At 38.5% G+C, this 72,089-nt stretch overlaps 2 protein-coding genes across 4 annotated transcripts; one reads left to right on the plus strand and one right to left on the minus strand.

Moving 5' to 3' along the window:
- Window positions 1-17,094: 17,094 nt before the first annotated feature.
- Window positions 17,095-21,532, plus strand: LOC107788541 (uncharacterized). Of its 2 annotated transcripts, none has more exons than XM_016610216.2 (8): window positions 17,095-17,327; window positions 17,965-18,280; window positions 19,723-19,794; window positions 19,987-20,054; window positions 20,187-20,337; window positions 20,708-20,788; window positions 20,872-20,961; window positions 21,054-21,532. In XM_016610216.2, exons 2-8 carry the CDS (start codon window positions 18,035-18,037, stop codon window positions 21,135-21,137), a joined length of 792 nt encoding a protein of 263 aa, XP_016465702.1. In that variant the 5' UTR covers window positions 17,095-17,327; window positions 17,965-18,034; the 3' UTR covers window positions 21,138-21,532. The 2 variants fall into 2 exon arrangements, with proteins under 2 accessions (XP_016465702.1, XP_016465703.1); XM_016610217.2 differs by lacking the exon at window positions 17,095-17,327 and adding an exon at window positions 17,735-17,867.
- A 1,725-nt stretch (window positions 21,533-23,257) lies between these two features.
- LOC107788542 (sulfhydryl oxidase 2) lies at window positions 23,258-38,524 on the minus strand. 2 transcript variants are annotated; one of them, XM_016610220.2, is made up of 12 exons: window positions 38,187-38,523; window positions 36,689-36,713; window positions 36,273-36,365; window positions 30,484-30,665; window positions 28,486-28,555; window positions 28,314-28,382; window positions 28,153-28,226; window positions 27,910-28,066; window positions 26,030-26,070; window positions 24,273-24,419; window positions 23,705-24,151; window positions 23,258-23,516 (listed from the first exon to the last, which is right to left on the minus strand). In XM_016610220.2, exons 1-12 carry the CDS (start codon window positions 38,408-38,410, stop codon window positions 23,495-23,497), a joined length of 1,551 nt encoding a protein of 516 aa, XP_016465706.2. In that variant the 5' UTR covers window positions 38,411-38,523; the 3' UTR covers window positions 23,258-23,494. The 2 variants fall into 2 exon arrangements, with proteins under 2 accessions (XP_016465706.2, XP_016465704.2); XM_016610218.2 differs by lacking the exon at window positions 23,258-23,516 and having other exon boundaries at window positions 23,531-24,151; window positions 38,187-38,524.
- Between the last annotated feature and the right edge of the window lie 33,565 nt (window positions 38,525-72,089).

Below are 72,089 nucleotides of genomic sequence, written 5' to 3' on the forward strand. Positions count from 1 at the left end.
CCTTACTCATTTTACGTATGATCCATGGGATGGTTTTGGATTTCTTTTCCTGGATGCATCTCTTCGGTTTCTGGCATAAGAGTTTTTTTGAAATAGGGGTGGAAAGAAAGAAAGAGGAACTCCTACTATGTTCTTATCGCGAGGACCGCTAGTTGATTGCATGTTTTGTTGGTATATGCAGTCTAACAGCTCAATGGTTCATCTTGCATCCAGCTTTACCAGTAAAATATGGAATAAAGGACTAAGAGGAAATTAGTCCCAAGAGGGTTATTTAAATTCCATTACACGACAGACTGCAGTTTTATCTGACTGTCCCACTTCCAAGTGATGATATTTCTTTAGTTTTGTTTTATTGTCTCTTCCCAGATATTTGTATGACCTTAAAAATCATTCCTATTTACTCACTACTAATATTTTTGTCGTCAATGTTCGTCTTCTGCAAGTTATTAAAACAGTCTTCCATTCAGGTTTACCAATTGCTGACGCACCCAAGAAAATGAGTGGTGTACATAAGAGGTGCTGGAAGTACATTGCAAATTTAAAGAAAGCTGAAGGAAGTCTTGATCAAATAAAGAAAGCTGAAGAAATAGTGTCTTTGTCACGACCCGGATTTCCCATCCTTGGGAGTCGTGATGGCGCCTACTAATGAGAGTTAGGAAAGACAACCCGTAACTATCTAATTCCTTACCAAATTACTTCCTTTTAACAATTACGAGCAATAACATAAAAATAGCAGAACTTTAAATAATTAAGTGGAAGGTAACCATGAAATGTCTGAAGGCTATGTCTATTATAACTTTTAAAACCTCAAATACTCCAAAACCTGGTGTCACAGTGTCACAGACTGTCTAAGAGTTTCTACATATAAGGTCTGAAGAAATGCAACACACTGTTTCTGAACAAAGGAAATAAAACAGAAACTAGAAATAGAGGGAGACGCCAGGGCCTGCGGACACCTATAGGTCTACCTTGGGTCTCTGAGTGGACTGAAGGAAGCCCTCCAACTACTGTCCGAAAGCTACTCCGGGATCTGCACATAGTGCAGAGTGTAGTATCAGTACATCCGACCCCATGTGCTGGTAAGTGTCTGGCCTAACCCCGGCGAGGTAGTGACGAGGCTAGGACCAGACTCCAGATAAACCTGTGCAGTTATATAACATATGGCGGAAAAGTAACAAGTAATAAGAAATTAAAGTTGGGGAAGGGGAACATGCTTCGGGGGTAGCAGATAAAACAGAATATCAAAGAATAATAAGGAAACTACAATTTAACTTCTAACAGGAATAAAAAGAAATAAGGCAACTTTCACTTTCAGTTTCATCTTGTTGCAGGCGTGCAACCCGATCCCATTTCTCATATCTTGTGGTAGGCGTACCACCCGCTATTTCATTATATCTTGTGGTAGGCATACCACCCACTCTCATTTCATTATATCTCGTGGTAGGCGTACCACCCGCTCCCATTTCATTATATCTCGTGGTAGGCGTACCACCCGCTCCCACTTAATTATATCTCGTGGTAGGCGTACCACCCGCGCCCATTTCATTATATTTTTTGTTAGGCGTACCATCCGCTCCCATTTCATCGATCTTGTGGTAGGCGTACCACCCACTCCCATTTCATCATATCTTGTGGTAGGCGTACCACCCGCTCCCATTTTATTATATCTTGTGGTAGGCATATCACCCGCTCACATTTACGAGTGATCACAAAATTACAAGAAATTCCGGCAAGAGAACAAAAATAATATAATAACTTCCCAGCAAGGAAACAACAATATCAAAACAGTCATCCCGGCAAGGAAGAATCAGCTATAACCAAATCCTAACTCATTTTGTACTCAGCTTAATTAATGACAATACTCAATCACAACTAAGATCTACGAGGATAAAATCAATCTTTACTCAATATAGGAGATCATTAATTAAAGCATCTGAAGTGCCATCTAAGAGCACAACAACGTTCAAATTTAAGACTCACGGTCATGCTCGATAGCAACGTATAGATACTCGTCACCATGCCTATACGTCGCACTCAACAAGAAGCAAGTAGCAAATAGGACTCAACTCCTAATCTCTCAAGCTGAGGTTAGACCGAACATTTACCTCGAACTTTCACGGCCAACTCAAGCCTAGAACACCGCTTCTCCTCTCAAATTCGGCTCCAACCCAATCGAATCTATACATAATTGACTCAATATCATCAATAAGTGCTAAACAATCCAATTCCAATGTTCAATTATAACTTTTCAATCATTATTCCCAAAATCCCAAAAATCGACCCCGGGCCCGCTTGGTCAAAACATGAGGTTCGGACCAAAACCTGACCACACATTCGCCCACGAGCCCGAATATATAATTTATTTTCAAATCCGACCCCAAAACGATGTCTAAATCACAAATAATCAAAAAGCCCTAACTCTACCCAAATCCCTAATTTCTACCCTTAATTACATGTTTTAGGCCTAAAAATCTAGTGGGTGTTGGTGGAAAACGAAGAAAACAAGTTAAAGATTACTTACCCAAGAGATTATGGAGAAGACAAGCTTCAAAAATCGCCTAAGAGCTTTGGAGAAGAAGAGGTTTGTGAAATTTTTAAAAAATCCCAAAAGTGTTCTGTTTTTGGCCTTTTTAAAATCACCAGGCGAAAATGCCCTTCGCGTTCGCGACTGACCCTTCGTGTTCGCGATGGTCAGGCTGGGTGAGACTTCGCGTTCGCGTACACGGGCTCGCGTTCGCGGAGAGTAATCTACTCGAGCCCTCGCGTTCGTGTCCAAGGGTTCGCATTCGCGTAAGACAACTACTCCACCCCCTGCCCAGGCCCATTTGGCCTTCGCGTTCGCGTGGCCAGGACCGCGTTCGCGAAGGGTTATCCCCCCCCCCAAAGCCTCGCGTTTGCGACCTGAGCTACGCATTCGCGTAGAAGGAAATTCCTTTAGCAACAATTAACCCATCGCGTTCGCGTGGGTACTCCCGCGAACGCGAAGAAGGAAGTACCAGAAGCCCAACAACTGAGAAACCTGCAACATTTTCTTAAGTCCGAAACCCTCCGAAACACATCTGAATCACACCCGAGCCCTCTGGGCTCATAACCAAACACACGTACTAACTCAAAAACTTCATGCGAACTTATCTATGCGATCAAATCGCCAAAATAACCTCAAAAACAATGAATCAAACCTCAAAATCAAAGGATTTTTCTCAAACTTCATAAAACATCAACTTTAGCAATTTAGGTCCGAATCACGTCAAACGGACTCCGTTTTCAACCAAATTTTACAGAAATGACTTAAACCATATATAAGACCTATACCGGGCACCGAAACCAAAATACGGGTCCGATACCATCGCTTTCTAATCAGATTTCATTTCAAAATTCCTTAAACATTTTCAGAAAACAATTTTACTTAAAAATTCATTTCTCGAGCTTGGAACCTCGGAATTCGATTCCGGGCATATGCCCAAGTCCCATATTTTCCTACGGACCCCCCGGGACCTTCAAATCATGGGTCTGGGTCCGTTTACCCAAAATATTGACCGAAGTCAAATTTATTCATTTTAAACTCAAATTTCATCATTTTTCACAGAATTTCATATTTAAGCTTTCCGGCTACACGTCCGGACTGCGTGCGCAAATTGAGGTGACTCTAAATGAGGTTTTCAAGGCCTCGGAAGCACAGAATATAATTAAAAACAGGTGATGACCTTTTGGGTCGTCACATTCTTCACCTCTAAAATAATCGTTCATCCTCGAACGGATAGAAGAAAGAAGTACCTAAGTTGGGGAAAAGATGAGGATAACGGCTCCGCATATCAGACTCGGACTCCCAGGTCGATGCCTCAGGAGGCTGACCTCTCCACTAAACATGAACAGAAGGAAAACTCTTCGACCTCAACTGACGAACCTACCGGTCTAGAATAGCCATCGGCTCCTCCTCATAAGACAAGTCTTTGTCCAACTGGACAGTGCTGAAATCTAACACGTGGGATGGATCACCGTGATACTTCCGAAGCATAGACACATGAAACACTGGATGCACGACTGATAAGCTCGGCGGCAATGCAAGTCTATAAGCTATCTCTCCCACTCGATCAAGAATCTCAAACGGGCCAATGAACCTAGGGCTAAGCTTGCCCTTCTTCCCAAATTTCATCACGCCCTTCATAGGCGACACTCGGAGCAATACTCGCTCACCAACCATGAAAGCCACATCTCGAACCTTGCGGTCTGCATAACTCTTTTTCCTAGACTGAGTTGTACGAAGCCTATCCTGAATGATCCTGACCTTGTACGAACCATCCAACCAGAGATCGACATCGCCTACCATACAAAGCCTCATAAGGAGCCATCTGGATGCTCGACTGGTAGCTGTTGTTGTAGGCAAACTCTGCTAAAGGCAAAAACTGATCCCACGAGCCTCCAAAATCAATGACACAAGCTCGGAGCATATCCTCCAGAATCTGAATAGTCCGCTCGGGCTGACCGTCCGTCTGGGGATGAAATGTTATACTCAACTCCACCTGAGTGCCCAACTCTCGCTGAACTGCTCACCAGAAATGCGAGGTAAACTGCATACCTCGGTTCGAAATGATAGACACAGGCACACCATAAAGACGAACAATCTCCCGGATATAGATCTCAGCTAACCTCTCGGATGAATAGGAGACTGCCACAGGAATGAAATGCGCTGACTTGGTCAGCCTATCAACAATGACTCATACTGCATCGAACTTCCTCTGAGTCTGCGGGAGCCCAACAACGAAATCCATAGTGATCCGCTCCCACTTCCACCTGGGAAGCTCAATCCTCTGAAACAATCCACCAGGCCTCTGATGCTCATACTTAACCTGCTGACAATTCAAACACCAAGCCACATATGCAACAATATCCTTCTTCATTCTACGCCACCAATAATGTTGCCGCAAATTCTTATACATCTTCGCGGGGTCCAGATGAATAGAGTACCTGGAGCTATGGGCCTCCTCTAAAATTAACTCTCGAAGCCCATCCACATTAGGCACACAAACTCAACCCTGCAATCTCAAAACTCCATCATCACCTAAGGTAACCTGCTTGGCACCTCTACGTTGCACCGTGTCTCTAAGGACACACAAATGAGGATCATCATACTACCGATCACGGATACGCTCCAATAAAGAAGAACGAGCGACCGTGCAAGCTAATACACGACTAGACTCAGAAATATCCAACCTCACAAACCGATTGGCCAAAGCCTGAACATCCAAGGCAAGCGGTCTCTCACCGACCGGAATATAAGTAAGACTGCCCATACTGGCTGACTTCCTACTTAAGGCATCGGCCACAACATTGGTCTTTCCCGGGTGATATAAGATAGTGATGTCATAATCTTTCAACATCTCCAACCACCTCCTCTGCCTCAAATTCAACTCCTTTTGCTTGAGCAAATACTGAAAACTCTTATGATCCGTGAACACCTCACATGCCATGCCATACAGATAGTGCCTCCAAATCTTCAATACGTGAACAATGGCTGCCAACTCTAAATCATGAACCGGATAGTTCTTCTCGTGAATATTCAACTGCCTTGAAGCGTAGGCAATGACTTTGTCATCCTGCATCAACACTGCGCCAAGACCAATATGGGAAGCATCACAATAAACTGTGTAAGGACCTGAACCTGTGGGCAAAACTAACACCGGTGCCGTAGTCAAAGCTGTCTTGAGCTTCTGAAAGCTCGCCTCACACTCGTCCGACCATCTGAACTAGGCACCCTTCTAGGTCAACCTGGTCATCGGGGCTGCAATAGATGAGAACCCCTCCACGAACCGACGGTAGTAGCCTGTCAATCCCAAGAAACACTGAATCTCTGAAGCTGATGCTGGTCTAGGCCAGTTCTTGATTGCCTCAATCTTCTTCGGATCAACCTGAATACCCACTGCTGATATGACATGACCTAGGAATGCAACTGAACTCAACCAGAACTCACACTTCGAGAACTTAGCATATAACTGACTATCCTTCAGAGTCTGAAGAACCACTTTGAGATGCTGCTCGTGCTCCTCCTGTCTGCGTGAATATATCAAGATATCATCAATGAAGACTATCACCAACGAGTCCAAATAAGGCCTGAACACTCGGTTCATCAAATCCATAAAGGTTGCTGGGGCATTTGTCAACCCGAACGACATAACCAAGAACTCATAATGCCTGTACCGAGTGCGGAAAGTTGTTTTAGGGACATCGGAGGCTCTAATCCTCAACTGATGGCAGCCAGATCTCAAGTCTATCTTTGAAAATACCTTGGCACCCTGAAGCTGATCGAATAAATCATAAATCCTCGGTAATGGATACTTATTCTTGATTGTAACCTTGTTCAACTACTAGTAATTAATACACATTCTCATTGACTCATCCTTTTTCTTAACAAACAACACCGGTGCACCCTACGGAGAAATACTGGGTCTAATGAAACCCTTCTCAAGCAAGTCTTGCAACTGCTCATTCAACTCTTTCAACTCTGGCGGGGCCATGCGATACGGCGGGATAGAAATGGGCTGAGTGCCCGGAGCCAAATCAATGCAGAAGTCAATATCCCTATTGGGTGGCATCCCTGGCAGGTCTGAAGGGAATACCTCAGGAAACTCGCGAACAACAGGCACAGAATCAATAGAGGGAACCTCAGCACTAGAATCATGAACATACGCCAAATAGGCCAAACACCCCTTCTCGACCATACGCCGAGCCTTCACATACGAGATAACACTGCGGGTAGAATGACCAGGAGTCCCTCTCCACTCTAAACGAGGCATACCCAATAAAGCTAATGTCACAGTCTTAGCGTGGCAATCCAAGATAGCGTGGTAAGGTGATAACCAGTCTATCCCCAATATAACATCGAAATCAACCATGTCTAAAAGAAATAAATCTACACGAGTCGCAAGACCCCCGATCACCACAATACAAGAATGATGGACTCAATCAACCATAATAGAATCACCCGCCGGTTTAGACACATAAATAGGATCACTCAATGAATCACTAGGTATGATCAGATACGGTGCAAAATAAGACGACACATATGAGTACGTAGACCCTGGATCAAATAGCACCGAAGCATCTCTATCACAAACCAGAATAATACCTGTAATGACTGCATCTGAAGCCTCAGCCTCAGGCCTGGCTGGAAGGGTGTAACATCGGGGCTGGGCCTCACCACCCTGAACTACCTCTCTAGGACGGCCTGCTGTTGGCTGGCCTCCACCTCTGGCGGCCTGAGCTCCACCTCTAGGACCTCAACCTCCACCTCTAGCAGCTCTACCCCTACCCCTAGCTGACTGGATGGCCTGTGGAACACCTGGGGCCTGAACCATAGCACGAGAACCCTGATACGGAGAACTGCTCAAAGCTTGAGGGCAATACTTAGCAACGTGCCTCGTGTCACTACAAGTAAAACAAGCCCTCGGCTGCTAGGGCTGAGGACCCTGGAAACTCTGAAGCGGTGGTGCACTGATAGGTGCTGGTGGTGCACTGAAGGACTGCTGATCAGAATACTGCATCGGAGGACCACGGCTACCTGAAGCACCATGAGAAACCTGAAGAGCTGACTGAAAGGGCCTAGGAGGATGGCCTCTAACATATGAATCTCTACCTCCAGACGATGTACCACTGAATCTGCCTGAATGACGGGGCCTCTTATCCGACCCATGACCACCTCCCTATGATAGAACCATCTCAACTCTGCGGGCCACATTGGCCGCCTCCTGAAATATGATCTCATTCCCGACCTCCTTGGCCATCTGAAGAACGGGGAGAAACTTCTCCAAAAACAACACTGTAAACTGCTCTCATGTCAAAGATGGTGACCCGGCCGGCCTGGCTAAGCAATAATCCCTCCACCAAGTCTTGGCGGATCTCGACAGAAGAAAGGTAGCAAAATCAACTCCATTGGTCTCAACGATCCCCATGTTCCGAAGAACCTCGTGATAACTATCCAGATAATCCTGGGGATCCTCAGTAGATGCACCGTTGAATGTAGAAGTGAAGATCTTGGTAAACCTATCCAGCCTCCACAAAGCATCTATGGACATAGCTGCTCCATCGCCGGTCTGAGCTACTACACCCGGCTGAACTGCTCCAGCTAGCTGAACTGCTGGAATCTGAATCTGGGGAGCCACCTGCTTCGGAGTGCGAGTAGCAGGAGCCTGAGCCCCTCCTCCAGCCTGAGAAGCGGCTGGTGCTACAGGAAGCAAACCTGCTCGGGTGACACTCTCCATGAGGCCCACCAATCGGACCAAAGCGTCCTAAAGAACTGGGGTGGCAATGAACCCCTCTGGGACCTGAGCTGGGCCCACCGGAACTGCTGGGACCAGAACCTCCTCCTCAAAATCAACTTGAGGCTCCTCCACTGGTGTTGTTACTCGGGGATAAGCTCTGCCCCTACCTCGGCCCCTAGCACGGCCTTGGCCTCGCCCTATGCCCCTCGTAGGAGCTGTTGCTGGGGGCTTGGGCTACTGAGCGGTATATGAGAAAGCGCGTGTTCTCGCCATCTACGAAAGAACGGAGTAGAAATTCAATCAGTATTGGGAAACAGAACCGCACAACAAGAAAGAACAAATGTGAAGTTTTCCTCACTCTGTAGCCTCTGGGGGATAAATACAGACGTCTCCATACCGATCCCTCAGACTCTACTAAGTTGTCTGTGAACTGTGAGACCCATGTAACCTAGTGCTCTGATACCAACTTGTCACGACCCGGATTTCCCACCCTCGAGAGTCGTGATGGAGCCTACTAATGAGAGCTAGGCAAGCCAACCCTTAACTATCTAATTCCTTACCAAATTACTTCCTTTTAACAATTACGAGCAATAACATAAAAACAGCATAACTTTAAATAATTAAGTGGAAGATAACCATGAAATGTCTGAAGGCTGCGTCTATTACAATTTTTAAAACCTCAAATACCCCAAAACCTGGTGTCACAGTGTCACAGACTGTCTAAGAGTTTCTACATACAAGGTTTGAAGAAATGCAACACACTGTTTCTGAACAAAGGAAATGAAACAGAAAATAGAGATAGAGGGAGACGCTAGGGTCTGCGGACGCCTATAGGTCTACCTTGGGTCTCCGAGTGGACTGAATGAAGCCCTCCAACTACTGTCCGAAAGCTGCTCCGGGATCTGCACACAGTGCAGAGTGTAGTATCAGCACAACCGACCCCATGTGCTGGTAAGTGTCTGGCCTAACCCCGGCGAGGTAGTGACGAGGCTAGGACCATACTCCAGATAAACCTGTGCAGTTATATAACATATGGCAGAAAAGTAACAAGTAATAAGCAATTAAAGCTGGGGAAGGGGAACATGCTTCGGGGGTAGCAGATAAAACAGAATATCAAAGAATAATAAGGAAACTACAATTTAACTGCTAACACAGATAAAAAAAAATAAGGCAACTTTCACTTTCAGTTTCATCTTGTTGAAGGCGTGCAACCCGATCCCATTTCTCATATCTTGTGGTAAGCGTACCATCCGCTCCCATTTCATTATATCTTGTGGTAGGCGTACCACCCGCTACCATTTCATTATATCTCGTGGTAGGCAAGGGAACAACAATATCGAAATAGTTATCTCGGCAAGGGAGAATCAGCTATAACCAAATCCTAACTCATTTTGTACTCAGCTCAATTAATGACAATACTCAATCACAACTAAGATCTACGAGGATAAAATCAATCTTTACTCAATATAGGAGATCATTAATTAAAGCATCCGAAGTGCCATCTAAGAGCACAACAACGTTCAAATTTAAGACTCACGGTCATGCTCGACAGCAACGTATAGATACTCGTCACCATGCATAGACGTCGCACTCAACAAGAAGCAAGTAGCAAATAGGACTCAACTCCTAATCCCTCAAGCTGAGGTTAGACCAAACACTTACCTCGAACTTTCACGGCCAACTCAAGCCTCGAACACCGCTTTTCCTCTTAAATTCGGCTCCAACCCAATCGAATCTATATATAATTGACTCAATATCATCAATAAGTGCTAAACAATCCAATTCCAATGTTCAATTATAACTTTTCAATCATTCTTCCCAAAATCCCAAAAATCGACTCCGGACCCGTTTGGTCAAAATACGAGGTTCGGACCAAAACCCGATCACCTATTCGCCCACGAGCTCGAATATATAATTTGTTTTCAAATCCGACCCCAAAACGAGGTTTAAATCACAAATAATCAAAAAGCCCTAACTCTACCTAAATCCCTAATTTCTACTCTTAATTACATGTTTTAGGCCTAAAAATCTAGTGGGTGTTGATGGAAAATGAAGAAAACAAGTTAAAGATTACTTACCCAAGAGATTATGGTGAAGAGAAGCTTCAAAAATCGCCTAAGAGCTTTGGAGAAGAAGAGGTTTTGAAATTTTTATAAAATCCCGAAAGTGTTCTGTTTTTGGCCTTTTTAAAATCACTGGGCGAAAATGCCCTTCGCGTTCGCGATGGTCAGGCTGGGTGAGCCTTCGCATTCTTGTACATGAGCTCGCGTTCGCGGAGAGTAATCTCCTCGAGCCCTCGCGTTCGCGTCCAAGGGTTCGCGTTCGTGTAAGACAACTACCCCACCCCCTGCCCAGGCCCATTTGGTCATCGCGTTCGCGTGGCCAGGACCGCGTTCGCGAAGGGTTATCCCCCCCCCCTCCCCAAAAGCCTCACGTTCGCAGCCTGAGCTACGCGTTCTCGTAGAAGGAAATTCCTTCAGCAATAATTAACCCATCGCGTTCGCGTGGGTACTCCCGCGAACGCGAAGAAGGAAGTACCAGAAGCCAACAGCTGAGAAACCTGTAACATTTTCTAAATCTGAAACCCTCCGAAACGCATCTGAATCACACTCGTGACCTCGGGGCTCCTAACCAAACACACGTACTAACTCAACAACTTCATGCGAACTTATCCGTGCGATCAAATCGCTAAAATAACCTGAAAATTAATGAATCAAACCTCAAAATCAAAGGATTTTTCTCAAACTTCATAAAACACCAACTTTAGCAATTTAGGTCTGAATCACGTCAAACGGACTCCGTTTTCAACCAGATTTTACAAAAATGACTTAAACCATATATAAGACTTGTACCCGGCGCCGAAACCAAAATACGGGCCCGATACCATCGCTTTCTAATAAGATTTTATTTCAAAATTCCTTAAACATTTTTAGAAAACAATTTTACTTAAAAATTCATTTCTCGAGCTTGTTACCTCGAAATTCGATTCCGGGCAAACGCCCAAGTCCCATATTTTCCTACGGACCTTCCGGGACAGTCAAATCACGGGTCCGGGTCCGGGTCCGTTTACCCAAAATATTGACTGAAGTCTAATTTATTCATTTTAAAATCAAATTTCATCATTTTTCACAGAATTTCATATTTAAGCTTTTCGGCTACGCGCCCGGACTTTGCACGCAAATCGAGGCAACTCTAAATGAGGTTTTCAAGGCCTCAGAAACACAGAATGCAATTAAAAATTGGTGATGACCCTTTGGGTCGTCACAGTCTTCCAGTCAGGTATAGCGTTTTTGTTTTGTACGCTATGTATAGCGTATGAATTAAGAACGCTATATATGTCAGTCAAATCGTCAGGCTATATAACGTCCAAATACAAGATGCTATACCTTAACGGCAAAAGTTGCCGTTAAGGTATAGCGTCTTGTATTTGGATGTTATATATAGAAAGATAACTTCTTTTTACACTTATTAATGTAAGTTGAGTCCAAAAAAAACAAGAATTAGGTTCCGAACTCTGTATGTTACTCTATCTTTTTTGAAAAGACTGATTACAAAATTAGGCATTTCCAAAAACAAAAAATATTAAAATATTATGTTACCCAAAAAAGAACTTTCAAAACTACAGAGCTATCAAAACAATCATAATGTCAGTCAGAGTGTCACTCACACAATGATTATGATTAGTGATTGTGTGATTGATATGACCACAAAAGGTCTGAATTTTAATTTTATGAGTTCTGAATTTTAAAATTTATAAAAAAATTATGGGTTTTAAATTTAGTTATTTTATAATTTTTTTAACACAAATATATTATTTGAATAAAAATTATTGTATTTCGCCGAACCCATACCAAAACTTCTAGCTCTGCCCTTGCTGTAGGAACTGTCTATTAGTTCTACTTCTTGAAATTCATATTGTGAATTCCATTAGGCTTTAGAATGAATGCAAAATCTAATTGAAAATTGAATTAAAGACAAATATTTCTGTACATGCAATTTAACCATCATATAGGATATAAACACCATGATCATAATTAATGAAACTATTATTAAAGACTAGTTGCATAAACTTGCATTAATCATGGATATTGTAACTGAAATTACAATTATACGACTTCATTGAGGGGTAAAATCATATGTTGAGCTGTATGCAATTATTGAACCGCATGTATTATTTGCTCAGTTAACCCGCTAACAAGAATTATTAAAATCTCTGTATTACATAAATTCTTGGAACTTGCGGAGTCTCTGAACCCCCTCTTCCCACAACCTACTCAACTACATTGTATGACTCCCCTTTTATTTTTAATTATCCACTTTTAATTTTACACTCTCTTTAAAAAATAATATATTTTATAATTTTACTCATAATAATAATAGCATTTTAAAAATAACAACTGAGTAAAATTTCATTAGTGGGGTCTGGGGTAGTGTGTACGCAAACCTTACCCATACGGCGAAGGAATAGAGAGGCTATTTCCGAAAAACTCTCGGCTCAAGAAAACAAAAAGACAAAAGAAGACAATATTAGTATCACCACAGAAATCATAGGAAAAATATGAACAACATGAAATCCAGAATAAAGATGCAAAGCAAAAGCGATAGCTAGTAAATATGTCCTACACCGAAAAGCGAAATAGTAAGATACAATATTACCACTAGCTATCTTAGATAAAAACCATACTAGACCAATCTCACAAAGGTACAAAGTAAGGCAAGACTCAACTACCTCCTAACCTACAGCCCTAATACTCGACCTTCACATCTTCCTATCAAGTGTCATTTCCTCGAAAATCTGAAGCCTCGCCAAAATCCTGTCTGATCATCTCTCCCCAATACTTCTTAGGTCATCCTCTACCTCCTCTCGTGCCCTCCACAACCAGCCACTCACACCTCCTTACCGGAGCATCTGGGCTTCCTTTAAACATGTCCGAACCATCTGAGTCTCGCTTCCCGCATCTTGTCATCAATGGGAGCCACGTGCACCTTCTCCGGAATATCATCATTCCTAATCTTTTCATCCTAGTGTGCCCGCACATCCACCTCAATATCATCATTTCTGCTACTTTCATCTTTTCGATATGTGAGTTCTTAACAGGCCAACACTCAGCCTCATACATCATAGCCGGTCTAACCACCGCCTTATAGAACTTACCTTTGAGTATCGGCGACACTCTCTTGTCACACAGGACTCCAGATGCTAACCTCCACTTCATCCATCCTACCCAAATAAAATGTGTGACATCCTCGTTGATCTTCCCTCTCCCCTGGATAGCATTTTAAAAAGTACTAAAAAATAATTTGGAGAATGAGTAGTTAATGATAAGGGTAAAACAAAAAAAAATATTGTTTTTTTTTATTTATTAAAATGGACAAGTAAAAGTGAACATGTATTCTTAGTATAATGGAAAAATAAAAGTGAACGAATAAATTATTAATATAAAAATTATTAATGGAGTATTAACTAGTGGTGTATATTTTCTTCTTTTTAACCTTGTGAAATTAAATAAATTGTAAATAGTTTTTTTTACTATAAAAGCACGCAACAAGAATAAAATAAAAAAAATTAATGTAAAATTATTAATATAAAAATATGTGATTCTCTTAAAAACAAATCAATAAGAAAATATAGACACAAAAATAGTAATAAAGGATTTGTGTACATATATTCAAAACAAGTAGTGTCTTTTTTCTTTTTAATAATTTCATGTAGTTTAGAATTCCCTGCATATTTAATGTAATATACTCCCCGTTCACTTTTACTTGTATACTATTTTAAAAATAAATTTTTAATTTTACTTGACCACTTTCGCATATTAAGAGAATTATTTCTGTTTTGCCCTTAACATTAATTACTCATTTCAAATTATTTTTTAAATTTATTAATACTATATACTAATTAATATGAGTATTATGGTAAATTATATATTTTATTTATCAAGGAGTGTGCAACGTGAATAATGGACGAGTAAAAGTAAACGGAGAAAGTATCTACTATCTAATAAGAGGTAGTTAGCAGGCAGCTGGACGACATGCCTGCTTGCTGAATAGGGGTAAAATTGGAATTTTCTCTTTAACATGTTGTGCTTAATAGGTACTTTCGTGATGTAATTATGGTACCCTCCAATGAATACTTTGAAGTTCCGTATGCGGCGCATCACCTTACATTGTATTGTAAACGCGTGTGGGTCCCATTGATCTATGGTTTATATCACAGAAAAAATTGAAATAAAAAAACATTACTTCATGATATATTTCTTTTCTGAGCAAATTTTTTTGCCAAAACATTTCTTTACGTATATTGAAACCGCACTCCTTTTGCCAACTATTTTCACGTATATCATAATATTGCACTCCTTTTTTCTATTTATGTATTTTTAAGTTTGATTAGGTATAACTTATATATATGCATAATTGGAAGGATAACATAATGCATCAGATTAAATCTCAATATTATAGCGTTACAAGTTAATTTATTTGCAGCCAAATTAAATTCAAATTATGTAACAAAACTTATACAAATTTACGTAATATTTTTTAGGGAAAACTGATAGAGCTATAAAGATTAAAAATGAAAATAAGAAAGGTTAAAATGTTTGCGTTAATGTTTAATTTAAAACCAAATTTACTTTTGATGGGTTATTCCCATTAGTTAAAAATACAACACAAATTCGTAAATATGCTCTAAAGAATAACCTTTAGTTAGATTATCTAATATGGTAAATGATTGCAAGTAAAGATAAAGAAATTATGAAGATATAAAATTGTATCCTACAAAACTACATGACCAACCCGACAAATGAGGTGAGAACTTGCATGGTTAGTTACTTGATTAATATTATTGAAGTGTAAATGCTTGGATATTATGCGAAATTTGTAGTGCTTTTAGACCAAATTTTTTGCAAACTTGGAGTATAGTTCAAGGATAATAGCAAATGTATCATAGCGTTACAATCTTATAATTTTAAACTTTTAATTGGTTTTAATTGGAGCATAGACTGTTGGTAGATACTCTTGATAACTTTGTATTATTTTTTTATAAGGTTATCTAACTGTCTATGCAGATTGATCTTGTTAATCTTTTACGCTCTAAAGTTCGAACTTACATCGTATAAAATGTGAATAGTATAAGCCTAAATTCCTTTATTCTTATAATTCTTTCGGTATTCTTTATACTTCCGATGGTCCATGTTTTTATCTTGACCTGTTAAATATTTGACTTTTGACTCAACAATTATGTATTAGGGTAAGTATATATATTGGAGAGTTGATAACTCAGGAAGAAATGTACAATTCAGAACGACTTGAAAATTTTTCGTGTAGCAAAATATTTTTCTTTTAAATTCAAAATATTAATTTAGGACATTTAGAAAAATACTTGACATAATTTTTGTCAAAAATTTTGACGGAGCATCTTTTCAGTATTATGGTTGAAAAAATTGGTGATCGTCAGAATTTTTGGTGCTTCAAATATCGTTAAACGGGATTAAAATATAAACGATGATTTAGAAAAAATCCATCAAACATAATTTCTTGCTAATAGTAAGAGATGAAAACACACTTGCATATTGCCATCCAGCATCTAGTACAGTAATAAGGGTCACCTCAGAAGTGGCAAGGGTCATGAAGAAGTGGGAGGACGTGGCGGGGTGGTTTGGGGGTTCAAATTTGATACTGTATGAGAGTGGGGCTCATTATAAAAACGGAAAAGGGCCAAAAATGTTCTTACACTATTCGAAATAGTTCAAAAATATCCTTCGTTTGTTTTTTTGTGCCAAAAATATCCCTGTCGTCTATGTTTTGGACCACAAATGCTCCTAAACCGTTAGTCTTGCCATTGAAGCTGACATGACAGTCTAACTAGGTTAGATTTGCTTGCATGGCCATCCACCTAAGCAATCTAGTATGACAAAATAGTTTTTTTTTGAAAAAATTATTTTTCCGAATTTTTTTATTAAAATACAAAATCAACATTTATTCCCAAAAAAGTAAAAAATATTCGAAAAAATTATTTATTTTGGAATTTTTTTATTAAAATACAAAATAAACACTTATTCCGAAAATAGTAAAAAAAAATCAGAAAAAATTCAGAAAAATTATTTATTTATTAAAATATTATATATAATATACAAAATAAATTATTTTGGAGCGTGCTTTAATATATTGTTCCGGAAATTTTTTACTTTTTTCGGAATAAGTATTCGACCGTAAAAATTTTAAATTTCACTTAAAGTTAAATTTCGGAAAAACTCCAAAAATTATAAGAACTTCGGATGAACCAATTGATACTTACAGTAGAGGTGTGCCTTTTGTGAAGCTATAACTGATAAGTATCTAAAAATTTAGATCAAACTAATCATAAATTCATAAAAGAGAACAATGGAGTTTTTTAATCAAATCATAAATCTCAATCAAGAAAAAAAAAATTGGAATTTTTTTACTATATTCGGAATAAGTGTTGATTTTGTATTTTAATTAAAAAAAATCGAAATAAATAATTTTTCTGAATATTTTTTACTTTTTTCGAAATAAATGTTGATTTTGTATTTTAATAAAAAAATTCGGAAAAATAATTTTTCTGAAAAAATAGTTTTGTCATGCTAGATTGCTTAGGTGGATGGCCATGTAAGCAAATTTAACCTAGTTGGACTGTCATGTCAGCTTCAATGGCAAGACTAACGGTTTAGGGATATTTGTAGTTCAAAACATAAACGGCAGAGATATTTTTGGCACCAAAAACAAACGAAAAATATTTTTGAGCTATTTCGAATAGTTCAAGCACATTTTTGGCGCTTCAGCGAGCATTCATTACTGTGGAGTAGCATGAAAAAAAGAAACTAGAGAAAAAGAGACCCCTTTTTAATTTGAATGGCTATAAACCTGAAAATATTTTACTAATACTGTAATTGTTATTCTCTATAGAGGGTCTCTTTCAAATTTTGTCTTTGTAAGGCTTCATCTTTGAGTATAAATACCATACTGTATCTCCTGTTCCTATTTAATTTGCTTTCTTCTGTAATTCTTGAATTTGAGTGCTGATCTCTTAGCTTGAAGATATACACTCCCTTTCTTGTAAGTTTCTCTCTTCTTTTTTCCTCTCTTTCTTGTTTTCCTTTCATTTCTCTGTATATTCTTTTGAATTCCCTTTTTTATTTGATGTTTTTTTGGGTTAAAAAACCTGGTATATATGCTAAAGATCACTTTTTGGCATCTGGGGTTTTCTTCATTCTCTCTTATTTCCTTTTTTTCTCCTTACTTTGTTTTGGTATTGCTTTAAAAGCTTCTTTTTTTCATCTGGGGTTTGCCCAAAGTTTCAATCTTTTCTACATTTAGTTTTGTTTCTGTGTCCTTTTATGCAATGTTAATTCAGGGATTTTCTTTATTTTATTTTTTGGTCATTTTCTTGGATCGCTGTGTATGTGGTGTTTTTGTCCCCATTTGAGGTTTCTATATGCTAAGAGCTTATATTGTCGTTTGTTAAAGTTGTCTCATTCTATTAAGTTAAAGTCTTCCTCTTTTTCCTCCTTCATTTCGTAGTGCTTGTTTCCTTGTAGTTTATACAGATGAAACTAATCAGCTGTTATGATTCTTAAATAAATATTTGGTATTCTTGTATGACTCTTGCCTTTATTTGATAGTGCTGCTGTTTATATAATCTGTTGGCTTTTTGATAATTCTTTAGAAACAACTTGTTGTGTTCTAATTTCAGACCATTCAGTTGGAGAATAGATTGAGATTGTTGAAGGCATAAGTTTCCGTCTTATACATATCACCAGAGGATGGGGGATCACTTTGTTTTCCTGGTTGATCGATTGCTGACAGAATCAACTTTAGAGGCTGCAATTGAGAGCAGGAATCAGAATCAGTTAGCATTATGGACAATCAATGATGTGACAGCGAATTGCTCGTCCCAAGATTCTGCTGCTGTTTTGACTGCAGGGAAAATGGTAGAATGTAGGATATGCCAAGATGAGGATATGGATTCAAATATGGAGACTCCTTGTTCTTGCTGTGGTAGCTTGAAGGTTTGTGGACCTTTGTCTGTCATGTTATTGTTTTTTCAGTTAGAGTATATAAAGATGTTATTAATTGATGTTTTAGTCTTTTGATATGCTTTTGCTTCTGACAGATTAGTGTAAAATTTGGTATTTTTTTTTCTCAGAATCAAATATGAATTAGGCATGCAAATCATAGTTTATCTTTTCTTCCTACTAAAGAATATTTCTGTTTCGGATGGGCGCGATAGGTTTGCTTTCACAAGCATATTTAAATTCAGACGAACCATCAAGTATTTTGAGTACCAAGAGATTTTGCCATAGAGTGAATATGGCCATGTATGGAGGATATGCTACTTCATATTCGTTCTTGCTTCTCAAAGAATTTGTTTACAAATGTGATTGAGTGCGCTTATATAACTATATTACTGCTTCCAAACATTGTATTTGTTGATACGTCTAGACTTGAAAGTTGGCTCCTCTGGGTTCCTCTTCCGTTTCTTCCTTCTCTGTTTAGCCCTTGAACCAGCTTATTATTGCTAAAATCTAACTGTCCACCTTAAATATTGAAGATGCTGAGTCCTACCTTTGTCCTCATTGTTTTGCTTTGAAGGTCCAGAACCTGTATAGATTTTGGTGTAAGGTGGAACGATATTGAAAATGCTTTGAAATTGCTCTTCGTTTACCTTCTTCTGCTTTCTGCGCCGCAGTCCCCTGGGGGTGGAGTTTGCATTTTTTTTTTCCTGGCTCCTTGTAGTAGACGAGGTGGAGCAAGTAGAAACGAAGATATTTAAGAGACTTGAACCTTCTAATTGTCGGGATTGGTGTACGAGTAGAACAAGCATGCATTTGAGCTCTCAACTAGTTTTGCATGTCTAGATGTTTAATAGAAGTGACATGGTGCATTTTTGGCTTTGATTGGCCAAATGGGTCCACATGTGTGCTGATTCACGCATCTTCTTGTTCCCGCATAATTGTCCCATGTTTCTCTATGTTTCTCCGAGTTCGAAATAGCATCAACCTTATGTAATTTCCATTAAAGTTTATCAATATCTTGCCAGAAACCTTTTGTGAATGGTAAAGCTGACACAAGTGGACAAGTTAGATTTACTACTGGAATTACATGATTAGGTTCGCACAGTGATCTGTTACCGTGCTCTCGGCTGATTAGTTTCTCTTCATGAAATTTGATGTTTGATATTGAAACACAGTAAACTTTGGGAGAGGGGAAAGAAAAGGGAAGTTACAATGTCCTAAGCCTTATTCTGTTAAATATATTAGGATGTCTGATTCCTGTATGGTGCTAATATACTACTCAAAGTCATTTTAGATTTAAACTTGATAGTCTTACTCTGGCTGCTCCGTCCTTTCCTAAATGCATTATTATCTTCTCCTTCCATCAATGTTACTAACATTATTTTCTACTTAAACGTGTTCTTACAACTGTTTTTGGATTGTTTCTTTTCTTCCAGTATGCACATCGGAGGTGCGTGCAAAGGTGGTGTAATGAGAAGGGTGATACCATTTGTGAGATCTGCCACCAGGTCAGATATGTTTCTAATTTTCTTTGTCTATCTTAAAGGTTAAACATGATTTGCAGCAACACGACCACTTTTGCTGCATCAAATGATCATTAGTATTTCTTGTTTGATTATTTGGGTTCATTTAGAATGTGCTTGATTGATTCAGTTAGTGTTGATTGCTTATTTACTTATTTTTGCATTTGTGTCAAGTAGCCTTTTAGGCCGGGTTACACAGCACCACCCTCTATTTTTCGCCTTGGTGGCATCCCAATGAATTTAAGGTATCTTTTCTTCTGTCATGCTTTTCCGAAATATAGTAAATATACATATTGGAAATTTGAATATCCTAGCGTCGCATTTCCTGTTGCTTTTCTCATTAGCTCACTTGAGAATGTATATGGTGTTTCTGTTAGGGGGAATTGGCGAATTGTCAGAAGGAACTTGAATAATCAACGTGTGATAGCGGTGGTTTCAACTGATCACAATCTCATTAGTGCCGACTCTGAGGAAGATGCAGTTTCTACATCAAGAAGCATGATGTGTTGTCGTGTACTTGCCATAATAGTAATCTCTCTCTCCCTCTTTCTCTCTCTCTCTCTACACACACACACATGAATATGTGCATAACAGGGAATGTGAGCTATAATAATTATCCTGTGAGCAACAAATAGCCGAACAGGAATGTAATTAGATTGATATGCGACACAAAGTGATCACTCCGGAAAACATGAAAATGTACAACGTTCACTAGATTCTGTGCTCAGTTGGAGAACAAATCAAACAAGTAATAGCATAATTTCTGATATGTAAAATAACATCACTTACCCATTTTGGAATCTGGAAGTAGTTCTTTGTACTCTGGGGAACCAGGTTTAGCAATTTCCTATTTTATATGGCTCATTCTAACTTTTTCTTTTCCACTTTTTCTTGATAGTTTATGCTGCTGCTTGTCATACGTCATGCTCTTCCCGTTGTAGTCAATCAAGCAGGGGATTACTCACTTCCATTGGTTCTGGTAAGGTAGTTGAGTAGGGAAAATGGGAATGTAAGTATGCTATAATACAGAATATCTTCTCAGTTGTTATGCATTGCTTGCAGCTTCTACTGCTAAGAGTTTCAGGCATTGTTCTGCCCGTCTACATCATAATGAAAGCATTGACCTCTTGCCACCACCGGCAACACCAACAGGTTTGCGAAATCATATTTTTTATTTTTATGTTTCACCTTAACATACTTTGCTCCTCCTAAGTATTACATTATTTGTTTGACCTTCACTACAGGCTACTTTGCCCATCTCCTCACCCCGTGAAGAAGCTAACTTGGTGACTCTGCAGCAGGAGCCTCCTGTAATTGCTATCCAATGAATGGTTTTCACTGTTGAACCAAAAAGAAAGTTCATTCTTCGGACATACATCTCACAGCACATGTCGATCTTCATTTACTCTACTGTTATTACTCTCTCTTGCTGCAATGACTATTATGCTGCAGGAGTTGCTGCGTCAAATTTGTGAAGGATGATGAATAGACAAGATGTTATATATCGACGAAATTCAGTGAAGGGATATTCGAAATAGAAGCATAAAGGTAAAAAAAGGACTCAAAGAGATAAAAAAAAGAAGGCATGATATCCATTTTTACAACTAGAGATATCTGAAGGTCTGAATTAGTCAGAGAAAAATCTTTGTACAGTTATGTATATGAACAATTGAACACGTTGAAGTAATACAAAAACTGGCAAAAAGTTGTTACTTTTAGTACTGATATGAGGTCGGAGTTGTATTGTTGGATAAAGTTTGTCAGCCCAACTTGGAAGATGGTAAACATTTGTATGTTGTACTGGTGTTTACACGAAACCAATATATACATAACATACGTCTCCGCATACACTCTTATTGCTAAATCATATTGTAGTTAATTAATACACATTTTCATCTCAATGATAACTTAGCCATGGTAAAGTGGTATAATTTGGTGTAAATATCGGATGCACGCAAGTTTTTACCCATGGTAGATAACCTCAAATCCTTTGGAAAAGCCAAATATTAAAACCTTAAAGGTTGTGCTTGTTATAAAGATCAAATGCCCTTTACAGTGATGAAAAGTAAACCTCATTCCTTTAGTGAGGAGTATATGAAGTTGGGAATCGGTATTTGAAAGTTGAAGGAATGTTTCTCAGACCATCAAAACTGAAATTAAAGCGAAACTATTTCTCCTATCTCTTCTTGATTCCATATCTTTCTAAGAGTTTGAAACATGTAAATAGACATCATGAAAGTAGACAACTTCTTAAATTATATGTGAATTTGTTTATATCAAATCCAGTTAATGCTAGCGTACATCTACAAGAGTACAACCTTAATAATTTCGAATGACACGAAGTTGAGAAATCTTTGGAAATCGATTATGACAGTTAATAAGTTGTTTTTATGTCACCAATAAGCAGTGTTTTAAAAAGCGTTTTCGGGGCGAGCCCTGGGGCGATGCGCACCAAAAATGCTCCGAGGCGGTGGTGTGAGGCGAAAGTCTCAAGAGGCGTACGCCCAGCAATTCGGGGCGTATGCCCGAGCGTTTGAGGCACGTTTTTGTAGTGAGGTGTACGCCCCAGAGTCTTTTACAAATTAAAATAAAATTTGCTGAATAAGTTTTTCATATAATACCCAATTCTCAAAAATCAGCTTGTAATTACTCAAAAGTTTTAAAAAGGAACTGAAATATCAAAATTTAAAAGTCAAGACCTTTTTTATTGATAGGAGCCCTAATTTGTGGTCTTTCCCAATTCTCTATCTTGTCTCCTAGTCTGCTACTATCTCCCAAAAGCAACAAATAGTCTTTTTTTTCGCAAACACAAAGAGAACTTTATTCTCCTTCATAGCAGCAAGTTCAAAGTTCAAATTGCAGGTTAGTCATCCTTTTTGTTCCTCCATGTAGAAAACTTTATTCTTTTCCACTCAAGTTATTTGTTGTTTTGACTAGTTTTTTGTGGGGATGAAGCACATCTATATATTTTCCATATATTTATAGTTTTCTTCAATTTTAATGCAACTTTACCTATTTATAAATATTTACTGTAATTATATTATTTTATGAAATATTAAAAATTAAATACTCATGGGGCTTATGCCCTGTGCCTCGGGGCTTATGCCTCGCTGAGGCATATGTAAAATGACTCGCCATACGCTCGCGCCTTTTAAAACTCTGCAATAAGAATTCATGTTCAGTTAATTCATACATGCACAAATGGAAGGATGAAATGTAAGGTAGCCCACTATAGTTTAGACTTTGTAATCATTCCAAGGGAAAAACAAGAATATATATATATATAGTTAGATATACATTTCAGAACCTACTATCTCAACTCAGAACCCGTAACATTTAAACTCTAGATCCACCGCTTTCTGAAAGAGACTAGCATATTTTATACTGTTACAAATATCTCTCCACTTGTAAAATCAAGAATCCAAGACCAAATGGAAAGAATAGCTGGGGCAGAAAACTACAGGCTCTCAAAACATCATCTTGCTCAGTTACAATTTAAACGTAAATCTGTACACTCCATTTGTGAAAATAGGAGAACTGGTACATGAAAAAGATGTATGAAAAATCTCTAGCAGTGGAGAGTCTCATTAGAATCCCTCTCAATTTGTTTCCTATTTTGAGCATCGTTTGACTTGCTTCTGAATTATACATACATCCATGTGTAGATCTATCTCGTTTAACATACTCAGTTCCAGCTTCTTCTTGGTCTGAAATGTTTCATGTAAGAGAAATAAATAAGACAGCAAGAATGTCAACCTCCAACAATCTCGATCTTCTTTTAAGTTCTTTCTGCGTTTCAATTTTTGTTTTTAAATTATATTGGTTTTTCTATACCTACTTGAGTGATGTCATTATTAATAGTCATATATTCTTCAAAGAGTGTAGATATTTATACTTCCGATTCTTTTGCTGAGAACGCCAAAAGCAAGCGAGCGCTCCAAATGCACAGCTAGCAACTGCGATTGCCAATGCAGCTCCAAGTGGAACCACCACTGCATTTGTTGAGGCCACCAACTCTTCATTAACCGTTTTCTCAGTCCCACCAACTGCTTGCAGTTCTTTCTCCTTGTAGAGATTCACTAGCTCTTTCCCATAGTAACTAACCAGAAACTTAAAGACCTCATCCTCATTCCATTCGATCTTACTATTTTCTTTGCTCTTTTCACCTGGGTTAAGATAGCACGACGGACAAAGCTGTTTTGAAGGCCAAATAACTTTTGGAAACTCAGGATCACCTGTTCCTAGTGATGCTTCATCTTTCATTAGTCTCTCATTAACTTTGTTGTGAGCTCTCCATAACCAAAGTGCATAATCACGCGCTTTCTTGAATGGATTAGATACACTGGAATTGCAAACGTTTAAAATACAACAGTTAAATGACCAGACTTTGATGGTCAATAACAAAAAGACAATGTTCAGAAAGTTTAAGTTGAGAAACAGAAAGAGCCTCGTTGACATTTTACCTTGAACACATGTCATAAAAGTGTTGCCTACATTCCTCACAGATGAAAAAGTTGTGTATAAAATCACATGTAGTTCTGAATGCCATGTTACTTTCTCCATCCTCAACTCTGATAGAGAGTGAGTGTAACAACACCCATAAACCGCAACTGCAAAAGGTAAACATGTGGCTAAGAAAACTGGCAAAGAAAATTAACATTGTAAGTTTGTAAAATCACGTGATTAACTTTTGACATCCACTACCTCTGCTACTGTATCGTTATAGCAAAGGCATTTAGCAGTGAACTGAAATAAATTTGAACCACTATCTTGAGTTGCTGATTTATGTGTGTGGCTGCAGGAGCATTAATCAATCCTTCACTGCCAGCATAGTTTTATAAGCCCCCCACCCCTCATTTCCTGGTTCTACAAACAAACTGCTATGTTGCTCAGACTCGGGTGCGGGTATCCAATCCGGGTGCGGGTCTAGAGGTCAGATTCCTCATCACATAAATTTTAGGATTTGGGAGTCCGAATGCGGATATGGGTGCTGGGATACGGCTAATAAATGTATATTACGACATACAAAGTATATATTTCAGTTAGTTAAAGTTATTGAACTAAAACTAATAATAAAACTTTAATTCTTTATAAACACCAATTTTTATTCATAAGATATCTCGCGTAATAGAAAAGCGAGTGTGTATATAGAGAGAGAGAGGGGGGGAGGAGGGGGAAAGAGTTGACCAAACCCGGTATGGATCCCACACCCATGACGTGCCGACATGGGTGCGGCCGGGATTTTGAAGAGTCCACGCAACATAGTCCAAACCCACCTAAGTTTGTTTACTTTCAAGCCCTCATAGTCTCCCCATCAAACAAAAACCTAGACCATAACTTTTGCTGGTGCAAACTTCACTCCCAAGACATTAATGCTATCAAAGAAGCAAAGTGTTTTGTAGAATACAGGCATTAAGTTCTGCGGTCCACCTATTGATTACACTGTTTTAAATTTATGAAATTTCTACACCACAAGATAAGCACATCCAATTCCTCAACTTCTCTGCAATTTACTCGAAGTTTTTTGAATCCCTGCATCTTTAACAGTACGTATTTAGATAATTGAAGCCTCCAAGATTTAAAACTCAACATGTATGTCATTCAGGCTTCCGATTTTTTTAGTAGAATGGCAAATTCATAATTCCGCATCCTTTGAAAGGAAAATATTTCTAACGTTGATCCATTTGGGAATATTCAACTATTCCCCATCATAAACCAAAATTCTGAATCAAAAAATAATTGAGACAAGAAAAGTGTAACAAATTAAAAATTTTAATATGAAGAGGCAATATGGGTTACAATATCTAGGATGTCTTCATGTCACTAGATCTACAAAGAACGTCCTCTGATTCTTCTCCTCACGAACGTCGATTCAAGGGCTCTTGGTTTGTTCTTTGGTGTATTAGGTCACATCCTTAAATGCAAACCAGCACCAGAAGTGAAAAATAAAAATAACCTAGACGTCGACCTCTCAAATACCCTATCCGATCCCACTTGGCCCTTTAGGCCATTACTCATACTGCCATTGACACAGTAACATCGAAAAAATACCTTAAAGACATCAATAGAATGCAAATCCTCAACTTAATATCTCTATAATGAATTATCTGACTACGAGTTTAGCTGCTTCACTACATTGTTTATCTATACAGATTTTCTACAATCATGAAATTGTAAATGATTTCACATATGAATAATGAGTACATGAATGATCCATTACCTGAAACCTCTGGTATCATTCTTGCTTCCACGACAATACATCTGCATGAAACAGATTATCATAAACGAATCAGAAATGCTTAAATTGCACAGCACAGCAAAGCAACATGCAGAATCTCCTACAAGCTAATATTATCGTATAAAGATGGGGTGTCTTCATGCACAAGACTATACACCTTACGAATTCCACCAGAATAGTGAAAGTTAGGGTCCATTTGGAGAGCTTTTGCTACTACTCCATTTCATGCAGCTTAGAAATATCACTCATGCGAGACCTTATGTAAGTCAAAATTAGGAGTAGGATGAGGAAGGGGACGAGCTATAGAACCACTAAGATACAACAAGCTAAATGAAACTCAAAGATATCTACACATAGACCATATCTCATCCAACTAAGCCATCCCCTTTCCCCATCTACCACCCAAACCCCCACACCCCAGAAGGAAAAAGAAATGAAATGAAAAAAGGGACTTAAAATTGAAACACATAAAAAGATTGGACAATCAAAAGGCTAGCATTCTTATATAGCCAATAGACAGTTACTGAAAAAGTTACAAAATAAGTTTATTAGTCCAGCCACAGATGGACGAACTAAATCAAACTCGATCTATACATATACAATAGATTTCTCATTCAACATATAGCACCAATCCCTCTCCTTCCAACCAACCCCCCCCCCCCCCACACACACACCCCACAACCCCCAAAACAAAATAAAAGGACTGAAATATAAACACTTAAAAGGAGACGGTTGGACAAGCAAAAAGGTTAGCTGTCATATATTGCCAAGAGAAGATTATGAAAATAATAAATACTACCATGAGTTAGTTTTCCAGCCACAAAAATATTTCCTAAACACTCGTGAGGATTTATTTTTGTTTTTCGTTGTAAGAACAACAAAATTCACACTTAGTCTCCTTGTCATTTCACCGTGATTTCTATTGACCAGTAACTCTTATGTCATTAAATTTTCGTGAAGTCTATCAATTTCTGCTAAGATTTATGTACAAATTTTCCCAGAGAACTTCAGCTAAGATTGATGAACAATTGATATGAGTACACTCCAAATGGAAGAACTTAAAAATATATAATTTGAGATGCATGCGTTCTTAGTTAAATGTTAGGATTTAAAAATAATAGTGTATCTACTTACAAAAATAAATAAATAATGCGCCCACTCAATTTATATGACACTCTTTCCACAATGGACGTCCCAAAATGTTTTCACTCCATTCATTAAAAAATTCAATATAACTTTAACAAGTTTCAAGAATTTAAATTCATTTAACAAATCAATTTAAAACTTTGAAGTCATGTTTCATTTTTGAAATAATTTTCTCAACCATTACTTTAATATTTTCTTCCACTACCACTAATATAATTACATAAGCCGAATTAACATTTCAAACAACGGCATATAAAACGAGACATAAAGCAGAACTATGGGAGTAATAACAATAATAAATGTAGGAAGTTTTCATCTCAAAAGCTTCAATTTTGTTTCATTATATCTAGAGTTCACAATGTTTATTATTATTTTAACATCTAAGTGAGTTATTTTAACAAAAAGCACCAAGATCGTGTAGATCATTGCTTGCAGTTTATTTACAAATGGAACCCTCTACTAATAAATAAACTAAAGCAGAGAAAACCTGAAGAAAATAGGTGGATCATATGCACTGCAGATGTAGAAAGCTAGTTTATGACTGAGGTGTGGTTGATTGATTGATTGTGCCTTGAGTATAAGTTTCTTGCTCTAGAATATAAAATCAACCCCTCCAAAGCCAGGGTAGGGCAATGACCAACTTCAACTAAATAAACAAGTGAATAACGAGCTCAGTATGCATCAGCTACAATAAAGGAACAAGCTTATGTACCCACCCAATATCCACGAGGAACCTCTTTCCCACAAATTTGGTAATTTCCCAGTTCGCCCTTTTTGCTACAACTGTCAGCCTCCTCATTATTCACCGACAATATCTCTGATGGACACAGATTATCAAAGTCTACCAATATATTTGCACTTCCCTTCCGGCACCTAGCAAAAATATCCAAATTTTACAAGTCAATGAAAAGCAGGATATGCTTTTACAATTCACAAAACACTGGAATGTAGGAGCTAACCTCTTAGAAGGATGATGAGCCACCAAGAGTTGAAGGAATCTTATAAGTGATGCCCGTGTCCCTGATCTAATCATCTGCATTAATTGAGGACCAAATATATCGAACTACGTCATGCAAACCAAAGTTATCCATGAGAGAGAGAGAGAGAGTTAGCTTTTTACTTTATGGTCTAGAATGATGCCAAAGGCAGTGGATGTTGCCTCCTCAACGTCATATATAGCTGTGGCGATCTTCATAAGAAAAGATTTACAGAAGTGAGAGACACACATAAAATGGACAGCTTAAATTTGCAAAAATAGAAATCAGAATTTAATATCATGCTCTCCTATTAACCTGGGCAGGATCTGAAAAGTTCTTCTGAAGATGCTCATTTTCATACTTCCCATCATCAAAGCCATATGAGCTGAAATTTCAAGGTTAATGCAATGAAGAAAATAGCTGATTAGGCATTAAACTTGTGAAAGACGGAGACGTAAACAAATTAAAAGTGAAAACAGATTTTTTATGTAACAGCATACAACTGATGGGTTTACGAAATAACCAGGAACTTTTTTTCTTTACCTTACTGGAAAAAAAATCTATCAAAAAGAAAATAAATTATTCACTGACTATTGCTTAAGTTCATCATTTTTATAGCCAGTATATAGTAGGCCAAATACATAGACAGCCCATTAAACTTGGCCCAATTTTTCATTTTGGCACTTTAACTCAGCCTTGTTCCATTTTCGCCCTCCAACCCCATTTCTTTTGTTCCACTTTGACACAAAAGCTGACTAGATTCCATGTGTGATTTGTCCCACCCTTGTAGGCGCGTGAGAGCCATTTTTTAAGCCAAATTTCATACTCCCAACGTAGAGGCGGATCCAGAATTTAAATCCTATGGATTCAATTTTAATGTTTTTAACATTGAACCCATTATATTTTTAAAGTTACGGGTTTATATCTATTTTTTTTTACAATTTTAATAAATTTTTACATACAAATTTTACTCCGCGTCGAAAGTTATGGGTTCAGTTGAACCCGTAGTTATTATTGAAAATATATATATAAAAATATTTTTTCCACGGGAGGAGGGCAGAAAAAACGAAAAAAATAATAATTTGAAATTACAAAAAAAATTGCGGGGGGTGGGGGTGGGGGTAGCAGCTAGGTATTTGTCCGTGCTGCATTTTTACCTTGGATAAAAGTTTTTGTGTCAAAGTGGAACAAAAGAACTCATTATATTTTTAAATGTTATGGGTTTATATCTATTTTTTTATAATTTTTACATACAAATTTTCAGTTAAACCCATAATTATTACTGAAAATATATTAAAAATATATTTTTTTCCCCGGGATGTGGGCAGAAAAAACGAAAAAAAATAATAATTTGAAATTACAAAAAAAAAAGTAAAAAAAAAAAAAAAAAATTTGGGTTGGGGGGGGGGGGGGTAGCAACTGGGTATTTGCATGCACTGCATTTTTACTTGGGAGAAAAAATTTTGTGTCAAAGTGGAACAAAAGAAATGGGGTTGGAAGGCCAGAATGGAACAAGGCTGAGTTAAAGTGCCAAAATAAAAAATTGGGCCAAGTTTAATGATCTGTATATGTATTTGGCCTATATAGTATTATGTAGCTGTTTATCATGGAAAAGAGTATGTTCTGCAGATTTTCATCCTTGAATAGGAAGAAGCTCTTGCAGATTTTCATTCTTGAATAGGAAGAATCTCTACTTCTGTTAGAGTGCAAGTCTAATTTTACCATTGCATAGTGATTACTACCAATGAGGGTGGGAGTAACGATGTATAAGTAAAAGCATGTACAACTTCCGAAGCTAGTTTATGAGGGAGCAACCCAATTCAGGCCAAAACTGAACGACTTTTATGCTACCTCAGCCTATGGGACTAATGTTTATACTCTACACCTAGCACAACATTAACCAGAAGCCCCCTGGAACTGACTTTTATACTTTTCAAACTATTCATTACCTTTATACCCGTAAAACCCAAAAGTAACTTACCAGCCTTGCACTCTTCCATCAAATTCTATGATCATGTCTATTTCATGTATTCGAGGAACACTCCTTAGTAGACTAAATATTTCTATTATGTCAAAGGGCAATGACTATTAAAGATATTACAGTTTAATTTCCCGTAGAGCACAAAAGACCCAAAGGAAGGCAGCTCAGATGAATTATTGAGAAAGATAATGATTTATTCTCAAAATTGTTACTTTGTGACAGTAGCTACCACAAGACACAATCAGCTTTAGAGCTTTAAACACCATAAGACAGCTAATTTAGGACACGACTTCACCAGTGACTACAAAACTTATGAAGGAAATCATATATACCTTCCAAGTTGTTTGTTGATCCAGCCTAGCAAGATATCAGCTGTGCGTCCATTTTCAATGGAGCGTATTTCACTATTTTCTTGTTTTGGATCCCAACCAGTACCAACAAACTTCTTAGGAGGGCCCCATAGAAGCATCGGGTAGTGCTTCACAGAGAACTTATCACAAAGATTAGAATTTATCTGTGCTGCCAAAAAGATGAATGAGAGGAAAAAATCAGTAGGTATACGTTAAGAAAAAAGGCTCTTAACAGAGTGAAAAAAGAAAAGGCTAATAACAAGAGAAAGAAATAATAAAGAAAAAGTGTCTGCATTAATAGGAGGTAGCAAGTGGTAAACCCATTAAAAATTCACTACAGGTGAAAAAGTAAGGCAATGTAAAATGATTGAAAAGCAAGAATCCCAATCAAAGCAATATTGACTGAGTCCATGCTACCCAATTCAAATGGAAAGAGCATAAAAATGCTGATTAACTTATTAAAAACAAGGAGCGACTGATTAAACTTGTATCTTGTGGCAAAAGATATTACTCATTTGGAAAACTACACCACCACCGAAATAGCTTCAAATTGTCTTGTCATTTGTCTTTGCAAACTGACCCACATCTCTTCTTCCTGGAGGGTGGGGCCCGGTCCTCTCAGAGAAAGACGCAGACATAGAGATTGGGGCCCGGTCCTCTCAGAGAGAGATGCATACATAGAGGCTATGACCCTCAAAGTAACTTCCATATTATAATTTTTTTTTGAGAAGGTAACATATTTGTATATTAATATAAAGACTTCACTAAAATTGTGAAGTCACCCATAATTACAAAGGAAAGTGATCAAACAAAAATACAGACAACTTGTAATCCTTGGTCTTCTCACAAGGATTCTAAAACATCTTAAATGGATTCATGATCCTCCAAAAGCTTTCTTTTACACCAAAAATAAAAAAGAGCTAAACATTTCATCTTTATCTTCTGGATGTTACTGAACTTGTCTTCAAAGCATTTTTGATTCCTTTCTTCCCAAATTATCCACCATATGCAGGTTGGGACGGTTCTCCATCTCTTTTTATCTCTAGAAAGTGTGCCCTCTTTACTCCAGCATGCTAGAATATCAAGGATTCTTCCCGGCATTGCCCATGAAATTCCCCTTAAGCTGATGAAGATTCTCCATATCTGTATGATGAATTTGCAATGCAAAAAAAGATGGCTAATTGTCTTTGCCCTCTCTCCACATAAATAACTTTTAGAACACAATTGGAATCCTCTTTTGGTTAGGTTGTCTTGTGTTAACACTGCTTCTTTTGCCAATAGCCATGTAAAACAAGCAACCTTGTATGGAATTTTAACTTTCCATATCATCTTCCAAGGCCAGCAGCCTACCTGATTGTTGGACAAGTTGAATTCCCTGTAAGCTTCCCTAATTGAAAACTTTCCCTGCCTGTTCCTTTGCCATATAATAAGATCTTGATTAGAGTTGGTACCACTGAACTGCTCCAAAGTATTATGAAACTGGATAATTCTGTCAATTTCCCAATCATTTAGCATTCTTCTGAAAGTGAGATTCCAGCCCTGACCTAAACCTCTTCTATTGTTGCTTGCGGTTGCTAATTCAAAGCATGTATGTCAGGAAATAGCCCCTTCAAGGTTCCTTTGACCTAGCCAATTGTCTTCCTACAGAGAGATCTTCCTACCATTTCCTACTTTGAACTTTGCTTTGTTGATCACTTTTGGCCATAGATTCCTGATTGATCTCCACAAACTGACTCCATATGGACTTCTCACTGCCTTGGATGTCCAATTTCCTTCCTTTCCATATTTCTCCCTAATAACCCCTGTCCACAATGTTTGTTCATCTGCTGCAAATTTCCACAGCCACTTCATCATCAGGCTCTGGTTCTGTACTTTTAAATTTTTTATTCCCAGTCCCCCTGCCTTCTTGCTTGTAGTCAGGTTTCCCCATTTAACCAAGTGGATTTTCTTTTTCTCATTGTTACCTTCCCATAGAAAGTTTCTTCTTAGAATATCAATTCTTTTCAATACATTGACTAGAATTGGAAATAAAGACATCATATAAGTAGGTATGGCATCAAGCACAGAATTAATCAGAATCAATCTACCCCCATAGATAGATATTGATTCTTCGAATTTGCTAGCTTCTTTTCACATTTCTCCAGCACACTGTTCCAAATATCTTTTGATTTGCTCTTAGCTCCCAATGGCATCCACAGATATACAGTAGGTAATTCCCCTACCTTCCCACCAAGTATATTAACCAGACTTTGTAGATGCATAACCTCATTGAATGAGTAAATGAAACTTTTATGCCAGTTGATGTGCATCCCAGAAATAGCTTCAAAAAGAATCAAAATCACCCTCAGCACTTTCACTTGTTCTCTTTCAGCTTCACAAAAAACCAAGGTGTCATCAGCATACTGTAGGTGTGAAATCCTCATGTTGCTATCAGCCCTATTACTCACTTTAAAGCCCCTTATCCAGTTATTTGTCTAAGCTACTTTCACCATGTCATTTAGCCCTTCCATAGCAATTATGAATAAAAAAGGGGAGAGGGGATCATCTTGTCTCAGCCCCCTCTATGAAGTGAAAAATCCAACTGGCTCTCCATTGATAAGCACTGAGAAACTTACAGTGGAAATGCAATATCTAATCCAGCTAATCCATCTTCCCCCAAAGCCCATCCTCCTCAGAGTATCCAAAAGGTATTTCCAATTCAAATGGTCATATGCTTTCTCAATATCCAGCTTACATAGAATCTCAGGCTCTTTGCTTATCTTCCTTGTGTCTATACATTCATTGGCTATTATCACAGCATCCATGATCTGTCTGCCTCTAATGAAGGCCATTTGTTGATGATCCACCAATTTGTTAACCACCTTTTTGAGTCACTCAGTCAATAGCTTGGAAATAATCTTGTATATGCTGGCCTGAAATTTCTTAATTCTTTGGCCCCTACCTTCTTAGGAATCAAAGCCACAAATGTGGCATTCATGCTTTTTTCAAAGATTCCTTGATCATAAAAGTTCTGGACTGTTGCTACCACATCATTTTTAACCACATCCCAGCATTTATTGAAGAATGCCATTGAAAATCCATCAAGTCCTTGTGCTTTGTCACCTGCACATACCTTAACACTGTCCCATATTTTCTGTTCTCCAAATGGACTCTGCAGCATTAAGTTTTCTTCTATAGTGATCATTTGGTTGTTTCTGATGGAACCTGTTGGCCTTCAGTCTTCTTCTTCTGTGTACAGCTTCTTGTAGAATCTGATTATCTCTCTCTTGATGTCTTCAGGACACTGTAAGGTTTCCCCTTCCACTGTCAATTGATCAATGTTATTATATCTCTTGTGTGCATTGGCTGTTCTATGGAAATACTTGGTGTTCCTATCTCCCTCTTTCAACCAAAGAGCCCTTGATCTCTGTCTCCATGCTATTTCTTCTTGAATCTCCTCAAACTCCATGGACAAAGATGTTTTTGTGTAAATTTCCTCCTCAGTCAAGCTCATTTGTTCATGTACTTCTTCCAGTTCTGCAAGTTGATTGAGAACACTTGCCTTCCTTAATGCTAAATTGCCTTGCATAGTTTTGCTCCATTCCTTGAGCTTTGCCTTTAGAGCTTTGAGTTTAAAGGCTAGTATATAGTCTGGCCTTCCTTCACAGATGAAAGATTTCCAGCAATCTTCAACTCTGTCTTTGAAGCCTTCAGTCTGCAACCACCAATTCTCAAACTTGAAATATGACTTTACCGGTTGTTGATTGAGAACACTTGCCTTCCTTAATGCTAAATTGCCTTGCATAGTTTTGCTCCATTCCTTGAGCTTTGCCTTTAGAGCTTTGAGTTTAAAGGCTAGTATATAGTCTGGCCTTCCTTCACAGATGAAAGATTTCCAGCAATCTTCAACTCTGTCTTTGAAGCCTTCAGTCTGCAACCACCAATTCTCAAACTTGAAATATGACTTTACCGGTTCCCAGCTACCACATTGAAGCATTAATGGTGAGTGATCTGATGTAACTCTCAGCATCAATTGTTGTTTTATGTTCCTAAAGTTTTCATTCCATTCAACTGAGATCAGAAATCTATCCAATCTAGCTGCTATTACATGTTTGTCCCCTTTCCTCCAGGTGTAATCACCTCCTGCTAATTGTAAGTCTACCAATTCCATATCTTCAATAAAGCTTGAGAATTCCATCATTGCTCTTGTGATTCTGGAACAGTTCTTCTTCTCTGATGGGTACCTCACAGCATTGAAGTCCTCACATACCACCCATGGTCCATTGAATAGCCCTCTTGCCCCTGCCAATTCCCACCAAACTTCCTCCCTCTTTCTCCTGTCATTAGGAGCATACATAGCTGAAAGATGCCATGTATATTCCTGAATCTTACTTGAGAATTTACAAGTAATTGTGTGAGCTCCAGTACAACAAACTTCCCCCTTCCATATTCTTCCATCCCACATTACTACAATACCCCCTGGTCCCACTAGCCTCCGGTTGTTCAAAATTTACCCATCTACTGTCCCATATCTCTCTGACTAGTTCCCTAATATCCCCTTCTATTTTGGATTCTTGTAAACAAACAATCCCTGCCTTCCAACTTATCAACTGACTTTTAATTGCCCTTATTTTCCTAACTCTATTCAGTCCCCTCACATTCCATGATAATATATTCACTATCATTGATTATGACTAATAAAACTACCCCCTGCTTCTAGTTCCATTACTCTTGAAATTACTTCCAATATCCAATCCCTTCAGCTCTTTGAATCCTTTTTTCTTAGGTGTTTGGCATACCATAGACACTTCTCCCCCTTTGTTTGTTTGTCTTCTACTATCAATTTTCATAAACAATTCTAAGGCTTCTCTCTCGCACCCACTAAATTCCACCCCAAATTCTTTGCTCAACTTGATGATGTTCTGATGCACCCATATTGATGTTTCTAATTCCAGGTCTTCTTCTGACTCTAAGTTGTGATGGTTTAAAGGCTCGACTTCTTCAATTGCCCAATCCACATACCCATCTGTTTCTGCTGTCTGTATGTGCATGTTATTGAATTCCTGTTGATCATCTTCTTTCCTTTCATTCTCAGCAATAATTATCAAGGCATTATCCTCAATCAAATCTTCTTGTTGTTTTCCTTCTTCTTCGTCTTCTTCCTTCTTTTCTTTTTCTTCCTCTGAACTGTCATTGTAAATGTTTTCCTTGAGTTCCTCCGTCACAGTTGTTATTTGTTTTCCCACTGAATAGTCAAACTGCAGGGCCTTTATCTCCTCATTAAAAGGGTCTGTTCTGTGATTTGACATGGGCTTTTTAAAGGCCCTTTCTTCAGAGATTATTTGGGCCAATGAATCTGAGCCCACTTTCTTTGTGTTATAAAACTGGTTGGTCTTATTAGTAAAGATTGAGATGTCACGTGCCCGGTCACATGCCTTTATACGGTTAGGCTGATTTGAACTTCCCACGTGTCCCATCGCTGCTTTATAGTATCGAGCCCCTCCCCCTGCAATTATATTATAATTTTCAAACATTCCAAATGGCGAATGAGAGGGCAGGAGAAAACATAATCCATGGATTGTAGTTAATTGAAAACAACTATAAATTTGGGAAAATGAACATCTAAGAAAGATGAACGCTTTTCATAAATCCCAGAAACCACCAGGAAAAAGGGAAAAACGTTCAAAATACAGTTACTGACTATTGACAAATGTGCACTCAAACGAGGCGATTATGTAACAATAGAGGATCAAAGTAATTTTGAGAAGCATAAATAAAGCATAGAGTAATACCGTCAATGCACAGTCTACCCTTGACATTAATATGATTCCTGGATGACTAGCATCTGCCCCATTGAAGAGTTTTGCAACCTTTTCATAATGTGGCTGCAAAAGTATTGCCTCATCCATTAGAAATATTACAATGGAAGTTCATACACTCTCTCTGTTCCACTTTATGTGGCATAATTTGGAGTGTGAGGGTCAAACCAACTAATATTTTGTGTGAATTGGGACATAGGATCTTCAATTTTTTTGAAATAAAATTTTACATATTTAGAAACTACGTAAAAATTACTATAGGTTACAATTCAAAATATTTAAAAAAATATTTGCAAACACGTAGTAAAAAAAAACTCATTTGATTCTCGAAATAGTAATTGTGTCATATAAAAGTGGAACAGAGGGAGTAATAAGTAGCAGATTCATACCTTATAATTTCTACAAGCAGGGCACCTACGATACCAATAAAAGAGCTTCAAGTGAGAATCACATGGATGCAAACTCGGTACAAAATAATATGTTTACAAATTTAAGATAGAACTTGAACAACATGGAGAAGTTGATCAAAGTATTGGTAAACACACACCAGTAAAACAAGTAGGCAACATATTACTTTTTCTCAAAGTTATGGTGGTGTTAAATTTGCTAATCTTTTCTTACTCCTCTAGAATGTTGATATGAATTCCACATCAAGTAGAGTATAACATATTACATAACCAAGCAAAAGAAGAACTAGAATACACAATGAACAATTATTAGAATTCCCGGATTGCGCAAACACGTTTCTTGGTGAATAAAAAGAACACAACTAACTATATATGAATCATAAAATCAACCAAATTGCAGAATTCTAATAACCACCAAACGCTTTTCTTACTCCTAACAAGTAAAACTTTTTAGTTATTATGAGGTCCTGTTAATTTAGACATGCTGAAACCACAGCACCAACAATTTTCCTTCCCCCAATTAACAAGGTTCCTTTGGAATCAGTAGAGGATGTAGCCTTAGTGCTACTGGTTCAACCAAACCTAGTATTTCTGCCACAGAACATACATATATATGTGAAATATAACAAAATTTCAACAAATATTAGATTCTGAACTCATAGTCTTAGAAGTATAGTGAGTTTAGTGTCAAGAAGTTTAAAGATTGAACCCGTCAAGTTAAATCGTGGATCCGCCTCTATGTGGATGAAATGGGAGTAGAGTTAAATGAGTTTGAATGAACTGGACTCCACTATGCAGAATGGATGTAGAGGTATCATACCCAAATTATTGATATAGCCGACCCCAACCAGTATGGGATTGAGGCAAAGTTATCATTCTTGTGATCAACGAGATTTATTTGAATGAAATTGTTGTACCATTAACTATTCTGTGAATGAAGTAGCCCCTATGGAGCTGACTGGATACAAAAATTCATATAGTCAACCACAACAACTAGCTCAGGGTTGATGTGTTCTTCAAGGTGTAGCTCGGGGTTGAGGAACGAAAACCATGTGAGATAAGGGCTCAAGCCCCTTCTAGGGCAAAAGAAGCTAGCCGACTTCATTCCAATGAGTGTATAAGTTCTATGCACTAACAATGTACAAAATATCTATACAATTAGGTTACTTAAAAGGTAATTGTAGGTAACTCTAATTAATAGCATTGATTGATAAACTAGATTAAATGGTAAGTAACCAAATATAACAGGTCAAAATTACAGCGATGGTGTAAAAAGATCCTTACACTGTCACTCAATGTATATAACTTAAATGTTCGATTCTGATGGACAGAGTTACCTGGTATCCCTACTAGTTGGCCATGACACCACGGTTATAATAAATAAAACTAGCTTGGGATCAAGGGCGTAGTTATTAACACAAGGTTAGATAAAGCGACAGCCAAAAAACTATCAATTCTCCAAAAAAATCAGTAAACTGACCAGTGAGCAAAGAATTCAACAATAGCATAAGGGGCAGGAGTGTCTTTGAGCACTGTATCGAAGTTGGTGGCGTTCAATTCAACACCAAAATCAGGTTTTTCACTATCTTGATTATTGCTAATTGCCCTAAGAATTGCACGCTGAGATCCAGCTGAAATAGAAACCGATTGTTCTAAGGTTGATATAAATAGAGCCAAAAAGAGCATAAATATTGAACAAGACATGACCAAAGATTTCAGTAAATGGAAAAATGGTGTATATGAAGAAACATAGATAGGGAAAGAGGGAAAGAGGAAAAGAGGGTCAAATATGAGTTTTGAAGTTTTATAAGGGAAGACTTCGATCTGATTTTGGTAATTGGCTAATAGAAAATGGTCCTTTTCGGATTTCGTTAGAACAGAGGGACAGATTACCTAACTCCACTGTCCTTATTTGATAATACCTTACAGATTAATAAATTTATTTTTTAGCATTAGTTAGTAATGAAATTGACTATATTAATCTTTACTATCTCACATAAATACTCCTAACACATATTCCAACACTATTTACTCCAAGTACAATGTAGGAAAAAAAAAATTAATTAATTCTTGAAATTTGAAAAAATTACTTATTTTGGACCACAAGAAAAAGGTCAAAAAATCATTTATTTTGGACCGGAGGAAGTATGTGCATTAGGTTGGACAAATCTCAGGTTCAAGTTTAGGGAGGCTTTATTTGAATTAATTAGGTCCCAAGGTAGATATGATGAAAAACTAAAAGAATAAATTCATGAGATTTACCTAATAAAATTAATGAAGAAATTCAAAATTAGCTTGATTTATTGCTAATTGAAAATTAGCTATAATTTCAAAATTAATTAAAATTTCGTTATTCTTTCCTACGAAAAAATCTAAATTACAAGAAAATACATGTGATTTCACATCATAACAAAAAATGACCCATATTTTTAAGTTTTAACCGACCTAATCCATATTGTACATATTTTAAAAGAACTAGCAACAACATAGTTGACAACTCCTATTTCAAAATTTATTTTCTTACAACCACTGCTTTTAAAACCTATGGAGTTAAGTGTAGTTGGTCAAGTTTCTCATTTCATTTGATGTTACGGCAAGAAAAGCTTACTGCGAAAACTAAGAGTATTTTTGTTCTAGAGCGTGATGACTTTTGAGACTCTTCACGATTTAGTTTTTTTATTTTCTCTTTTTAATCTTTGAGTTAGATTTTAGATCTGGGTTTTTAGAGTCTGTTAGTTGTTTGGATTAGGTGTTGCTCCAATTGATTGAAAATATCAAGAGGTGTTCAAAACTTAAATGTGAAGTGATTTGCGGTAGATTTGAGTTAAATTTCAAAAGAGGCTCAAGGACGAAGACTGTCACGCCTCCTTTTTACCTACACCCGCAAGGGCTGTATAAGGGAGTTTTTCCAATCAAAGGACAATCGAAACGAGATTCGTTTATTTAAAGATTCAGAGTCGCCACTTGGGATAATTTATGGTGTCCCAAGTCACCGGTTCGAATCCCAAATCGAGGAAAAGATTGACTCTGTATTGTAGCCTGCGAACCAGAAATCCGGGTAAGGAATTCTGTTAACCCGGGAGAAGGTGTTAGGCACTCCCGAATTCTGTGGTTCTAGCACGGTCGCTTAACCATTTATACTTGGCTTAAATTATTTAATTATGTGTTTAGAAACTATATGCATTTTACCTTTACCGCTTTTAATTACGTGATTTACTCGTACTTAAAGAATTATTGAGTTACGCAAACGTATACTCGTGTGGTTTGGCGTGTCAAGAGTCATGTCACGCGTACGTGTACACAATTCACAACACTTAATTTATTTAAGAAAAAAAACTTAGTCAAAGTCGCGCGGACGCGGACCTTAATTTATTTTTTAAAATTCGTAATTATGTCACGCGAACATGTCCACAATCACGATAATATTTTAAATCATATCTAAAAGCATACTATCGATTTTGTTTTGATGTAAATATGTGAAAGCAAGATTTTCATGGATCAACAGTGAGCCTTCCTCATCTTCGCATTATGGATTAAAATTTCAAAAAAAAAAATTAAATACTTGCATTCTTAAGAACTATGTTAACAGAAAACAAAATATTACCACACAAAGCAACAAATTTTGCTAACATAGAAAACTGAGCAAAACATAAAAAAAAATGAAACTTTATAGTCTTTTGATATTAAAACAAAACTTCAAACAAGTTACCTAACGCACTTTATGGATTATATATCTTAAGCACATAATCTTTCTTCTCCCCTTTTTTAAAAAAAATATTCCTACCACATTAACACTTAGAAATTTTCAACTTTCATGGATAAGCAGTTTAAAAATTGTATACTCAGAGAGAAAAAATTTTCTTTACGTGAAAGAAACTTACTATAATCTTATAAAAGAAAATTAGTTAGTTTATGGTCTATTCACAAGAATGATTAGAAAAAAATTTAACCAATTTATGACTTAGGGATACTATATAATTATTTCGCCCACGATTAACGATGTTCTATTATTATGAAAGTTTAGCCGAAGTTACGCGAACGTATACTCTGATTTATTTTTAAAGAAATCGTAACCGTGTCACGCGGACGTGTCCACAATCACAATAATATTTTAAACGGCCCTAAAGGTTTCTCTAGGAATATTTATTATTTTACCTCTACATTATGAAATTAACACAAGAGCCATTTGTTACTAAGTGTCTAACTATGGCTTGCCTCAAATTTTTATTTTTTAAGACCCTAATTATTTAACACTAAAGTACTTGAGAAGTCCCTTCCAAACAACAAGGCTTTATTAAACCATTTTATTAGCGGAAGGGCCTGAATATTTTGGCAACGCCGGCTGCAAGCAAGGACTTCAGGATCGAATCCCTGAAGCCATACCTACCAGTGATCTCTCATAATCTTTTTAACCGTTGAGGAGGGGAGAAAAATGAGTCGGGACATGAATAAGAACTTTATATATATCAATCAACAATAATCCCCTTTTAAACTAAGGCATAAACTATATGGAAACATCAATTGATTACAGTTAAGACCAGGCAATCTATACATACATAGCCAAAATTTCAGCATAAGCTATTGTTGTATACAATCTATACCTTGAGCACAGTTGGACAACTTAACACATGAATCATAACAAGAAAACAAAAGTATAAACAGCAGAAGCTAATAGAATTTAACATTCAAACAAGACTCTTATTCAAATTCCAATTCGAACATCCAAATCTGTATACAAATTCAATCTGGTTCCAACTTGTGGCACTTCATTTGTTAGCAAAGAGTATGAAGGAATACCTGGAAATAAAAGTCAAAAGGGGGTGAGATCAGAAGTAAAAACAACAGCAATCACCAGCAACAACAAAACAGTCCCAGTTTTAATCCAAGAAAAACAACTATTAACCCCAGATAGTTCAATGAAACACTATATGGAAGATGGTTTCAGCCAATTCGAAATTGAAAACCAGAAAATAGAAATCAATGAAACAGTAAATTCCATTTTTTTCAGTATTTTTGCAGAATGTTTTCTTGTCTCCCTCTCTCAGAATCTCTTGCAAGTTTTCTTAGCTCTCTGCCCCTGTATATCTAGTGTATCCAGAGTGTATATCGAGTGTATACCGCTCTTTCCGCCCCCTTCTCTTTTTTTCTTCCTCTCTATCTATCCCTTCTCTCCCCCAGAATGTCCCCTCTTATAGGCACTCAATTAATGTCATCCCCATTACTAGTGTCCCTTCCTTTATTTTAATTATCCCCACTAACTTATTTTCTCTAAATTAATCAATTAGTGTCATTCTCATTATCATTTTCAGCTTTTTATTTCTTAATTGTCCACTTAAACTAGCTAGTGTAATTCTAACCCTACCACTATTGAGAAGCTTCTCAATTAGGTGAATACCCTTTTTATTAAACAATCCCCAATATTACCCTTAAGTTTCTGTTTTTAACAATCTCTTAAGTTCTGAATTATCACAAATAATTAAATGCCAAATTAAAAGAAAATCACACAATTTGACTAAAATTACAAAAATATGTTATTTTTTTGAATTTTCATTTTTGTAAAACACCTAATTATTAATTAATTCCAAAAAATGTAAAAATCAAATCTTAAATGTCAATGCTATATTTTTGTATTTTTAATGCATTAATAAAATTAAACATGCCCACAAATATATGCAAACAATCAGGAAAATCGCACAGTAATTCCTAGAATAACACATAATTAAAGAAAAGACCTAATTTTGGGAATTCTTTTGGAGTAATTCATATGAGGCAAAAATCACGTGCTCACAGCTGCCCCTCTTTGTCCGGAAACACGAAGAGTTTTCGTGCAAAGATAAAGTGAGCGGATAAGAGCGATTTTTGCCTGTTTGAATACTCCGTGGGAAGTATTTTTTGAAAGATTTGACCGAACCTCTGCTTCAAAGGTTTCCTACATATCCTTGTCTATAAAGGAATCAGGTCAATGTAGTTCGGGAAGTTTTGGTAGCTGGAACTACCATGAAGCTGTGGTTTTACTGTTACTGCTGTTGCTGCTGCTGATACTGCCTACTGACCTCCTTATTACACCATGACAAAAATGAAGAAGCTAGTACTAAGCTATAATCTATGCTTTACAAAGATTTATTTCCAAACTTGATCTTGTGACTGATGTTGCCTCGTTGACTTGTATATTCCTCATAAGTTCCTTTGTGGATGACTTGAATGGTATTCTTTGAAATGTCTTCCCTTCTTCTCCAGGCGGGCACCTGATTGCTGACCCTTTAAATGTCTTCCCTTGTTACTTGACACTATTTTCCCTTGCACCTTGAACCATTTCCCCTGAAACTTGAACTGCCTTCCTTCGAAACTGCTTTCCCTAGAAACTTGAGTTGTCTCCCTTGTTCTCCAGGTGGGTGCCCGATTACAACAAAATAGACAAAACAAAGAAAATTTTCTTCCCCCAGTTTGCACTAGGAAGATTTGTGAGTTGTCAGCAATATTGTAAATCAAAATATAACTTGAAATACCAAGACTAGGAAATGCGTCTCCTAGGGGTGGAACATTAATGACTTAAACTAGGAAGTGTGTCTCCTAGGAATAAATTTAAATGACCGAGACTAGGAAGTGTGTCTCCTAGGGGTGAGAACTTCAGTGACTAAAACTCATACGATCCAAACTAGGAAGTGTGTCTCCTAAAAGTGTATCCTAAAAAACCAGGCTAGGAAGTGCGTCTCTTAAGGGTATAACTTTAGTGCGTGGAACCAGGAATTGCGTCTACAAGGGGAAAGCTCAATGTAGGAAGTGTGTCTCCTAAAACAAAAATATAACCTGAAAAACCCATACTAGGAAGCGCGTCTCCTAAGGGTGAAACTTCAATGACTCAAACTAGGAAGTGTGTCTACCACGAATGAACTTAAATGAACCAGACTAGGAAGTGCGTCTCCTAGGAGAAAATCTCAATTTAGGAAGTGTGTCTCCTAAAACAATAATACAACCTGAACTACCCAGACTAGGAAGTGCGTCTTCTAGGGGTGAAATCTCAATTTAGGAAGTGTGTCTCCTAAGGGTGAAATCTCAATTTAGGAAGTGCGTCTCCTAAAACAAAAATATAACCTGAACTACCCAGACTAGGAAGTGCGTCTCCTAGGGGTGAAATCTCAATTTAGGAAGTGCGTCTCCTGAAACAAAAATATAACCTAGACTAGGAAGTGCATCTCCTATGGGTGAAACATCAATGACTCAAACTAGAAAGTGCGCCTCCTACGGATGAACTATCAATTTAGGAAGTGCGTCTCCTAAAACAAAATGTAATTTGGAAAACTTAGACTAGGAAGTGCGTCTCCTAGGGGTAAAACCATCAGTGACTCAAACTCATATGATCCAAACTAGGGAGTGCGTCTCCTAAAGGGTAAAATCTCAGTTTAGGAAGTGCGTCTCCTACAACAAAATATAACTTGAAAACCCAGACTAGGAAGTGTATCTCCTACGGGTTATGTGTGATCTTCTCAATAGCCTTTGAGTAAGCAGAATTGGGGCATTACACCTGAAAATTTCAAGCTTTCCAGCTTTGATATGAACACAGCTTCTGTCCCTGTTTCAGACAAAGAAAACTTGTGAGTTTAAATATGGTGGTTGGTCTGTGGCCTTGACTTTGCGACCATTGCTCCTTCACTTGCCATTATAACTTTGATTTCACTTTGAAAGACGTTGCTTGCTTATTGACTAACCAATTTCTCTGTCACCCATATCACAAAAAATACCTCTTCTCCGTTCAGACCCAATACCCTCTATCTATTGCATTGCTCATAAACCGACATTTACCAAACCCTTGTGTTTTCACATGAATCTCAAAGTACGACAATTTCCACCCACTTAGTGCGTATGCTGTTCTTTCTTGAATTAAACCACTGGCCTTGGCCTTGAGGTCTATTGCTCCTTCACTTGCCATGCTAGTTTTGATTTCTACTTGGAAAACCTCGCTTGTCACTGGTTAACCATTTTTGTCAATCTTACCACAGAAGATACCTTTGATCTTTTCACCTAATACCATCCACCCGTTGCATTGTCCATGACTTGATATGTACCAAACCTTTGTGTTTCACAAGGATCCCAAAGTATGTTGATTGTTACCAGCTCAGTGCTCTTGTTGTTTTTCCTGACTTGTGATTCTTTGATGTGCTAGCCAGACCCCATTTTGTGCAATTGGAAAGCTGGTGGCAAATTTTAAAGTCATTTCTCACTTGTTTTGACCAAACAGACTCAAAGAGAGGGAGTAACCTAGACAAAAGGCATAGAGTATAGGACAAAAGGAAGAGATTATTCCTAACAAGAAAACTACAAAGTAGAAACCTATCAGACGTGGATACCAACTCTAATGGCCATGACATGCACTTGTGGCCTATTTTGTGAAGCAAATATGATGTTCAACTCTTGTTGTACCCTTAAACCATGAAACTGGGCTTCAATGCTCCGATTATCCAATCTGATTCACAATCCTTATTTGGCTTGTAGTGCCCGGAGGGTTTTCACCATCAAGCCTCTCTCATTTTGTTCTTTTCTCTCATCTTACAGTCGCCTCAAGGTGCCCGTGAAAGTTTTCACTAATAAGACTCTCTCACTTTTTATTTCTCTCAGCTTTCATCGCCTTGCGGTACCCGTGGGGGTTTTCATCAATAAGATTCTCTCCTTTTTTTTGCTTGAACCAGAGTGTTGCCCCTCATATGAATCACCTCTGCTTGCTCGACTTGGCATGTCTCGAAGACTGGTCGGAAGGTCTTTCTTTGGATCGTAATATGGGATTTTGGATGGAGTTAGGAAGAAATGGTATCAAAAGACTCAAAACAACTCAATTGGGTTCAAAATAACAACTTTCGGAATCAAATTTCTTACAACTACCACAACTTCTGCCCCATTTTCTTGCATGGGGACTTTTGAATTTTCTTTTGATGAGATCGAACCGTGAGGCTGCCTACGTATCCTTAAAAGGAATCAGGTCTAACGTAGTTCATGTCATAGAAATTACTTTGTTGTTGTGATTTTTCTTCTTTTTCTTCCTCTTCCTCTTCTTTTCTTTTCTTTCTTCCTTTTCTCTTTTTTGTTGTTTTATTGTTTTCTTTTTCTTTTTTCTTTTTCTTCTCTTTTTTTTTTCTTTTCTTCTTCTTTTTCTTCTCTTTTTTTTCATTCTTTTTCTTTTTCCTTCACTTATCTTTCATGCTTGCGTTTCTGATCTTTGCTACTGATTCCGAGGGGTATGAAAGAAAATAAATAAGGCTCAAATGGGTAACGAAGGATAAAGTGTTTAGATAGCAGAACAAAATGTCTTCGTCATTCCAATCTCCAAAACATGTTAAGTGCAAACTACACAATTAAACAAACCAAGGAAAACATTTGTATCATCTTTTGATTGTACCAGACTTGATAACCATATCCACGCATTCGCTTTCTACATCTGTTAACTACAAAGAACTATTAGACAACACCCTCACTCTCATTACCATGAACGACCCCTGTCAATTTGGAGCAAACTTGCTGTTGGCTTCAACCTGATGCGACAGGATGCATTTCAATAGGGTTTCTCTATGTTCTATCTGCCCCAGTTTCACGCAACTCGGGCTTGAAATGATCTCAAAATGCCTTTACTTATTTCTCTCAAATGTCCCTATCATCTATAAAATTGTTTCATTGCTTCATGACTAAACTGACTCTTTTTTTTAAGACCAGGTTGAGAATTACGCATGCATGTCATGTCACTAGAGTCAAGAAGGAAAGAACTGTAAAAAGAAAAGACAACTAAACAAAATGACCATAAATAATAGAAAACGGAAACTTGCATTAGATAGATGGTGAAGGCTTTTGAACAACAAAACAAGCACTAAACTGGGGTTACAAACCTGGAACAACCTAGACAGCACTAAAGGAGTTACTACGACTAAACAAACCAGGCAAAAATAAAAGGATAGAAGGGTTGAGTCACAAGACCATAACTTGATTACAACCCTTGGAATAATCCGGACAACAGAAATGACAACAAAATAAACCACCAAACTCCTTCCTGGCTAACCAAGAAAAGAGCGTCTTTCCAATCACCAAACTCAACATCTTAGCCACTGACTTCTGCATCAACAATACTAGGACCTTCACAAGTCTCCATCACATTGTTCTTAGCAAATTTCTTTTGGGTTCCCTTTGCCTGCTCTTTCTTAGGATCAACCTCTAATAGCGCTGAAAGCTTTGTAGCATGTGGACCTCCGAGGTTCTCAGAAGAATTCTCATATTCCTTTTCAAAATAAATCATACCCATCATATGCATCTCATTATGCATAGGCGATGGACTTTGGCTAGTGTCTGCTGCATCTGGATTTTGCACAACAATGTCGCCTGCATCAATAAGCTTCTGAATTGCTTTCTTCAGATTCCAACACTTCTCTATATCATGCCCCGGGGCATCTAAGCAATATGCGCACCTTTGAGAAAAATCAAACTTCTTTGGAAGAGGGTTTGGCATTTTTATCTGGATCGACTTCAACATGTCGAATTGCTTCAACTTTTGGAACAAACTGGCGTATGACACTTCCAATGGGGTGAAAACCTTTTCTTTTTTCAGCAACATCTCATTCTTAAATGCTTGATTGGGCCGAAAACCTGATCCAGGGGGGTTTCGATAGTCTCGTGGGGGTGGATAGACATTTTGTGAAGCTGGGTACTGAGAGAGTGATGTACGATTTTGGGAGTTCCGTGTAGAGAAGTGGCATTGGGGAGGATCACCAGGTGCATCAGGATATCCATGGGGACGATGTCGAGGCTGGAAGTGTTGATCGGGAAAGCCCATCGGATCATCTTTTCTATTTCTCTTTCTTCCACCCAAGCTTACTGGGATGTTCTGAATGTCTTTCGAACAACTCATGATTTTGCCTGACTTGATTCCCTCTTCTACTAGCTCCCCCATTTTTAACACATCTTTGAAAGGCTTTTCCAAGGTCAGGATCAAATGACTAAAGTAGGTGGGCCCTTGGGCTCGTAGGAAAAGCTCAACCATTTCTTCTTCACCGATCGAGGTATTGACTCGAGAAGCCTGTTCCCTCCATCTGAGCCCAAACTCTCTAAAGCTTTCCTCCGACTTCTTTTCCATTCTAGATAGGGAGGAGCGGTCTGGGGAAACACCTGATCTGTACTGAAAGTATCGAACAAAATCTTGAGCCATGTCTTCCAATGTAGGCCACTTACCAACATCTTGACGAATATGTCAGTCCAAAGCTGCCCCAATTAGGCTCTTACTGAAATATGCCCTCAACAGGATATCTTTCTCTCCAACGCTTCTCATTTCACTGCAATAGACCCTCAGGTGGGCTACCGGATCTCCACACCCATCATACAAGTTAAATTTTGGCACTTTGAACCCCGCGGGCAGGTGATAACTGTGATTTCTACATGTTTTATACCCATTCTTACCAAAGCTTTGTGCATTAACTGCTATAAATTAGTCCCAAAATGCTTACAAGTTGCACTTGATTGCAGGTTTGAGCGACAAGATGACAAATACCAAAGATCGACTCAAAAAGGAGTGAAATCTGCCAAGTGTCAAAAGACAACTGAAGCGGGGAACAAAATGACCTGTGCGGTCCGCACTGATGTGTCACGCGGCCGCATAGGAGAGTTCAGAGGCTGGGTTATTTCAAGGTCAACCTGCGCGGTCCACACTGCTTTGCCACGCGGCCGCGCAGGATAGTTCAGAGACCATGCAATTTCCAAGTCAAGATGCGCGGTCCGCGCTCCTTTCCACGCGGTCCGCGCCCAAGAGTGTCAGAGACTTAGTCATTCAAGGCAAAAGCCCACGCGGCCGCACACCTAATCAGTGCGGTCCGCGTGGATGAAGTTCAGAGAGGGTGGATTTGGACCAAAACACCCTACGCGGCCGCGCGTCACATTTGTGCGGTCCGCGTCCCCAGTGTCAAAAGCAAGATATGAAGACCCAAACCCCTACACGGCCGCGCCAGACCCTCAGGGGTATTTTTGTCCAGTTTTTCCTATGTAGTATAAATAGGACATTTTACTTTTTAGAGGGAGAGTTTTTTTTTGTTTTTATGAGATAGCAGTTGAACTCGAGACTTCATAGTTTTAGCCTATTTTGGGCAATTTCTTCTAGTATTAATGTGGATTTGAGTAGATTAGCATTGTAGTTAATTATTATGTCAATTTCATCTACTATTTCTTCAATTTTTATTTCTATTATGGATAGCTAAACCCATTAGCTAGGGTTGTGGCTCAACCCTAGTGTGAGTAATTAATGGATGTGATTGTTTAATGCATGAATGATGTTGGGTATTTGTTATTGGGATTAATCTTATGTTTTCATTAAGATTTGGTGGTTGCAAACACTAAGTCTAGCGTAGTGAGTCTTGACTCTTCTTGAAAAAGAGAGTCTATGACTCCAAGATTAATTCCAACAAGGAATTGGGATGGACCCATGAGAATGGTAGTCCCAATTAACGGGTTAAACCTCGAGAGAGTAATTACCCAACCTGAACCATAAGTTGCTTGGGCAAATTGGCCTACCCAATTGGTCTCGAGAGAGTCAATTGGGCAAAATCACTCTCTCTACCGAGAGGTGTGAGAGTGGGTGCAAAAGTGCAACGATTATAGTATAAGTCCCATATTCATCATTCTTGCATTAGGAATCTCTACCCGTTAGTTGACCACCTAGGTACATGCCACGACCCTAGTGCCTTTCTCTATATTGCATACAACTTAGAATCAATATCTTAGCCTAACTTAGCTTTAAACTTGTAGTTGATAAATTGTAGTTGATAATCAAAAGAAAACAAAAAATGTTAGAAGATCAATTAGGAGCTAAAACATAGTCCTAGACCATACAAACACTCAACTCCAAATTGAAGCTCCCTGTGGAAAATTGACCCCGATACCACTATTGGGTAAAAGTATTAGCGCCCACTCTTCCTTAGGTTGAGTCCGCTGCGATCACTTTTTGGCGCCGTTGCCGGGGAGCTTTACGGTGTTTGACTATTTGTTAGCTAGTTTTGTGTTTTGCTTCTTTTTCCTTCTTTTTACTTACTCTATTTGTGTTAATTCACTCAGGTACCAATGGCTTTAAACGCACAAGATGCTATTAATGTGGGAGTGGAGGAGGTGGAAGACGTAGAACAAGAGGAGGTTTTACCCCAAGCACAAAGATGGGGTAGAAATGCTAATGCAAATGTTAATGCTAATAACAACATACCAGACCCTCCTCCACCTCCACCAAGAGTTCTACCCAATCAAGGGTACGCAAGTGCAATAGTTCCTCCCCGAATCCGGGCGGGGAACTTCCAAATCACCAATGTCATGCTCACTTTGCTCGAACAACGAGGGTACTTCACAGGCGCCTCGGACCAAAACGCATACAAGCATTTGAAAGGGTTTGTGGATACTTGTTGGGGGAGCAAGCAGACAAATGTTTCGGAAGATGCACTGAGGTTAAGGCTTTTCCCTTCCTTACTTCGAGTGAAGGCATTGGATTGGTTGGAGAGACTCCCAAATCATTCCATAACTACGTGGGATGAGTTAGCCGATAAATTTATTGCCAAGTTCTTTTCTCCTAGTCATATGGCGGCTCTTCGAGATGAGATTCTAGCCTTCAAGCAAGAGCCGACGGAGCCTTTACATGAGATATGGGAGAGGTTTCGGATGATGGTAAAAGAGTACCTCAACAACGATATGAATGATGTTATGATCCAACAGACGTTCTATCGGGGTATAAACACAACAAACCAGTGCATTGTCAATCAGTTGGCCGGTGGTAATTTTATGAAGCTTCCATACAACGAAGTTTGTGATGTTCTTGATGAAATGGCCGATACTTCTTCGGCATGGCAAAACCGAGCTAATGTTCCTTAAGGTGATCCTAATGTTATACACTTGCATAAGGAGTTGCATGATCACGGCCAAGCCATTACCGAACTCACAACAACAATGAACCAATTGGCTAAAGCGCAACTTCAACAAGTTCAAAATCCACGCCAAGTCAATGCCATGGAGGGAGTGAATATGATGAAAAGAAGGCAAAGAGGGCAACAACAACGTCAAGAAAATTTTGACAACTATGATGATGGTGGTGGATATTCGAATGAAAGTTTTGATGACCAAAGTGAGGAAGTCCAATATGTCAACAACTACCAAGGGAATAGAGGTAGTCCAGGGAATCAACAATGGAGACCCCAAGGTAATTGGGGCAATCAACAAGGTGGCAATTGGAATTACAATAGCAATCAAGGAGGCAATTGGGGGAACAATAATTTGGGAAATCAAGGTAATTGGAACGGGAACAACAATTGGAACAACAATGGTGGACAAGGTAATAGGGGGCAAGGCTTTCAAAGGCCCCCAAAGGGGCAGCTGTAAGCACGTGATTTTTGCCCTATATGAGAATTACTCCCAAAAAATTCAAAAATAAAATAATTTTTCTTGGTGTGCAATTTTTGTGATATTTTGTGGTATTTTTGTGTAATTATTTGTATGTTTGTCTGTGCATGTTTATTTGTTAAATTAATAAAAATAAAAAACTATGTCGCATTTTGCATGTAGGATTTAATTCTACAATTGTTAGTAATTAAGTTTGTTTTACAAAAAATAAAAATTACAAAAATAGGCATCGTTTGCATTTTTAGCATTTAATGTCCGAATATACAATTTTATGCTTAATTATTACTTAATTGTGCGTTAATTGTTATTGGGAGTTAATTTGCGCTTTTATAACTTAATTTAGTTCTTAATAATAGTTTAAGTATTTTTATAATTTAGTTTTAGAAAAATAAAAGAAGAAAAGAGAGCAAAAAATAAAGAAAGTCGGAATTGGGCCTCTTCTTCAAAATTCAAGCTACATGCCCAAATAATTGCCCAACTTTCCCCATGACCCGGTCCACTTCAAACCGGATCGACCCGGTCCGCTCCATTAACCCAACACCCCTTCTTCATTTTTGTCCAACACAAAACAAAACCAAAAAAATAAAAAATAAAAGGTGAATTATCACTATTAATAGTTTTATTTTTGTTTTTTTTTATATAAAAAATCCGAATTTTTTTTTTTAAATATATAATAATTTCGGGAATGATTTAAAAAAATAAATAATAAATAAGAAAAAGGTAAGTATTGAATAAAAAAATATAAAAGTAAAAATAGGTGAAATTCTCTTCTCTTTTTATAAAAAAAAAGTAAAAGAATGTAGAAAATTTAAAAAAATAAAAAGTTTTGTGGAAATTTTTAAAAAATTTAAAAGTAAAAGAAGGTTGGAATTAAAAAATAAATATAAAGGTATCTGAAAATTTAAAAAATTTAAAGTAATTGAAAGTAGCATTTTTGAAAGAAAAAGAAAAGATAGTGGTTTGTTTTTTAAAGAAAAGTTAAATAAAGTGAGATTCTCTTTTAAAAAAATAAAAAGTGGGATTTTAAATAAGATAAAGTAATTAAAGTTGGAATTTTAAAAATAAAGTAAATAAAGGTGGGATTTCTTTTTCTAAAAAAATAAAAGCAATTTGTAAGTGGGATTTCTTTTAATTAAAAAAATAATAAAATAATAAAAAACAAATCTGAAAATTTCGAAAATTTTGCTATAAATAGAAGAGAAAATTTAGGAAGAAGGGGGTGGAAAAAAGAGGAAAAACTAGATAGAGAGAAGAAGAAAAGAGGGGGCGGAGACAGCAGTATACACTCGATATACACTCTGGATACACAGAATATACAGGGACAAAATTCATTTTGGAGAGAGTAAAAAAGATATAACCAAATTTTCTGAAATATTGAGAGCGGAAGAACACCATAGAGAGTTCAAATCTAGAAAGAAAAACAAAGAGAAATTTCCGCACTATTTTTCTTCTCCATTTTTACTAGTTTTCTCCGTGTTGCTGGGATTTCTGGATTGAGGTGTTGAAGCTACTGTGTTGGGCTTTATGCTGCTGTATGTTGCTGTGTTACATACTACTTTGCTGACCTTCTTCTTCTTGTATTGACAATACCAGGTACACAAACGATACACTGGTTCATCTTGTAAGCTACTCGAAACATGAATGCAAAAAATGAGAAAGATTTGAAGTTGTAGTTTAATGTAGTCTTTTCTTTCTTTTACTGTTTGTATGTAAAACATTCTATGCGCTGCCCATGTAAACTCTTTAAACGACTCACTTTCGAAACTTAACTATAATAACTCGAAAGTATGTAAATAAAGTAGAACATTTTTCTTCATTTATTTTAGAGAAAAACGAAAAATAAAAAATGTAGTCATTCTAAGATTATTTTTTTTAAAAAAATAAATAAATAATGAGACGAGCCTCGCCAAATAAAAATGCAAATTGTGGGGCCCTCAATAATTGGTCATAATAAATACTTAGAATTCGGGATGGACTGTTTAGTGAATTTCACTGCCTTCCCCAAAGATAATAACGCGTTAGACTCTTTAGACGCGATTTAATTAAATTACTTTCTTAAACTCTGGTGCACATTTATGTGACCCAAATCTAAATCTCAACGGAGTCGAAATGTGTCTCTAATCACGGGTACATTGATTGTGACGTGATCCGAGATGCATGTCCATGACGTTGCAAATTCCTTTAAAAAATAAGAATGAGATGAGCCTCACCGAATAAAAATACAAAATTGTGGGGCCCTCGGTAAATATTTGCTTTAAAATTGCTTAGAATTCGGGATGGACCGTTTAGCAAAATTTCACGGCCCTACCCAAAGTAAATGATACGCTAGTTGCTTTAGGCACGCCTTTTAATAATTTAATTTTCTTAAAACTCGGGTGCACATTTATGTGACCCAAATCCAAATCTCAACAGAGTTGAAATGTGCCAACAACCACGGGTGCATTGATGTGACGTGGTTGGAGATGTATTTCCATGATGTTGCAATTCTTGAAAAAATATATAAATAATGACGAAAGCGGTTAAAAGTGAAAACTTGCACATTAGCTCATAATTGTATAAAATCAGATAAACAAGCCGAATATGACAGTTGAGCGACCGTGCTAGAACCACGGAACTCGGGAATGCCTAACACCTTCTCCCGGGTTAACAGAATTCCTTATCCGGATTTCTGGTTCGCGGACTGTAATACAGAGTCATTCTTTTCCTCGATTCGGGATTAAATTGGTGACTTGGGACACCCTAAATCTCCCAAGTGGCGACTCTGAAATAAATAAACAAATCCCGCTTCGATTGTCCTTTAATTGGAAAAACTCCATTGTCCCCACGCGGGGGCGGAAAAAGGAGGTGTGACAGCTCTGGCGACTCTGCTGGGGATGATAACCCAGAACCACTGGTTCAGGGTTCAAGAATTTGAGCTTAGAATAATTGTTATATTTGGATTTATTATCTGATATATATTGCATGTTCTGACATAACATACTAAATGTTGTCTTTTACCGCTTTGATATTATCTGAACTGTATATAAACTGTGCCGAAACCCTTCTCTTCTTACCTCCGGGGAGAAGCTCGCTGGTCGAGGCTCCTTATTCTGTTAGTGTCAATACCTTAAATAAGAAAGAGGACGGATAAGTTACGAAGCCGGATGGCCTTTTGGTTCCCGGTAAGTTGCCCCCTCCTCGACTCGAGTTGTCCGCTCGGGTACACAGTCTAGAACATATACCCAGGTTATAAACCTAGTATAACGAAACCTCATTCCGGATCCCTAGTAGGAACGATTATTTGCATCACGTTACATTTGACTTAGGGGACTCAACACTGGGGTTGGGTCCGTCTAGGACTAGCAACCTGAAATGAAAAGACCATTCTGATGCATCCTACTTGCTCTGTACATATATTTGTTTCAAATTTGCATGTTGACCGGTTTCTGAATCTCGGGAATGTTGGAAAATTGAAGAAAAAAAAAAGAAAAAAAGGGAAAAAGAATATATCAGTTAGGGAGTTAATTGATTATTTTAGAAAAAATCAATGACCAATTACTGGCGAAACTCTGCCGAAATTTTGAAAAAAAAAAGAAAAATATTTTATTTTGTTTTACTAAAAAATATATATAAAAAAGAGTCTTTTATTTTTTGGAAAAATAGATTGTTTTATTGTTTGTTGAAAATGGAATAAAAAAATCGTTATTTTGTCTTTTTCAAAAATAGAAAAGGAAAATAGATTGTCTTGCCAGGAAAAAATAAAAATGGAAAAGAGTCATGTTTTAAAATAGTTCGGTTAATTTGCCCGAACTACGCGGGTTTGATTCTCACCGGATGTGAGATACGTAGGCAACCCTCATCGGGTCCAACCCCACCTTTTGCTAAAATAGCCAAAAACAAATTAAAAAAAACATGTCAAAATTTCAACTCTGTCATAAAGAGGTCGGGTGATGCTGTTTTGTCATAAATAGCCGAATGTTCCCGAAAGGGACGTCGGAAGACTGACTTTGCATAAACAACCACCTTTGGGTCATTTTTTTAAAGATTTGGTCCAGTTGACCCACACAGCCTTAAAAATCTTCATCCCCGAGACGTTGAAAGGCCGTGCTTGCAATATTGAGTTTTCTAATTTGAAAAACGATAAAAAGAGTCATAAATAAGTCAGGTGATGCTGTTTTGTCATAAATAGCCGAATGTTCCCGAAAGGGACGCCGGAAGGCTGACTTTGCATAAATAGCCACCTTCGGGTCATTTTTTAAGATTTAGTCCAGCTGACCCTCACAGCCTTAAAAATCTTCGTCCCCGAGGCGCTGAAGGACCGTGTTTTCAACACCAGGTTTTTATTATTGTTTGAAAAAAAAAACAAAGAGTCAGCGGTCAGGTGAATACCGTTTGGATTTTTGTCAAAAATAAGTCGAGCCAGCTTCGGCCGCGTCTTAAACCGTTCTTGCCGAAATAGCCTTAGAGTATCTTTCAGTTGTCGAAAGGCTATTTTCGTAAAAGAACGGACAAGTTTGTAAAGTGTCATAAAATAATCCTCCCCGGCCTCAAAATTCATGTGGAATTTTGAAGGGGCCACGTTTGCAAAAATAATCGTTCAGTTGCATTCGTCAAACGGAGAAAGGAAGCTAGCCATTTGTTTTTGGAGTTTGTAAATCTTTTGATTAAGATATGTGGGTTGTTTGATTTTCCAGTTTGTAGGTCATCTTCAAACCTTTGAAACCCAATTTGGTTTTGATATGAAAATTAAAAGAAAAAATGTTTAGTCTTGTTTATCTTTTATTGGTCCGAACTACGCAAGGTCTGATTCATGCGGGGTCATGATACGTAGGCAATCTCCATAAGATTCGACCACAACAAAAAAAAAATTGAAAAAGAGAAAAGAAAAAAAAAGATGAAAAAAAGAAAAGAAAATCGAAAAAAGAAAAAAAAGAAAAAAAAGATGTTGTTAATAATGAGGACCGACCGAGTCCATTCTAACCTGTTTTGTTTCGCAAAGAAAGTTAAGGTGGTTGGTTTGTGGTAAGCCGGACAATGACACTCATAATCCTTTACTTGCATCTCATGATACACACTCTGCGGGGATCAGGCCTGATAACAAAAGCACTCGAATCCTATTGGGAACTTGTTGACGGAGGTTGATGATATTGAAGCTGGTAATGGTCTAGGCAATACTGATGCGAAGCTCAGTGGCTAAGATGCCAATTTTGATAAAATGGGAGGACACTCCGTTCCTTGGTTAGCAAAAGAGACGCTGGTGGTGGCTTATTTTGTTGTCATTTCTGTTGTCCGGATTATTCTTAGCGTTGTAATCCGAATATTGTCTTGTGTCAAACCTTCCTATCTTTCCATTTTGTCATATAAGTTTGTTTAAGTTTTGTCGAGGCTGTGTTAGGATTTTATTCTGGTTGTTTTGTTTGTTTTATTATTCAAACCATTTCGCCGGTAGTCTAATACAAAAGCCGATCTTTTATTATTTCCAGTCATCTTTTTGTTTAGTCCTTTTATCATTTTTGTTCAATGCCGATTCTAGGGACATGACATGCGCACACAGTTTGGGCCTAATCTTAAAAGTTAATCATAAAACCCTGGGAAGGTGATCAAAGCATTTAAAGGAAATAAGAACGGTTTGAGATTATTTGGATCCCGAGTCATGTGGAATTGGGGCAAGTAAAACACAAAGAAAACCGTTAAAAGCAAGATTCACCTTTCATGATAACGAGAGTAAGAGTGTCGCCCAACGGTGCTTTAGAAATGACAAAGGAAAAATAAAATGTGTGAATATAATTGTCAAGTCCAGCACCATCGGGAAAGCTACAAATCTATGTTCAATTGTGTTGTTTGCACTTGGCATGTTTTGAAGACTGGAATGACGAAGGCATTTTGTTCTGCTACCTAAACACTTTATCCTTCGTTACCCCTTTTGAGCCTTATTTATTTCCTTCATACCCCTCATTCGGAATCAATAGCAACGACTAGGAAATACGAGCCTGGAAGGTAAAGAAAAAAAATCAACAAAAAACAAAAAAAAAAGAAAAAAAGAAGAAGAGGAAAAGTGCTAACAAAAAAAAACAAAACAAAGGAAAGTCAAATGAAAAAAGAGGAATTGGGAACTACGTTTGACCTGATTCCTCAAAGAGGATACGTAGACGCTTCACGGCTCGGTCATGGTTTTGAACAATGAAAAAAAAAATCAATTAAGATATCCCCCAGCATGAAACTGGGGCAAATATTGCGTTTGTCGTAAATAAATCTAGTTCCGAAGGTTGTAATTAATAACCCAAAATCGATGCATTTTTAGCCTTTAATACCCTTTCTTTCTAGCCTATCCAAAACCCACATTACGGTCCAAAGAAAGACCTTCTGACCAGTCTGCAAAAAATGCCAAGTCAGACAAATGAGAGTCTTACCGGCGAACATAACATTCTGTTCCACAACATAAAGGACTCTAATCTCCAGCAGAGAGAGTCATACCGGCAACACTCCAAATCCCCAGCTGGAAAGTGATACAAATGAGAGAGTCTTATCGGTGAAAATCTTCACGGACACCATAAGGCGATGAAAGCTGAGAGAAAAACCAAAATGTGAGAGACTTGATAGTGAAAACCCTTCGGGCACTACAAGTCGAATAAGATTGAGAATCAGATGAGGAATTGCCAATTGAAGGTCTTGAAAGACGATTGACGATGGAGGATAGGCCACATATGCATGTCATGACCATTAGAGTCGGTGTCTGCGTTTGATAGGTTTTTATTTATAGTTTCTTTTGTTACAGAGTCATCTTTTTCATTTGTCTTTTATTCTGTTCCCTTTTATCTTTTCCTTTCATAGAAAATTCCCCAGTAGAGTCTGTTTGGTCAGAACCAATGGGAAATGATTTCAAAATAGGCCATCAGTTTTCCAATTATGCAAGATGAGATCTGGCTAGTATATCCAAGTGGTATAGTCAGCAAGGAACAAGCGCAAGACCAGTGTCAAGAAAGATATCCCTAGCAAAAGGGAATTGTCAAAAGGATTGACGAGTGTCAAGAGGGATATCCCAGCCGAAATCAAAGGTTGTTAAACCTCAAGACCAAGGCCCGTGGACAAAGCAAGGAGAGCAGTGAGCATGATTTGGGAAATTCATACGATACTAAAAGATCGGTGAAGTGCAAGTTTCCAGGCTATGTCACAAAAGAAGAGGGATATCCCCAACAGAAAGGGATTATCCCCAGCAAATAATGTCATCTCCAACAAGTTGTGGAATACAGAGCAAGGAAGGAGAAAGGGAAAACCATCCCAGCAGGAGTATCACAACCAACCACCGCGTTTTAAACTAACAAATTTTGTTTGATTTGAAACATGTAAAGGAAATGGCATTGATGACAAAAATGCATGCCACAAGGGATATTGTCAAACTGGGGCAGAAAATTTTCCTTTCATTTAGAAAATTTTCTGGAAGTCAGGTACCCATTCAGGGAAGAATAAAGATAACGCCAGTCTCAAGGGAAGTGGTCTTAGAACCAGTGTTGCCCCAAATATAATAAGTTTCAATGGAGGAAGTTGTTCCCCAGCAAAGGGATGAAACTTGAGCTCAGAAAAAGCAAGAGGCCAGCATCTTTCACAACAGCCTTCCGAAGAGTGAAGCACTAGTTCTGAAGGAATCAGAATCCCTCAGCAGTGTTATCCTCAACAGCATTATCCCCAGCTGATAACATTTTACTCCCCAACAGGTAAGTAAATAATTCTCCAACAGTGTTATTCCCCAACAGTCTCGAGGAGTCCAACACAAGTTTAGTGAAAATCGGTATCCTCAGCGGTTCCTTTCGGGGAAAGGCAAAACGAGTCGTAAGGGAGGTAGTCTTCGAAGGAAGAAGCTATGTAAAAAGAAAAAAAAAAGAAAAAAGAAAAAAAAGAAAAAGAAAGAGAAAAAAAAAGAAAAAAAAGAAAAAAAGGGAAGTAGTTTGCAGAGGAATGAAACATCCTACTTAAAAGGAAGTAATTTTGGAAGGAGAAAGATAACATATTTACTCAGTAGAGTTATCCTCAGCAGTGTTATCTCCAGTGGTTCATCGAGATGCAGAAGCATCATCGACAGAGTTTCGGGCAACCCTGAGTGGGTAAGGAAGAAAATGAAGAGTCATCCCCATCAAAATAATCCCCAGCAGTTTTGAGGGAAGACAACACAGGTAAGTAAATAATTCAGGAAGAAGGAAATGGTTCACGCATAGGAGATGCATTTCCTCCTAAGTTTGTTTTACCCATAGGAGATGCATTTCCTCCTAAAGTTTTAGTTTTACCCATAGGAGATGCATTTCCTCCTAAGTTTTAGTTTTACCCCTAGGAGATGCATTTCCTCCTAAGTTTGTTTTTTACCCATAGGAGATGCATTTCCTCCTAAGTTTGTTTTTTACCCATAGGAGATGCATTTCCTCCTAAGTTTTTTTTTACCCATAGGAGATGCATTTCCTCCTAAGTTTGTTTTACCCATAGGAGATGCATTTCCTCCTAAAAAAAATTTTTACCCATAGGAGATGCATTTCCTCCTAAGTTTATTTTTACCAATAGGAAAGACATTTCCTCCTAAGTTTTGTTTTACCCATAGGAGAGGCGTTTCCTTCTAAGTTTATTTTACCCATAGGAGAGGCATTTCCTCCTAAGTTGTTGTTGAAATCAGGAGTCCGCCTGAAGAACGGAGACATACAGTTTAAATTTCAAAAATCAGGAGTCCGCCTGGAGAATAGAGACATTCAATTTCAAATTTAGCAATCATGAGTCCGCCTGGAGAACAGAGACATACTTTTCAAGTTTGACGTCAGGAGTCCGCCTGAAGAATGGAGACATACAGTTTAAATTTCAAAAATCAGGAGTCCGCCTGGAGAATAGAGACATTCAACTTCAAATTTAGCAATCAGGAGTCCGCCTGGAGAACAGAGACATACTTTTCAAGTTTGATGTCAGGAGTCCGCCTGAAGAACAGAGACACACAGTTTAAATTTTAAAAGTCAGGAGTCTGCCTGGAGAATAGAGACATTCCATTTCAAAGTTAGCAATCAGGAGCCCACCTGGAGAATAAGGGAATACAATTCAAATTCTAAGTAGTCAGGAGCCCCCCTGAAGAATAGAATGGCGATTTATTGGTTGAAATCTCGCCAACCTAAAGAAAGGAGTGGCATTTTTAAAGTTGTTGTTGAAGTTGGGAGCCCGCCCAGATAACAGAGGCATACATTTCAGTCTTTACATTTCAAGTGTTGAAGTTGGGAGCCCGCCCAGATAACAGAGGCATACATTTCAGTCTTTACATTCCAAGCGTTGAAGTTGGGAGCCCGCCCAGATAACAGAGGCATACATTCAGTCTTTTCATTTCAAGTGTTGAAGTTGGGAGCCCGCCCATAGAACAGAGGAATACATTTCAGTCTTTATATTTCAAGCGTTGAAGTTGGGAGCCCGCCCAGATAACAGAGGCATACATTTCAGTCTTTTCATTTCAAGTGTTGAAGTTGGGAGCCCGCCCATATAACAGAGGAACACATTCAACATTAATTTTCAAGTATTAAAGTTGGGAGCCCGCCCATACAACAGAGGCATACATTTCAGGATAAAGTCAGAGGACAATAAAACAGAGGGTTACAATAGAAATCCCCAGCAGGAAACAATAAAATTCCCCGACACTGGGAAGCAGAAGGTTGCAATAAGAGGTCCCAGCAAAAACTCAAATGCATGTGTCTAAAGGAAGAAAAGCATCGGAAGAAAAGCACCGGAAAAAAAAATGCAAGCAGACAAGAAAGCAAGGCAACAAAAACAAATTGCAGTCTAGCCTAGCTTCTTGTTTTCTTTTAAGCACGGTGTAACAAGGAGATCGGTAAGCAGTAGTAATAGCATGCAACAACAGTAACATTGCAGTCCCACGGTAGTCCCAGCTACCAAAACTTCCCGAACTACATTGACCTGATTCCTGTTTAGCCTAGGATATGTAGGAAACCTTTGAAGCAAAGGTTCGGTCAAATCTTTTTCAAAAAATGCTTCACACGGAGTACTCGGATGGGCAAAAATCGCTCGCTTTATCTTTGCACGAAAACCCTTCGTGTCTTCGGGCAAAGAGGGGCAGCTGTAAGCACGTGATTTTTGCCCTATATGAGAATTACTCCCAAAAAATTCAAAAATAAAATAATTTTTCTTGGTGTGCAATTTTTGTGATATTTTGTGGTATTTTTGTGTAATTATTTGTATGTTTGTCTGTGCATGTTTATTTGTTAAATTAATAAAAATAAAAAACTATGTCGCATTTTGCATGTAGGATTTAATTCTACAATTGTTAGTAATTAAGTTTGTTTTACAAAAAATAAAAATTACAAAAATAGGCATCGTTTGCATTTTTAGCATTTAATGTCCGAATATACAATTTTATGCTTAATTATTACTTAATTGTGCGTTAATTGTTATTGGGAGTTAATTTACGCTTTTATAACTTAATTTAGTTCTTAATAATAGTTTAAGTATTTTTATAATTTAGTTTTAGAAAAATAAAAGAAGAAAAGAGAGCAAAAAATAAAGAAAGTCGGAATTGGGCCTCTTCTTCAAAATTCAAGCTACATGCCCAAATAATTGCCCAACTTTCCCCATGACCCGGTCCACTTCAAACCGGATCGACCCGGTCCGCTCCATTAACCCAACACCCCTTCTTCATTTTTGTCCAACACAAAACAAAACCAAAAAAATAAAAAATAAAAGGTGAATTATCACTATTAATAAATTTATTTTTTGTTTTTTTTTATATAAAAAATCCGAAAATATTTTTTTTTTAAATATATAATAATTTCGGGAATGATTTAAAAAAAATAATAAATAAGAAAAAGGTAAGTATTGAATAAAAAAAATATAAAAGTAAAAATAGGTGAAATTCTCTTCTTTTTTTATAAAACAAAAAGTAAAAGAATGTAGAAAATTTAAAAAAATAAAAAGTTTTGTGGAAATTTTTAAAAAATTTAAAAGTAAAAGAAGGTTGGGATTAAAAAATAAATATAAAGGTATCTGAAAATTTAAAAAATTTAAAGTAATTGAAAGTAGCATTTTTGAAAGAAAAAGAAAAGATAGTGGTTTGTTTTTTAAAGAAAAGTTAAATAAAGTGAGATTCTCTTTTAAAAAAATAAAAAGTGGGATTTTAAATAAGATAAAGTAATTAAAGTTGGAATTTTAAAAATAAAGTAAATAAAGGTGGGATTTCTTTTTCTAAAAAAATAAAAGCAATTTGTAAGTGGGATTTCTTTTAATTAAAAAAATAATAAAATAATAAAAAACAAATCTGAAAATTTCGAAAATTTTGCTATAAATAGAAGAGAAAATTTAGGAAGAAGGGGGTGGAAAAAAGAGGAAAAACTAGATAGAGAGAAGAAGAAAAGAGGGGGCGGAGATAGCAGTATACACTCGATATACACTCTGGATACAAAGAATATACAGGGACAGAATTCATTTTGGAGAGAGTAAAAAAGATATAACCAAATTTTCTGAAATATTGAGAGCGGAAGAACACCATAGAGAGTTCAAATCTAGAAAGAAAAACAAAGAGAAATTTCCGCACTATTTTTCTTCTCCATTTTTACTAGTTTTCTCCGTGTTGCTGGGATTTCTGGATTGAGGTGTTGAAGCTACTGTGTTGGGCTTTATGCTGCTGTATGTTGCTGTGTTACATACTACTTTGCTGACCTTCTTCTTCTTGTATTGACAATACCAGGTACACAAACGATACACTGGTTCATCTTGTAAGCTACTCGAAACATGAATGCAAAAAATGAGAAAGATTTGAAGTTGTAGTTTAATGTAGTCTTTTCTTTCTTTTACTGTTTGTATGTAAAACATTCTATGCGCTGCCCATGTAAACTCTTTAAACGACTCACTTTCGAAACTTAACTATAATAACTCGAAAGTATGTAAATAAAGTAGGACATTTTTCTTCATTTATTTTAGAGAAAAACGAAAAATAAAAAATGTAGTCATTCTAAGATTATTTTTTTAAAAAAAATAAATAAATAATGAGACGAGCCTCGCCAAATAAAAATGCAAATTGCGGGGCCCTCAATAATTGGTCATAATAAATACTTAGAATTCGGGATGGACTGTTTAGTGAATTTCACTGCCTTCCCCAAAGATAATAACGCGTTAGACTCTTTAGACGCGATTTAATTAAATTACTTTCTTAAACTCTGGTGCACATTTATGTGACCCAAATCTAAATCTCAACGGAGTCGAAATGTGTCTCTAATCACGGGTACATTGATTGTGACGTGATCCGAGATGCATGTCCATGACGTTGCAAATTCCTTTAAAAAATAAGAATGAGATGAGCCTCACCGAATAAAAATACAAAATTGTGGGGCCCTCGGTAAATATTTGCTTTAAAATTGCTTAGAATTCGGGATGGACCGTTTAGCAAAATTTCACGGCCCTACCCAAAGTAAATGATACGCTAGTTGCTTTAGGTACGCCTTTTAATAATTTAATTTTCTTGAAACTCGGGTGCACATTTATGTGACCCAAATCCAAATCTCAACAGAGTTGAAATGTGCCAACAACCACGGGTGCATTGATGTGACGTGGTTGGAGATGTATTTCCATGATGTTGCAATTCTTGAAAAAATATATAAATAATGACGAAAGCGGTTAAAAGTTAAAACTTGCACATTAGCTCATAATTGTATAAAATCAGATAAACAAGCCGAATATGACAGTTGAGCGACCGTGCTAGAACCACGGAACTCGGGAATGCCTAACACCTTCTCCCGGGTTAACAGAATTCCTTATCCGGATTTCTGGTTCGCGGACTGTAATACAGAGTCATTCTTTTCCTCGATTCGGGATTAAATTGGTGACTTGGGACACCCTAAATCTCCCAAGTGGCGACTCTGAAATAAATAAACAAATCCCGTTTCGATTGTCCTTTAATTGGAAAAACTCCCTTGTCCCCACGCGGGGGCGGAAAAAGGAGGTGTGACATCAACAACCCAATAACCCGCCTCCGTTTCAATCTCAAGGGTCGAGTTCGTCGGGCAATGACATGGGTCGAATCGAGAACATGTTTGAGAAAATGATGAAGAAGAATCATGACTCCGATGCTCAATTGGCCTCCCATAACACTTCAATCCGTAATTTGGAAGTACAACTCGGGCAAATTTCGCAATCTCTCAACACTCGCCCAAAGGGTGCTCTACCAAGTAATACGGTAGTAAACCCCGAGGGTGGGCATAATAATCATGTGATGGCGGTGACCACAAGAAGCTGAAGAGGCGGTGATGTGCAAGCCTCAAGAGGTAATCGAGTTGTGGTTGATGAAGAAGAGTTGCAAAATGATGAGATCCCGTTGGTAGTTGAGGATGTTGTTGAACAAAGTGCAAGTGATGATGTGAGAATTGAAATTGATGAGGGTGAGGAGGAGACTCAAGAGGCCGTGAACCCATCTAGGGAACACGTTATTGATATGCCCGAACCGGTGGTGCCAAAAGCCAAGGCACCCTTTCCTAGACCTCCTCCGCCATATCTTCAAAGGTTGGCCAAGCAAAAAGGTGACAACCAATTTAAAAAATTCATTGAGATGATGAAGAGTTTGACTATAAATGTGCCCTTGGTGGAGGCACTTGAACAAATGCCGGGATATGCAAAGTTCATGAAGGACTTGGTTACTAGAAAGAGATCGATGGAGTGTGAGACAATCAAGATGACACACCAAGTGAGTTCCATTGTACATTCCATGGCTCCAAAGCTAGAGGATCCCAGAGCATTCACAATACCATGTACCATTGGAAGTGCCGATTTCGCAAAAGCCCTATGTGACTTGGGGGCAAGTATCAATCTCATGCCATATTCGGTCTTCAAGACCTTGGGTATAGGACAACCTCGTCCAACTTCTATGAGGCTTCAAATGGCGGTCCGGTCAATAAAGCGGCCTTTGGGGATTATTGATGATGTCCTTGTTCGTATTGATAAGTTCATATTGCCGGCCGATTTCGTGATCTTGGATTGCGAAGTGGATTTTGAGGTGCCTATCATTCTTGGAAGGTCCTTCCTAGCTACAGGGAAGGCCTTAGTTGATATGGAAGCGGGAGAATTGACCTTCCATGTTGGAGATGAAAAGGTGGTGTTCCACAAGTGCAAATCAATGAGGCAACCAAATAGCACCGAGGTATGCTCGTTTGTTGACATTGTCATGGCGGTGATAGTGGATGACACAAGCGCAATGGCAAATGTTGAGGACCCACTTGAGGCCGTGCTATTGAACATGGATGTTGATGATGATGCTGGAAGGCTGGAGTGTGTGAACGCATTACATGGCATGGGCTCGTATTCTTATGAACCGAGGAAGTTATCTCTTGATCTTGAAAATCGCAAAACTCCACCCACCAAGCCATCTATTGAGGAGCCACCGGTGTTGGAGTTGAAACCATTTCCTCCTCACCTCAGGTATGAATTTCTGGGTCCTAATTTCACTTTGCCGGTTATTCTTTCTTCTTGCTTGACTAACGTGCAGGTTGACGCCACTTTGGCAGTTCTTCAAAAGCGCAGGCGGGCGATTAGATGGACCTTGGCGGATATTCGAGGTATTAGCCCCGCGTTTTGCATGCACAAGATAATATTGGAGGAGGATGCTAGGCCGTCTCTTGAACATCAAAGGAGACTCAATGAGGCCATGCAAGAGGTGGTCAAAAAGGAAGTCATCAAGTGGGTTGACGCCGGTGTAGTGTATCCAATTTCTAACAGTTCGTGGACTTCTCCGGTACAATGTGTGCCAAAGAAGGGAGGAATGACGGTGGTGACCAATGACAACAACGAACTTATTCTGACTCGTACTGTGACGGGTTGGAGGGTATGCATAGACTACCGGAAGTTGAACAAGGTGACTAGAAAGGATCATTTCCCATTGCCGTTATTGGACCAAATGCTAGATCGTCTTGCGGGCCGGGCTTTCTATTATTTTCTAGATAGGTATTCAGACTATAACCAAATTCTCATTGCCCCGGAAGACCAAGAAAAGACAACCTTCACATGTCCTTATGGCACATTCACCTTCTCTCGAATGCCATTTGGATTATGTAATGCACCGGCGACCTTCCAACGATGTATGATGGCAATCTTCACCGACATGGTGGAGGACATATTGTAGGTCTTCATGGATGATTTTAGTGTGGTTGGGGACTCATTTGTTGAATGCTTGCAAAACTTGGATCGTGTGTTGGCCCGATGCGAAGACACAAACTTGGTTCTCAATTGGGAGAAATGCCATTTTATGGTAGAAGAAGGAATTGTGTTGGGTCACAAAATTTCAAAAAGAGGGATTGAGGTTGATAAGGCGAAAATTGAGGTTATCTCAAGGCTCCCTCCCCTACTTCTGTCAAAGGGGTGAGGAGTTTTCTTGGACACGCGAGTTTCTACCGAAGATTCATCAAAGACTTCTCTAAGGTAGTTAACCCGTTGTGTAAATTACTAGATAAAGATGCCAAATATGTGTTTGATGAGAGATGTATGGAGGCTTTAGAGCTTCTAAAGCAAAAATTGATGACTACCCCCATCATTACCGCACCAAATTGGAGCTTGCCCTTTAAGCTCATGTGCGACGCTAGTGATGTTGCGGTGGGGGCGGTTTTGGGCCAAAGAATCAACAAAATGTTCCATCCGGTGTACTACTCAAGTAAGACAATGAATGAAGCTCAAAGGAACTACACGGTTACCGAGAAGGAATTACTTGCCATTGTTTTTGCCATGGAGAAGTTTCGCCCATACCTTATGGGGGCCAAAGTGATTATTCATACCAATCACACCGCCCTTAGGTACTTGATGACGAATAAAGATTCAAAAGCGAGGTTAATGAGATGGGTACTTCTTCTTCAAGAATTTGATTTGGAGATTGTTGATAGAAAGGGTAGTGAAAATCAAGTGGCGGACCACTTGTCTCGATTGGAGGAGGAAGGGAGGCCTTTGGACGGCCTTGAGATAAATGATGCTTTTCCGGATGAACAACTCCTCTCGGTTTCAATGCTAGACATGTCATGGTTTGCCGACATTGCCAATTATCTTGTTACTAGTGTGGTTCCGTATGAGCTCTCTTCTAACAAAAGGAAGAAGCTCAAGCGGGATTGTTTGGACTACTATTGGGATGAGCCGTATCTTTTCAAAATTTGCACCAATGGTGTAATTCGTCGGTGTGTTCCCGAAGAAGAGCAATTGAGTATTGTGGAGGCTTGTCACTCTTCGGGCGAGGACGACGTCTAAAGTGTTGAGTTGTGGTTTCTATTGGCCTTCTTTGTTCAAGGATGCTGGTGACTTTGTGAAAAGATATGATGAATGCCAACGTGCCGGAGGAATTTTGAAGAAAGATGAGATACCCCTTAACACGATTCTAGAGGTTGACATTTTTTATGTTTGGGGGATAGACTTTATGGGACCATTCGTAAGTTCTTATGACAACACCTACATCTTGGTAGCGGTTGATTATGTGTCAAAATGGGTTGAGGTCATAGTTTTGCCAAATAATGAAGCTCGAAGTGTGGTGGCGTTCTTGAAAAAGAGTATCTTCACGAGGTTTGGCACTCCACGTGCTATCATCAGTGACGGGGGTTCTCATTTTTGCAACCGGCCATTTGACTCTTTGCTAGCCAAGTATGGGGTAAATCACAAGGTGACTACTCCTTATCATCCTCAAGCGAGTGGCCAAGTTGAGGTGTCCAACCATGAGATCAAGAGTATTTTGTCCAAGACTGTCAATGCAAATAGGACCGACTGGTCGAAGAAATTGGATGATGCTCTTTGGGCTTATCATACAACTTTCGAGACTCCGATTGGTGTGTCGCCGTATCGGTTGGTGTTTGGGAAGGCTTGTCATCTTCCGGTAGAATTGGAACATAAGGCTATGTGGGCCCTGAAAAAGTTGAACTTAGAATGGGATGTCGCTGCAAATCTCCGAGTTGACCAATTGAATGAACTTGATGAGTTTAGGTTTCATGCTTACTCCAGCTCGTCCTTGTATAAGGACAAGATGAAGTACCTTCACGACAAGTATGCCCGAGGAAAGGAATTCAAAGTTGGTGACATGGTTCTTCTTTTCAACTCCCGGTTGAGGTTATTTCCGGGCAAGCTGAAGTCTAAGTGGAGTGGCCCATTTGAAGTGGTTGGTGTAACTCCTTTTGGTGCCATTGATCTCAAAAATAAGAATGGTGAAGTTTTCCGGGTCAATGGGAATCGTGTCAAACACTATTTGGGCAAGATTGATGACAGCCACGTGGTGGCACTCATTTATTTGAAATGACTGTGATGGTAACATGCGTCGTGCCGCGACATTAAATCAGGCGCTTCTTGGGAGGCAACCCATGTCTTTTTCTTTTTCTTTGTTTTTCTGTTGTAGAGTAGGATTTTTGAGCTGATAGTTTGTGAAGTGTTGCAGGGATAATGTTGAACCAGTGCAGGGCAAAAGTGCAAAATGGTCAGTCTCTGAATATTGCCTACGCGGCCGCGCAGCAAAACAGTGTGGTCCGCGTAGGTTTGAGCAATTGAAGGGTTAAGGCCTAGAAGACCCAGCGCGACCGCGTGACATTTCTGTGCGGTCCGCGCTGGAGGACCCAAAATTACATGCTCTCTGACAAAGTTCCCATGCGGCCGCGCACCAAAGCAGTGCGGTCCGCGTTGGGATGGCTGAAAGTACCAAGTCTCTGAAGACTTCCACACGGCCGCGCACCAAAACAGTGCAGTCCGCGTGGATTGAACAACTAATTTGTAGGATGCAAAATCCAGCGCGGTCCGCGTCCCTTTTTGTGCGACCGCGCTGGTAGGTAGGTACTGGGTCCCAGGGCTTTTCTATAAATAGAGGCCTTGGGCCTCATTTTATCCTTTCGCCAAATTTACACCTGAGCTATTGTTTTCACTGTTCATCAAGACTAATTGTGCACATTCATTAATCCCTGGTAACAACTCTCATTCATTTCAATCATAGCCTAATTTTTGTTACGTTTAATTGCCTTCTACTAGTGTAACTTCTTACTTTCGTCTTTTTCTTCTTAGTTTAACTGTTAGCTTAGATTTTTGTGTATTTTAGTTTAATCATGGGCATGGAATCTTGTTAAATAACTGAGTAGGGACACTTAGGACCCAAAAAGGTGAACAAAAATTGGATTTAATTGAACAAATACCCGGCTCAGTAAGATTAGCCCTACGCGGCCGCACAACATTTGTGCGCGGTCCGCGTGACTCTGGTTAAGAGATGATGAACCTCTTTGCGCGGTACGCGTGCCATTTGTGTGCGGTCCGCATGAGCCCAGCGCGGCCGCGGTCCAAAATAGTGCGGACCGCGTGTGAAGAGTTCAGAGAGGTCAACATTTGGGTATTTCACCTGTGCGGACCGCGTACCATTTTTGTGCGGTCCGCGCTGAACCAACACGGCTGCGGTCCAAATCAGTGCGAACCGCGTCGGTTTATTCAGAAAGGTATGTGTGGGTGTCAGTATACTGCGCGGACCGCGTGCCTTTTGGTGCGGTCCGCGCCCCTCTGTCTGTGTCACTGTGTCTGCACTCTTTGCATTCAACTGAATTGTCTACTTCACCTTATGTGCTTCTACTAACAATGTTATACATGTATTCCTTGCAGACAATGGTTCAAAAACAAGCGAGCAAAGAAAAACAACCCGGGAGAGGTGGTTCCTCCCAAGGGGGGAAAATCAAGAGGATTGTGAAACTCACTCCTACAACTAGGGAATTGATAAAAAAACCTGAAAGATAATCTGGGAAGCTAATAGAGTTGTATCTCATTCCACGGGGAGTGAGTATGCACCTTCACGGAGCATTACCTTGGAGTCTGCTCCCACCCACATGTCCACTTCATTTCAGCTCTGTGATTCCCCTTCCCCGGATCATGGTAATGTAGCCTCCTCCAAGAAGTCGGTTAATGTCATCTCGGACTCGTCTGATGAGTCTGTAGCAAGAGAAGAAGAGCAATACTCCACATCTCCCACAGCTTCATTATCAGGGGAGAGTGGAGGGTATGCTGAGGGAGGTGAGCCACAGGTCGGGGGGATAGAGCGTACTAGAAAACCGGAGGCATGTGCAGACAGGTTTGTTAGTGAGGTTGCTTTCCACAAATTCCGAGAGTGGTGGCCCAAAAAGAAACTGATTCTAGAGAGGCAGTTCATAGATGTCGATCTTGTCCCTCTCAACCCTCATGTGCAAGCACAATTCCGCACTAGAGAGGGTTGGGGCTTCTTCAAAGAACGTGTTGAGATGGCGAATGAGCATATGGTGAAGGAGTTCTATAGCAATGTTCACCATATAGTTCGAGACTCAAAAGCAACTAAAGTGAGGGACAAGACAGTTGTATTTGATGGCAATTCGTTGAATGAATTCCTGGGGTTCGAAGAAGAGGATGAATCGCAATATTTAGAAAAGCTAGCAATGAAAGAGGAGGTTCGTCCTTAGTTGGCCGAGCACTTGGCAGCCCTGGGTACAGTCTCAGTCTGGTTGAAAGCACAAGAAAAGATCTTTAGGAACACCCTGAACTTTGAAGCCTAAGGGTGGTTGACTTTCGTGTGTAGTCGACTTGACTCGTCTACACATGATCACTCCATTCCCCTTCCTCGTGCTGTCTTGGTAGCATCTATCATGGCAGGTTTCCCTCTGAATGTGGGTAATATTATGTCGAGAGTGATTTCTACAGTTGGTCAGGAGACCCAAACAAACTACCCCTTCCTAAACACACTCTCTTTGTAATTCAAAGAATTGAAAGTGAAGAAAAAGAAATATAATGTCAAGGTACCTTCGGTGGCCCCGTACTCATGGTATAGTCAGTTGGGTCTAGACAACCCGAAGAGGGGCAAGAAGAATGTGGCATCCACTTCCACCGCACCTGGCCAGTATGAGGAGCTAGCGGTCATTGAGTAGCCCAGTGAGCCTTCCACCATTCATGCTACTGATGAGGCATTGCCTCCAGGTCTGTCGTCAGCAACTGGTCCTTCTATTGCAGCTGACCCGGTAGTCCCTTCATCAAAGACTCACCGGTTCACCGCAAACCAGCTCACCCATTCCTTTGCCAGTTTGAACAACTGGATGTCAGCTGCGACATCCAAGTTGTCTACATTGACCACTGTTGTACAGGCATATGGAGCACCAGTTACTGTTGAGATTCCTTCCTCCATTGAGGATGCACTGAAGAAGATCCTGGCCAACTAGGAAAAGATGATGGCGACGCAGGATGCCTTGACTAAGGCGGTTGGGGCACATGGCAAAGCGTTGGAGAAATTGGCTCGGGAGCACAAGAAACTGAGGAAGCAAAAGGCTTCTAAGGAGTCAGTGACACAGTTGAGAGTGGATGTGGACAAGCTCATGGCGGATCAGTTGCCAATTGACCTACTATTTGGGGATCCGGCTGTAGAGCCAGCAGTAGCATAGGTACATGAGGAGGAGCAGAGGACGAGGAAAAAGAGGAAACTCCCTAGCACTAAGGGAGTTGTAATTGAGGTAGCACTGGTTCAGGAGAGTCCCTCCACTGCCCCACCAGTTGATGAGCCAGTTCTTGAGCAGGCACCTGTCCCAGCAGCAGGCCGGGGACCAGTTTGAGGTCCCCGCCAGTATAGAGGACTTAGGAGCCACTGACCAGCACAGGGTGACGGATGAGGCTTGAGGGGCCTTTCTATATCCTTTCTTTCATTTTGGTGCTTATTTTGATAGTTAGCATTGGGGACAATGCTAGCTTTTATTCATGGGGGTGTGGCCCTACTATTTTGATTGACTGTTGGATTACTGTATATATTCTTTTACTTTCAGCACATTCGTAGTTGTAGATGGCTTGTATATAACTGTTCATTCTAGATGCTCTTAAACTCTATGTATATATTCATTTCCCCTAGTTGTATATTCTACTCCCCTTTTGTACATATTCATTCGGTTTTCATTTTGGTTTTCTATTTTTCGTTAAAAATTTTCGTTTAGTTGCAAAGTTAGGCTCGTAGCCTTTTTGTTTTGTTTTGGCGTTTGCAATAAGCCCTTGATTTTCTTAATGCCACGGT

Source organism: Nicotiana tabacum, chromosome 16 (genome assembly GCF_000715075.1).
Source record: "Nicotiana tabacum cultivar K326 chromosome 16, ASM71507v2, whole genome shotgun sequence".
In the NCBI taxonomy this organism is placed as follows: Eukaryota; Viridiplantae; Streptophyta; class Magnoliopsida; order Solanales; family Solanaceae; genus Nicotiana; species Nicotiana tabacum.

Coding starts and splice junctions, on each gene's coding strand:
- LOC107788542 (XM_016610218.2), bottom strand. CDS start 38,410: ATGTCTTGTTCAATATTTATGCTCTTTTTGGCTCTATTTATATCAACC. Junction 36,366..36,688: donor CTGCTTGTAGAAATTATAAG/GTATGAATCTGC, acceptor ATACTTTTGCAG/CCACATTATGAAAAGGTTGC. Junction 30,666..36,272: donor GGGTAGACTGTGCATTGACG/GTATTACTCTAT, acceptor TTGGCAGCACAG/ATAAATTCTAATCTTTGTGA.
- LOC107788541 (XM_016610216.2), top strand. CDS start 18,035: ATGGGGGATCACTTTGTTTTCCTGGTTGATCGATTGCTGACAGAATCA. Junction 18,281..19,722: donor CTTGCTGTGGTAGCTTGAAG/GTTTGTGGACCT, acceptor CTTTTCTTCCAG/TATGCACATCGGAGGTGCGT. Junction 20,055..20,186: donor GGCATCCCAATGAATTTAAG/GTATCTTTTCTT, acceptor TGTTTCTGTTAG/GGGGAATTGGCGAATTGTCA.